The sequence below is a fragment of the Melanerpes formicivorus genome, unplaced genomic scaffold (assembly GCF_026170545.1).
Source record: "Melanerpes formicivorus ecotype bairdi unplaced genomic scaffold, bMelFor1.0.p_v2 SCAF_21, whole genome shotgun sequence".
NCBI classification, from domain to species: Eukaryota; Metazoa; Chordata; class Aves; order Piciformes; family Picidae; genus Melanerpes; species Melanerpes formicivorus.
This window is the reverse complement of record NW_027142373.1, coordinates 2,590,613-2,661,145: the sequence shown is the minus strand read 5'-3', so window position 1 is coordinate 2,661,145 and position 70,533 is coordinate 2,590,613. Positions and strand designations below refer to the sequence as shown.

Sequence of the window (70,533 nt, the reverse complement as noted above, 5' to 3'; positions counted from 1 at the left end):
GTTAAGAGAGAGAAGCTCCTTTGCTCACACACCAGGACCCAGTGCTGATCCTTTGACATAAAGACCTGCAGAATTCATCTACCCTTTCATTGCACACATTGAAATTGCACTTGCAGCACGATACATGTTGCACATCCCACCCCCTTCTTTCTCTCACCCCAGTGAGTCAAACAAGGCAGCCAAGATTGCTGTGTAGAGAGGCCCTTCAGTCCCCTTTTATCACTGCAGGAAAAAAAGACACTGGGAGCACATTCTGGTCGCATCACAGTCATGTGAAAGAGCCAGGGACAGCATCAAGGCAGCCTCCTGCTCTGCTACGTGTTGCACACAGAAAGAAAGAACAAGCAATGGAGTTTTGCCCTTCTTTGGAGAAAGAAAGATGTTTTCAGAGAATCACAGAATGGTTTAGGTTGGAAAGGACCTCAGAGATCATCTGCTCCAACCTCCCCACCACAGGCAGGGACACCTCTCAACAAGACTCAGCTGCTCAAGGCTTCATACAACCTGGCCTTGAACACCCCCAGAAGGAGGCATCCACAGCCTCCCTGGGCAACCCATTCCAGAGTCTCATCACCCTCATACTGAAGAATTTCATCCTCAAATCCAGTCTAACCCTGCTCTGCCTCAGCTTCAAACCGTTCCCCCTTGGCCGGTCTCTAGACACCCTCAGGAAAAGTCCCTCTGCAGCCTTCCTGCAGGATCCCTTCAGCTGTTGGAAGTCAGCTCTAAGGTCCCTCTTGGAGCCTTCTCTTCTCCAGGCTGCACACCCCCAGCTCCCTCAGCCTGTCCTCACAGCAGAGGAGCTCCAGCCCATTTTCCCTGTTTAAGAGAAATGTTAGCATCTCATACAGGACACTTAACATTTTCCCATTATTACAAAAGCAACATTTTTTGGCCAGCCTGGCAGCGAGGCTCAGGCTTGCTGACCACCTATTCCTATAAATCCCAGCTTCTCAAAGGCTCACTTGAAAAATTAACTGCTTCAAGCACTGATCTCCTAAAGAGTCTGACTTTGTTATGCTAATCCAAGGTATTAAGAATAATCAGAAAAGGAATTCATTAATGGCTACTTGAATCAACTGCTTTTTGTCTGCCATGTGAACACATCCAACACCCCCCCCCCCCCCCCCCCGCCGGCCCCGACCCCCAGTCAGAAATTACCTAACCCAGTGTGATTGAAGTTTATTTATTTACTTACATATAACAAGCAACTGAGCAGCTTGCAGCCCATGAAGTGAGGCTATGGAAAAGTACATTACAGGGCTCCTGCTTCAGGGACCTTCGCCGTCAGAATTTCAGCATTTGCTGTTTATTATTCAGCCAAAAAAACATTGAACCTCTCTATCCCCCTCAGCCCAGAGACTGCAACCCAGTGACCAAGCAAAGATTGCCTGCCTTATTTAAGGTGGCTTCAGGGGAATTTTGAAAACAAATATTTGCCAAGCTCTAAAAATATTATCTTGTTTTGTTAAGGTTAAGTGTGCAAACACCTTACCTGTTACAAATACACAGCTTGTTATGCCAGGAGAAAAATAAAGAGAGAGAGAGAGAGAGAGAGAATCAGATGGAGCTGTTGATAGCCTCAAGTGACAACGCTGCAACATGCACAGTGGCACAGCAGCCACCAGTGTCCTTCTTGGGGGGGGGGGGGAATATCTTTCATATATCTTTCATATTCCCCCCTTTTAAAAATGAATTTTGAATTATTATTCTCTTGATATTTTAAAAATTATTCTTATTTTTTAATTTGTCTTCTTTATTATTATCATTCTTTAAAAATTCTTCTTCTTTTTTATGATTTTTTAAATTATTCCTCCATTTTTTCCTTCTTTTTTTATTATTATTTTTAAGTCTTCTTTTTTGTTAGTATTCTTTTATATTCTTTATTATTCTTCTTTCTGTTATTATTTTTTCTTATTATACTTTTTTCTTATTATCTTTTGTTATTCATCTTTCTTATTATTTTTTCTTATTTTTTCTTATTATTCTTTTTTCCCTCTTTTTTATTCTTCTATTTTTGTTATTCTTCTTTCTTAATTGCTCTCATTTTTTCTTATTATTATTTTTTAATTATTCTATTATTCTATTATTCTTTTTATTATTCTATTATTCTATTATTATTCTATTTTATTATTCTATTTTTTCTTATTATTCTTTTTTCCTTGTTTTCTTCTTCTTTTTTAAATTATTCTTCTTTCTTAATTATTATTTTTTTAAATTTTTTTATTATTACTTTTTCCTCTTTTTTATTCTTCTTTTTGTTTGTTATTCTTCTTTCTTAATTATTATTTTTTCTTATTTTTATTATTACTATTTGTTCCTCTTTTTTATTCTTCTTTTTTTTTTAATTCTTCTTTCTTAATTATTATTCTTTTTTCTTATTTTTTTGTTATGATTCTGTTTTTCCCCCTTTTTATTCTTCTTTTTTTTTTGTTATTCTTCTTTCTTAATTATTATTCTTTTTTCTTATTTTTTTATTATTATTTTTCCCCCTTTTTTATTCTTCTTTTTTTTGTTATTCTTCTTCCTTAATTATTATTCTTTTTTCTTATTTTTGTTATTATTCTGTTTTTCCCCCTTTTTATTCTTCTTTTTTTTTGTTATTCTTCTTTCTTAATTATTATTCTTTTTTCTTATTTTTTTATTATTTCCCCCCTTTTTTATTCTTCTTTTTTGTTATTCTTCTTTCTTAATTATTATTATTTTTCTTATTTTTTTATTATTATTTTCCCCCCTTTTTTATTCTTTTTTGATTATTCTTCTTTCTTAATTATTATTCTTTTTCTTATGTTTTATTATTATTTTTTTCCTCTTTTTTTATTCTTATTTTTTGGATATTCTTCTTTCTTAATTATTCTTCTTCTTTATTATTATTCCTTTTTTAGTCTTTTATTATTATCATTATCATTATCATTATCATTATCATTATTATTAATTATTCATTGTTCTTCTCTTTTTCTTCTTCTTCTCTTTTTTTTCTTCTTTTTTTCTTCTTCGTCTTTTTTTAAATGATCCTTCTCACTTTTAGTTTTATTTTTTCTATTCCAGTTGCAACTTGGAATTCAAATTCTGCCATGAGAAATTATTTTCCATAGGAGGGGGAGATTTAAAAGACCCTCTATGTAAAAAAAAAAATAATAATAAAAAAAATGTACTTAGAATGAACTGACATGGATTTAAATGACCTGTGAGAGTATGTGTAGGGTTGTATGTGCATGTATAAGGTTTCTTGTCCACTTTGGCCAGCCCAGACTCCCATCCTCCGTGGCAGTCTGCCAAGCAGGCCAAGAACGTGAAGAAACTTCACTTTCTGGCACTGTTCCACCTGAGATGCCGGGGAGCTGAGAGCTGGGAAAAGAGGGTGAGCTGGCAGGGAACCAAGCACATTTCCATCAAAAATTTCATTGGAAGAGACATTTTCATGCAACGTGTTAGGTTTTGGTGAACCAGCATTAGCTGAGAGGGAAAAATGTTCCACTGGAAAGTTTCCAGCTTGTCCTAGCGCTGCGATCTTGACACTTGGACCTCCTATTTTTCATTCAGCTGAAAAATGGATTTCTATTTCCCAGTGTCATGCATGGAGATATAGTTTATTGCACTGCTGATGGCCTGAAATTATTTGTCCTGATGTTGTCAAAAGGAGCCTTATTTTGCTGAGCTGCGGAGCGTGCTGGTCCCTCCTGCCTGCATTTTCTGCCTCTGCAGTCCCCCCACCCCTCTGTCTCTTTCATCTAACTGGATCACAACATGGGGTGTCAGCAGAAGAGTAGCTTGGTGAGAGTCTGTACTCCAGACAGATTTTCCAGCCCACCTCTGGAGCAGGATCTCTGTGTTGTTTTCTGTATTGGTTCAGAAGGAAAACTGGCACATCCTCACCTCACAGTGTTATTAGAAACAATGCAGAAGGGTTATAACAAAGGGCCTGACAAATATATAAAACACATTAACTTCCACTATTAATAGAATCATGGAATGGCGTGGGTTGGAAGGGACTTCAGAGATCATCTGCTCCAACCTCCCCACCATGGGCAGGGACACTTCACAACTAGACTCAGCTGCTCAAGGCCTCATCTAACCTGGCCTTGAACACTCCCAGGGAGGAGGCTGAAATCTCTTAAAAACAAAGTGTTTGAAATTATGTTGAGTAAAGATGTCATGAAGCTGTGGCACAACACAGAGGCAGGGAAGGCTATAGGACTGGATGAGCAATTAACCCCATGCTGAATGTACACACAGCACAAACACTTCACATATTTGCTTCTCTAAGACAGAAATATACAGGCAAGCTTCATCTAGCCCTTGTGTTCCAGCACTCCTTTTAATTATTGCATTTACTTAATGAAATCTGCTCATTCCCTCTCCCTTTTATTATTCCCCCAAATCAGGACCTGAAGGGTCTGAAGAGTCAGAAGGCTCTGTTGGGCCTGAAGGGTCTTCTGCAGGGAAATTCTTCCCAAATTTCCCCCCTTCTTCTGAAATGCAACTTCAGCTAACAAAAGTTACTATCTCCCCTGGAAACCTTGCTTCAGATATCCATGAAACATGATGGACACCCAACAATGGTTCTAGCAAGTCTGTGTTTGTTTTGCCATTTCTCCAAGGTAGGAAGTTGAACATGAGAAAGCCTCTGTGCAAGAATTAATAGGAAAAGTCCATGCCTGGAGCCTAGACTCACCGAGCCAAAACACTCAGCCCTGCTTCCAGGCATATACAGAATTTTTCTCAGTTCAGCCTCATCTTTGTGAATATTTCACTGACCCTGCTTCAAAAATTCACTGTGTTCAGCAGACAACAGTAGTTCGTCAGTCCCAAAGTGTCAGATCACTTCAGGAAAGCCCAGCTGTGTGTTGAACAAGGGTTCTTAAAACTGGGGAAGGCCAGAGAAGAGGTAAAATTCCTGCTTTAATAAAGAAACTTTGGCAGTCCAGGATGGTGCAGGTACTGCAGAAATTGGAAGTGACACCAGGATGCCACCTTAACCACTGCAAGGGACAATTAATGTAGTGTTCACCATGCTTAACAATCATCCTTGGTATTCCTCCTTGGCCCAGCTAAAAGCTACACACCAGCAGCTTGCTTTGACCATTTCTGTTCTGCCTGTTGTTCTTGCTCTTTATCAACCTTAGTATAACTAATTTTATGCTCCTGCTGTGTTTGGGAAATGCCTCTTTGCACTTCATCTGTATTTAGGCTAGTTTTGTTATGCTGCACAAACCATCTGACTTTAGGTGTTTTGCAATCTGTCTTTGCACTCTGTAAGGAGGTAAACCCACATCACTTGGCAGGTACTTTCAGAACGAAATTCTGCTGTTTGTCTATTCAGACCAAATTATTCTGTTGAACTCACAAGGCAGGTGCATACATTCAGGTGCTTTAAATACTAAGCAGCATTGTTAGAACTTATCATTTCAGGAAGCTTAGCAGGTAAGGCAAGGACAGACACCAAATGTAAGGCACCAAAAGCTCCTCTCTCACTCAAGCTGCAGGTTTGAAATCTTGGAGCTGAGTCGGAAACCTGCAACACATTCAGCTTTGTCACTGATGGGATACCAGAAAAGGGGACAGTCTCTGTATGCTTAGATTTTGAGCCTGTCTCTCCTACTTATTCATATTATGCCCCATTTGGGAAGTGATCTCACTGGAAATTCTGAGCAAACAGCAGGACAGAAGTTCCAGACTCAGAAAGCTAAAGAATGTTCTTCTCCCCATTCCCCCGCCCCATCTTCTTTTAACTGAATTCAGTGCTTGTGAAAGGCATTAGGTGGTTAGCCCTGAAGATGGGAAGTCATTGTGTGTGCACAAGAAGAGACATTTTCAGTGTCCTGGCTTCAGGCTGGTGTAAGGTTCATGCTGAGGTGCAAGTTCAGCTTACCTTTTGGGGCATGAATAGGACTCTACTCAAAACTGACACAGAGTGAAAGCAGAGATTTCTGAAGCCTAAGGGTAAATATCCATGGAATTGTATAGACAGTTAATGCAGTCACTCATCACCTAAGCTTCTAAGTTTTTACAGCAAAAAAATAAAAGAAACCAGAGAAGCCATTTCCAGCTGAGCACTGAGTACTGCAGACAGCAGCTCTCTCAGTTTTGAGGATGGGAACCCAACCTGAGTGACCAATTACCTACTGTTTTCTGTTCTAAAGATTTTAACTCTGCTCTTTCCAAGCACACAGCTCAAAATGATTCATCTCAATCCCTGATAACGGGAACAGAATCACTGTGCAGTTGTGTCAAGGTCAAGGGTGGCCAGAGAAGACATAGTGGCAGAACTAAAGGAAGAAAAGCTCTGAAGGAGAGCAGGGAATGCAGACAAGTGGAACACCCAAAGAGGGCAGGGCCAATTAGATTAAATTAACTTCCAATTAATGTTCCAATACAAGAAAACAGAATGTGTTCCAAGCTTGCTGAAATTGATGTCAATCTGTCAAAGAAAGCATTTGCACAGCATCAGCAGAGCCCACACAAGCCCTGTGGGTACCTGCTGGTCCGCATTTCAAAACACAGTTGAAGCTTCTTCACTTGGAGCTTGCTGTCTCCCTTGCCAGCAAAGAGCAGCTTTGCCCTTTCCCTGGCAAGAGCTGACTTCAGATCTGTTACCTCTGCTGTTGATTTCTGTTCTTCATGGAATACAGGTCTCTAAAGTTATGCCACCCACTTGCAGCAGACTGAGCTGTCTAAACAACAGCGAAGTTGAGTGAGAGTATCAGGAGGGAAGCTGTTGTGGTATATTTGTTCTCTCCACATGGAGCAAGGCTCATGCCATGCTTGAGTTTGTATCTAGATGTAGACACACAAACATCTTCAGAGTAAATTTACTCTACAGTGCTTGATTTCACTACACCCTACTTTCTCTGCTCTCACTGAGAGCATTTCCAATTTATCTACCTGCTCTGCCCCCTCTGCATGTCATTATAATGTTCTCTTGTGCCCTTGAGTGAGATCAACTCAGTTCCACCTCTTCTGGAACACTGTGGCTATGAAAAAGTAAACAGCAGCTACAAAGCTGCCAAAGAATTGGCTTTCTTTTTCTTCTCTGTGGTTTCCTCCTTGTCTGGATGTACCTGAGGTAGTTTATTCTGCCATCCAGGTCACAGTCATATTTGACAGCAACCCCTGGCTAATAGCTGTAGAAGTTCATGCCTGGCTCTTGTGTTCTCGTTTTGATTGAGTCAGGCAAAGAAGGCAATAAGCCAAATTGGCTACATTGGATGCAACAATGCTGACACATCCCTCAGAGCTTCTGAGCAGCTGGCCTGCTGTGGGTGCTCCCATCACCAGGCACACAGAGGTAATGCAAATCCTCTCTGTGTCCCACCAAGGCAGAAAGCACTCCGAAAATTGAACTTCACCCACTCCAATCAAAGTGCCACTCAGCTGCTGATTGAAATATCCTTCACTGGAATCAGAGTGAGTGCCTTTAATGGCTGCCCAAATGGCTGTCAAATTAAATAAGGAACAAAATGCAAATAAATTAGCTATCCCTCGCTCCTGATATGCTGTAAATATTTATGAGGCAGGGAGGGAGGGGGAAGAAAAAGAGAGAAAGAAAGAAAGAAAAAGATGCTGTAATTTCAACTGATACCACAAGCCTTATTTTGCACAAACAGTTAAAACAGTTATAGATGCAATACTGTACTTTGCCATTTTTTTCCATTTCACATCACCATAATCACCTAATAAATATTTAAATGGACCCATTTGCTGCAACTATAAAAGAACCGTGTAAACTTGTTGTCATCTAGACACATAAGCCGCAGTGGAGTCAATGAATTTCAGCAGTCACTTAATATTGCAAGCCACAAGCTACCTTAAACCTGCCAGCAACTGTCTGCCAGGAAGCTACCGTAGCACCACGGCTACCTTCTCCAACCCAGGACACGAGATTCATTATGAATGCGAGCATTGCTGCTCTAATTAGGCCTGGGAGAGGTTTAACAACCATGCTACAGTCTTGCTGCTGACAAATATAAAAATAAAGCCTTGTTCAAATTAGCAATGTGAAGTGAGAAGGCCCTAGAAGCAGCAAACTGTCTGACCAGGAGTGAAACAGTTCTAATCTATAGCGAGGTTATTTTGCTTCATAAACTGCTAGTATGTTACCTGCAGGAGGTCTCCCTGTAAAATGAATTATAGTAAGCTATATGTGATAATTAACCGTGCATTAGCAAATATCTTGAAACAGGGGGGCTCTGTTTTCTCTGTATTTTGACTAATAAAAGCATGAATTTGTTCAACAAATGATCATTTAGGTTGTGGAATGCTAAGCATATTGGAAGAACACAGTAAGCAATAGAATATTGTAGGTGGACTAACAGTTTCCTTACAAAAACAGGCTGTTTAATAGGCTGGCTCCATACTACGTTATTCACAGGACTAAAAACCACAGTGTTGGGAAGACAAATACAATATACATTTAAAATAATATAAACCTTGTGCTCCCTATTTACTTTTAAAATGCCATGGATGTGACAATAATAAAAAAGAAAGAAAGAAAAAAAAAGAAGGGGGAAAAAAAAATCCATAAGCAAAGGTTTATTTCAGAAAGACAAAATCCCAAATGAACCTTTCCAGAATGTAAACAGACAGTGAGGCAATTGGTATAGACATCTTCTCCAGGGTTGGGGGAAGGGGAACAAACTGTAGCCGGGTTTAAAATAGACTACATCAGAAGGCACAAACAAGCCCTAAACAAACAAAACAAAACCCCAACCCATAAAATAATAATTCATATTAATTTATTTTGCATGCTGCTTATCACAATAAAAATAAAGTGGTGCTGGAGTTTATTTTAGCTCCGTTTCCATCTTATGAAAACACTGAACCATAAAGGCTTTCTGGAAGTGTGAGGGCAGCAGCCATATTCCTGGCTGTGAATCAGGGGTCAGAGCCACTTGAGCACACCCAGGCTGACAATCTGTACCTCTTTATTCATCCTAGATGAGCTGCAGCTCCAGCTTCCAAACATCACAAGCTGCAGCTCCTTTAACTACAAGTAATCTATCAGCTTTAAGCGGGCTCTGTGGAGTAATGACTAATTAAAGGATTGGCTTTATCATCAAAAGAGTCACGGCACTGGTGGTACTGGAGTGAACCAGGAGTGAAAAGAGACATTAATCACAGAATCACAGAATCAATAGAATCATAGAATCACAGAATCAATAGAATCATACAATCACAGAATCACCAGACTCACAGAATCACCAGAACCCACAGAATCCACAGAATGGTTTGGGTTGGATGTGACCTCCAAAGGCCATCCAGTCCAACCCCCCGGCAGAGAGCAGGGACATCCTCCACATAGAATGAACAATGATGGTTCAGTTTGTAAATATCAGCATTCAGAAGTCTCTCAAAACTTCTGAAGTCTTTGAAAGGTCAGAAGTGTTCTCTGACTAAACTGAAGATAAAGACCAGAATCTACCTCCCAGTTGTATCTCTCCATTTCCCTGCACCCAGCACAGTCCTCATCTGCCCCGTACCAAACAGCACCCTGAAGCACCAGACCTGCTCGGTTCGTTTGGCTTGAGGTTGGGGGGGTCATCAGCAAGACACCTCCTGATCTCCATGGCAGAGAGTTATATGTGAGGTGCCAGAATTATACAGAGGCAGCAGACATTCAGTCCTAGAATCAGACAGGACACAGAGAGAGCTGCTACCTGGAGAAAACAGAGGAGAATGAGCAAGAATGCTCATCCTCAGCTCCTCGCAGCCTTCCTTTTGAACATAGTTTGGTTCAACCAAGGGATATTGGCTTGATATTGACTTTCTAAGATCTACAGAAATAGTGTTTCTTGGCAGCTAGTAGATGCATCTCTGCCATATACATGAAAGATTTCCTTTTCTTATAGTCCAGTCATCGCTGCGATCAAGTTACCAAAGATGGGGTCAACACCACACTCTTTAGAGAGCACACAGAAAGAAACCAGGCATGCTTCATGCACAAAATGCTATCTGCAATGGAAAAAGCTAGGAGAAATGAATGATAAACACATTTCTTGAAGGATGTTTTTGTCCTTCTAAAAGCTACAGGTAAGTTGGTTTTTTTTTACCTTACACTACAGAAAGATAAGGAATTACAAAACACCCTCTGGCATCCCTCCAAGAGAGTTAAGTTGCATCTCAAACCCATAATCAGCTGGGAAAAAAAAGGAGGATGAGTTTGAGACTGCTTTTCCCTGTATCTCCATCATAAACATGTTTGATTTATACCCAAGAGCAATTTCAGTGTATAACTTATCAACTTCTTTTTTTAGGATTCTCCCTCTGAGCAAACTGATTGTTCTCTGCAAGCAAGGCAGCCTCACAGTTTGAGAGTGGCCACCTGTGTCCCTGCTAAAGTTTAAAGATCCAGCAACGCTGTTAAAATTCAATTTTCAAACCCCAAACCGACCCCCTAGAAGTTGTTTTTGTCGTTGCCTCAGTGTTCTAAGGTAGAGGAGAACTTAGAAAGCAGTGTGCTGGATTCCCCAGCCTCTCAGACAGAGGGTAAGATTGCCCTCTTTTGGAATTTTTCAGTGTGACAGCTGAAGAACTGGGGGCAAAGCATCCCTAAGCCCTGCCCGAGCTACTCAGCTCACCAGGGATGATTTGTGCTCCGTGCTGTTGTGTTTCAGTGTTTTTTAGGTATGTGGCTTCACATTCCTTACGAAAGCAGCAGGCATGAAAGAATTCAGCTGCTCTTGCCAGCAACCACATAGGCACAAAATCTGAAGTCAGATAAAGGTAAACATGTGGAACCTCCCAGGGAATGCTGGAGTAAAGATAGAACATAAGACTGAGTTCTTCCTTCTCTGCCCTGCACAGAGACTTCAGAGGCAGCAATCTACAGCACACCATAAAGTAGCATTCTCTGATTAAATTCGCAGAATGCTCAGGATCTGAAATAAGAAATGAAGCAACCAAAGTTCTGAAGACACTCAGGACAGTCCTTCTGATTCCTGATTTAATTTCATGCTAAAACCACCCTCAGCATTCTAAGCTGATGGTTGGACTTGGTGTTTTATTTGTCATCTTTAACACCTAAATGATGATTTTTGACCAAGTGACCCAATCCTTCACAGAGATGTTCATGACCGAAGGCAGAAGTCACAGTAACCAGGAGCCTGGATGGAAATCTATGTTGTCATCAGTAACATTTCACCCCCAGCCCCACCCACCCATGGTTAATATTGTGATAATCTCTTAGATACCAAACTTTAAAGAGTGTGATGAAAGTGATCCTTATCACTTTCCATAGGCTTTAACTGTGCTGCACAGTAGATTATCACAGCACTGAAGATAAGGTATGGTGAGCTTTTATGTTGTTGCCAAAGAGCTGAAGCCCCAGCTTTGCAGGACAGAACTCAGAGTAAACCCTCCCATTACCTGGAAAGAACCAAGTGTAACACAATGAACCAGTGTCACTTCCCACCCTCATGGCACAAGCTGTTTGATGTCCTGTGTCTTTCTGTTGAGGAGCAAGGAGAATTTGAGTAAGGTCCTTGCTTCTTTCAAAAGACCTGGAGCTGTGATTCCAAGTGCAGCCAGTGTGTCACACAATCCAACAGAGAATATAAAGTACCACTGGAGCCTGTTGCTTAGAGTTTTCCTTCCAGTGCCATGAAGTTAATCGTGAGGAAGGAAAGCACACTCTGATCATCCTAATTAGCTGACTAAATATGACTTCTAAAGAGATAGCTTAATGTCTCCTCAAGGATGCTGAAATGCCATTTTCTGAAGAGCAACTCTTGGTTTCCTTTCCTGACACATGAATTGGATCAAAAGGCTGCCACAAAATGATCTGTAGCTAACTTGATCTCTATATATGGAAGAGGAATACCACAGCAAAGCAGGGATTCTATACTTAACAGCCACCTTGTGTTTTATAGTCACTGAAAACCACTGGATGAGGACAGGAGCAGGAGCAAAATGCACTCCTGCTTTCAGAAAGTTTAAATATGAATCTCTCTTTTCTGTACTTTGATTCTGTGCTGCTCAAAGTCTCATTCAAGGCCAGGCTGGATGAAATCCTGAGCAGTTGAGTCTCGTTAAGAGGTGTCCCTGCCCATGGTGGGGAGGTTGGAGCAGATGATCTCTGAGGTCCCTCCCAACCTGAGCCATTCCATGATTTTACCTCTTTAACATTAATGAAAGGCACTAAGAAGCACTGACAACTGACACATAGCCTTGCTCATGATTTTAAAAAAGCTTATAAAGGGGGCTGCAGGATTGCTGGAGAGGGACTTTGTACAAAGGCACGGAGTGACAGGACAAGGGGCAGTGTCTTCAGACTGGAAGAAGCTGGGCTGAGATTAGACATTAGGAGGAAATTCTTCCCCATGAGGTTGGTGGGACACTGGAACAGGTTGCCCGTTGAAGCTGTGGAGGCTCCAAGCCTGGAAGTGTTCAAAGCAAGGTTGGATGGGGCCTTGAGCAACATAGTCCCTGCTCATGGCAGGGAGGTTGGAACTAGATGATCTTTAAGGTCCCTTCCAATCCAAATCATTCTGCAATGCTATGATTCTGTTCTTGACTGAGAACCTTTTGAAAGTATTTGCAGATTCCTTGTGAGTGTAGGAGAGAATGCTTATTATGTGCTTCTGTAATCACATATTTCATCCCAAATCAGACTCTGTTGAGTAAATCCCCAAACAGTTTATGATTTCTCTAGAGCAATCCCCACACTCCCCAATTGTTCTTCAGGCAACTAAAAGGCCATGCACCATGGAAAAAGCTGTAGGCTGCAGAATGTTCTCATCTGACTTACTGGTGAGTTTCCACTGTGCTGTTTCTAAAGCTGAAGACAAGAAGCTACACTTCTGGGCTTAGAAATACATCCAAGTGCTGCAGACTGGTTGCATGAGTTAAAATAAAAGGGTCCAAAGCTGTTTCTTTAATACAAAGCGTTCTTTAAAACAATCTGCTCTGCTCTTTCCTTTGTTTTCATGGGAGATCTGAATTTCCCCCTGAATTATATAATTTCTGCTGATTACAATGAATTTTAAACAAAAAATAATTAATAGGCAGTTCCATCAATTACAAGCAAAGTTTCAAACACTCAGAAGAGTTTCTTCAAGGTGAAGGTTTGCTGCACAGAGCATTAGGGCTGGAGGTAAACTCATAGCATCTCCAGAAGTAATTTCCTTCCCTAACAGCATTGAAACAGCATTGACAGACATGGGAAAGAGCAAAGAAAGAAGGAAAGACTTGGTCTGAAGCCTGGACACAGCTCAGTTAGTCCATTCAGTTGTGAATTGAACCCAGTCTGACCGTTACTGATGTTGTCTTTGTTGGTAAATACTGAGTCCAGAAGAAGACTTTCTGCAGGTGAGGTTGGCCATGTTGAGAGGCATCTCCTCTGTTATGGGGAAATTCATTTTCATTAAAACAGAAATCATGGAATAGAATCATAGAATTGTCAGGATTGGAAGGGACCTCAAGGATCATCCAGTTCCAACCCCCCTGCCATGGGCAGAGACACCTCACACTACATCAGGTTGCTCAGAACCACATTCACCCTGGCCTTAACTTCCAGGGATGAGGCTTCTACCAGCTCCCTGGGCAACCTGTTCCTGTATATCCTTTCTTAGGTAGCTTATTCTAAAGCCACAAGGGTAGCTGGAGGTTGTGGATTTAACAGTAACAATACTGTAACTAATTTGATTTTAGGGGGAAATATTCCTAGTCAGTTCTAATGCCTGGGAGATTCCCCTATCACCATTCAGTTTGGCTGAGTAAGGAGTCTGCAGCTTATTCTAAAATGCAGAAGGTAGTTGTAAAAACCTGGATTTATAGCAGCTGATAACATCAGCCACTGCCTCTACACGAGGGAAGCTCTATGAGCAGTAAAGGCAAGAATTGCAAGAGAGGCTCTGTTGAGACTGGCAGTGAAGTTTTAACCCCAGATTCAGTTTAATTGGAGATGCCATCCCCCTGAAAACAAAGGACATGGGTATTAATTCCTCAGTGGCTTACTGGCTACCCTGCTGTCACAGCACATCTTGAGTTCAGCACCAAGTTCTAGCTGTTAGTTGGAAACTTTTCCTTATCGTGAGCTGAAAACTGCTAAGCTGTCTTTAAAAATAAGAAGCCAGCACCACTTCCATCGAGTATGTGGAGAGAGTACAGACAAGAATGTCAGGCTCCTTCCAAGACAGGCAATTAAACTGTGACATGCATGTGCAGGCCAAGTTTGTTCCATCAGAAGGAGCAGTCTCCATCAGACTATTTAAGTCACATGAATCACTATTTATCTAGAGCCTCTGACAAGATACAGGCAAATCAAGCTCTCCCAGAGCAGATACACTCATGCTAAGTTATTCCACTTCAGAAAGGGATCATCATCAGTTTATGAAGCATGTAAAGACATCGAGCTCGGTGCAGTGCTGCAGCTCCCCATAAACGTGCTGAAAAGCAGAAGTGCCATTGCTGTAACAGGCACATGGGTCTGAATTCATTGCTAATGAGGAGTGCTTGGAAAGCTCACTGAGAACTCCTTGCAGGTTAATACCACGTTGCAGAAAAGCCAAATGCTCCTTTTTCATGTCATTTGTCAGGGCAGGCTGCCAGTTTGGCAGCACAATGCAGAGCTCTTTACTCCTCCATGGGCTGGAGTTGATTTGTCCTATCAAGTTTTGGGTAGTGCCAAAATGTACCTATTCTTTAGTTATCAGAAAAAAAAACAACTCCCCACATTTTGGTTAAAAATCAAGGGAAACAGCAACTTTTCAGAAACACCCATTTGTCTCAGACTGGCTCAAAGCTCTAGGAATACTTCATCCTGGTTTCCAGCTTTCAGTACTAGGCTTGCTCCTGGGTAGCTGCAGGTAACTTGTTGCTATTCACAGCCTCCCATCAACAGACTCCTGAAGAAAACACTACAGATGTAAGCAGTTCCACAGATACAAATTAGAAACAGCCAATCTTAAACAGCATGAATATTTGGTTTTAAGTGTGCTCCCCTAAAAGGCATTGACCACACAATCACACTGGCAGTATATACTTGGATTAAAACATCAACATAGACTTGGAAGGCAAAACAAAAGTGTTTTTGTGGGTTTTTTTTTCCCCCTATAAATATTTGAAATGCCATTCTTCATATAAAATATTCCACATCTTTAGAGAGCTGGGAAAGAAATAATCTGCTTATGCATCACATTAAAAGAAAATGCAGTTCTCATTCTTCAGAGCTGAAAAGTCCTGTCCAGAAATGCAAACAGTCATCTGCTCATCAGGTAAGTTATGAGGGAAATGCTTACCTAGAGTGGCTCCACTTTGCTTTCCCCCTCACCAGATGACTCTGTTTTCCACTTCTGCTCTTCAAGCCTCAGCTGAAACAAATGGTCTCTGACAGAGATGCATTTCCTCAGAGCTGCTTTGTCTGTCTGCAGTTCCTTGGATGAAGACTGCTCCAACAATTCCTCTCTCTGCCGGAGTTCTGCTGCTCCTCTAACACAGGCAGAGCCTCTGCTCTGTCATCTCCCACTTACCGAGCTTCTGCAGAAAGAAACAATAGATGAGAAACTGACAACTGATAGTATCCAACTACTGAAGGAAGAGCAACCTGAGACCACAAAGTAACACATTAGACTGTAAGGGTACACTCTGGTATGTCATCTGTCCTCCAGTGGCATTTTGAACCTCCAGAAAAACTATAAAATACTGCTGAGAAGCTTGGGAGGGCAGAGCAGCCCTGCAAAGGGAGGTTTAAACCATCAGGATCACGAACAGCATGGCACTCAAAAGGCAGATGTTCATTTAAAATTGTATTATTTCTTAATTAAATGAAAATTTCTGCACTTCTCCTTACCAGGAGAACATCAAAGTCTGAAATAGTCCTGGCAGATGCTATGCTCCACTACAGAAAGTCAAATTACATTGAGGTTAGCTCCATGCTGCTGACAACTGTGTTGGGTGATGATCAGAAGCAGTGTAACTGTTTAAATAATAAATCACAGAATGTTAGAGGTTGAAAGGGACCTCCAGATGTCATTGAGTCCAACCCCTCTGCCACAGCAGGATCCCCCAGGGCAGGTCACACAGGAACACATCCAGGTGGGTTTGGAAAGTCTCCAGAGAAGGAGACTCCACAATCTCTCTGGGCAGCCTCCCCCAGGGCTCTGCACCCTCACAGTGACAAAGTTGTCCCTTCTGTTCTTGTGGCACCTCTTCTGCTCCAGCTTGCCCCCAGTGCCTCTTGTGCTGTCCTTGGACATCCCTGAGCAGAGCCTGGCTCCAGCCCTGCACATCTTTATCCCCAGCAATGAGGGGAGCCCTCAGGCTCCTCTGCTCCCAGCTCCCTCAGCCTGTGCTCGCAGGGAGATGTTCCACTGCCTGCAGCAGCTTTGTGGCTCTGTGCTGGCCTCTTTCAAGCAATTCCCTGAGGTCTTTCTTGAGCTGAGGGGCCCAGAACTGGACACAATATTCCAGATATGGCATCAGCAGGATACAGTTGAGGGGCAGTAGCTACTACCTACTCACCACAGCCCTTCTAATCCACCCCAGGATGCCATTGGCCTTCTTGGCCACAGGGACACATTGGTGGCTCATGGGCATCCTTCCATCCACCAGGATTCCCAAGTCTTTTTTCCCCAGAGGTGTTCTAGAAGAGATCAGCCCCCAACCTATAGTGGTACACCAGAGAACATAACAGGAGATTCTGCTGTAGGGCCATCTTTTTAATAGTTTCCTAAACTTATTCTAGAGTATGAGAGAAATTAATGACAACTTCTGTGGTGAAACAAGTGGTAGGATGAATAGTAATATGAATCTCCAAGGCAAGCTCTCCATTAGAAAGGGAAGTCTCCAAAAGATTGAGTTAAATACATCAATAAGAGTTCCCACAAGCCCCCTAGCTTATAAAGTGGTGAGCTTCACCCTGTGTACAGGAGTGCACAGAACTTGTATCAGATGGCTGAGCTTGGGGATGGAGAGTTCAGAGAAGAATTTTAATCTCCTTTAGAAAATGATCAATGCCCCAACATCTGTTAATAACCCCCAAGCCTGCTGGCAGAGGCAGCTCAGTTACTGCTGGTTTAGAGTTCAGCAAAAGTCCTTTTTGCAGGCAGGACTAAACATTTTTAACACTTACTTTACAGCCTCCTCTGGGATGGTGCACGCTGCTGCCAACTCAGCACCACTTCCTGACACTTGGAGTGAAAAAAGAAAGATGTTAAACACAGTGGCAGAAGAAAAGCTTAAAGTGCCTTGATTCATTTTCCCAAATTGGGATCTGATTGCAACACTTGAGATAACTCAGCTTTTATGAGGGCATTACCCTTGGAGCTGGGATTTCTGCCCCCCACTCGCCTTGCAGAACACACAGCATCAGAACACTGGCATTCGAAGCACTTATGCTGCAGGGAAGAAGTAATCTCTTGTAGAGAGAAAGCACATAAGGATCTCAACCCCACAATGCCATTAAATTCTTAAGAAAAGATTCCTACCCAAGAGTCCCCAAATATAGTGCTGAAATCCCAGAAGCCCCTAAGGACACAAAGCAAAGATACTACAGAGCCAGAGCAGAGGCAGTCATTACCGTGACCTCATTCACATGGCAGTGCTGGAGTGCAAGGAGAGACAAAGCAATCTCAGTCACAGGGCTTTAAGCATGACCTTCTATGGACAAGCCCACCAGTGAGGGGCTACTCTCACCTCCTGGAGAGGCAGTGAGATGGAGGCAAAGGGAGGAGAAAGGAACCTGATGGAAATGTCACTGAAGCCCATTCCCTAAACAAAAGATCTTCTAGAAGCTGTTTTGCTGTAAATCCTCTTTTCTTCCACTTCATGCAGACACCTGGTAGGAGACAAACCAATTCAGGACTTATGTAAAGAAAACCCTCCCACAGCTGAGCTATTTACAACCATTAGTAGAGCAGATCTTGATGTGCCAGGGATGCAGCACATGTAACTGGAAGAAGCAGTGGAACACAATGTGTCTTGTGTCTCAGATGGACAGCAAAAAGCAAGGAGGAGACAGAAGCAGTTACTACTTGGAAACCCTTTTGGAACAGAGAATAAATCAAGGGTTTGAGAGACACACTAGATTATGCTCAAGGCCCCGAGTAAATATCTTGGTCACTTGAGAGCTCACAGGAACTGCAGTAGAACATGCAATAAATGTACCATGACAGCTCCAGTTGAAGCATTTTCCAGCCACACACTCTTCTGTCAGGAAATTCTCAAGCCACGTGGATGGCATCATATGGAGGGAAGGTCCATCAGTGTTTTCAGACATAAAGTATTTAGTTAGAAGTTCACAAGATACTTGAGACTTTCAGCCAAAGGAGCTGAAAATGTTATTTTAAGGTTCATTTTAGCAACAGACCACAGATACCACTTGTCAAGGTCACCTCTAACCTGCCAGGAGTGATTCCAACATGGTCAGATTAGGCTTCAGGTGCATCTGAAATGCTGGCTTGAGATAAAGGCAATGGGAGGAAAGAATGCGCATCCAAGCTTTGGTTAAACCACCTCCAATCCATGTCACTAGGAGGTGACTGAGAGATGTGACCACCACTTGTTGAGAGACTCCAAGGGACAGCCATGGCAGGATTTCCTCTGACTACAGGCAATCCTCAGAAGCAAAGCACTGATGCTATTTTTACAGCAGCTGCTGTTTATACCTCTCCCCTTCAGCTCTCCACTTCCATGTTTCAGCTCACACTGCAGCAGGGACCCTCTGCTGACAGCAGAAAATTCTTGAGTCAGTGTTTTCCTTCCCAATCTTTCAGCTGACCTAAGCAGCTCCTAACACTTTGCAGGCGAAGGTGACTCAGCAGGGCAGGCAGATAACAGGGCTTGCATTCCTTCCTACAGTCCCAGTCTCACACAAACAGCCTTTCACTCCTTTCAAGCTCAAGCCTCCGCAGACCTCTAGCACCTCCCTGCTTCTCTGAAGTCCCAACAATTCAGCTTTAGTAAGGGCCAGACAAGAATGAGTCAGACTTTGACATCCAAAGCAAGCAATCACCTCCTGCTATGTCTGTCATAGAGGGAGACTCTGGCAGAAACTTCATTTCAGGCTCTGTTGCTTTTGTCATCCAACTCTATTCCTAACCAGAGATGAGTTTTGCATTTTCAGAACCCTTTTGGAAGCATATCAGCTGCAGCAGGCACTTCAGAGCTGTTCTACTGTGCCCCAAATCGGATTCCTTTTCTGTGTCCGTCCCCAACCAGACTCTTTTGCTGTCTGCATTAACCCTGAAGGCACAGTTTCTCAGGGCTCATTCCAAACTTAACCTGCTCAAAATATTTAGCATATTTAGAGAGACCCTGAACCTACTGAGAGCACACCAAAGTGATCATTCTCCACATCCTGAGCTGTACACATCCAGATGAAGGCAGGAGGTTCTGGCAGAGCTGTGTAGGTCTCAGATACTCTGAATCTGTTAGACACCAGCAGAAATTCTGAGAGAGATTCAAAGGGGAATTAGTGAAATGCACCTGCAAGGCAGCACATTGATATCACCAGCTCCAGCTGTAAATCTGTGCAAAGAGGAATGTCATGCACTGAGCACCACCAGCAGCAGCACCTTATTCAGGGCTGTATTACCAACATTCTGAAATCCCAAACCAATCCAACTCAGATATGTTCCCTGCCAATAGCAGCCCTCCTGGCTTTTGTTTGAAATACTTCATCTTTCCATTTCATGAGCAGCTCCACTCTCTGTCAGAGATGGGGACATCAAGTCACAAGAAAGGCTAAGGAAAAGTACTCCACAGCTTCAGGCAGGAATCAAACTGAAATATTCCAAGTTCCCATCCAGTTTCTTACTAACCAGCCTGGCCTGACAGCCAACAGTGCTCCACATCCCCACATCAGTTACAGCTTCATCTTCAGCAGACAAGCTCGAGCCTCCCACAGCCCCTAGCCCTGTGTACCTTCTGCACTCTTAACTGCCTCTGAGCTGTTAACTCTGCTGGAGCATCTGATCAGTGCTAGCTGTTTTTGGCTGCTATTCACAGCTCCAATTGAGCAGACTCTGGCGAGTACACCTGGCAACCCTGGCTCAGAACAAGGCTGACACAGACACACAACACAAACAGGAAGGAATGGAGAGAGAGTCTGGGTGTTGTTGATACAAGATTGTATTTTTACTAGGCTAATAAATACAGTGTCTGCTCATTCCTGTAGGTGTGTGGAAATCTTATTCCACAATGTCACATTCCTGAAGAGCACAGCTGGCATCATCCAGGTAAGGAACTTTAAATGCAACAGGCACTACCCTGGCATTCCATAAACTGAACTGCAGAAGACTGAAGAAATAACTAGGGGAAAGATAATCCCATGGCAAAGCTGCCACCTTCACTTCTGCTGCTGGTTTAGTCACCATCACTCCTATCAAACCAGCCTGGTTGCTTTGTTCCTGTGGGTTCTTAGGGGTTAGCATTACTACAAGTCCAAAAAAAAAATCACATTTCCTGTGCTGACTTCTGATCATTCACCACCCAGCCAGGAACATCAGACCCAGTAAGTGTCCCTTCCTTGCCCAAAATTAATGAGCCAAAAAAAAAAGTTCCAGAGCTTAGAACCTGCTCTGTCTCAGCTGTATTCAATGCCACAGTCACACTGGAGGATGAGGAAAGAGGGGGGGTAGGGGGGGAAGGAGTGGAAGAAGACAGCAGAGATTAGTAATAATTGCAGGGTGATTTCTTTTCTTCATTCTTAAGCATAAGCAACTGCTGTAATCATATGGAACTCCTGGTGGCCAAAGTGAAATAGGTTGATTTAGGGTTTACCAAGCAAACCCAACATTGGGAGAGAACAACAAAGAGCTCTTCCTGCTCAGCACTTCATATACATACAGAAAAAAAAAAAAGAGTCAGGAAAAGGAACTGGCTCTTAAAAACTCTGCAGGTTTGCACTTCCCAGGTCAAAGGCTCAGACCATGTTCTCAGCCAGAACAGCTCAGGATTCCGTCAAGGGCTGAAACTCCACATTTGCAAAAGCCATACAATAATTCTGACCTTTCTAATGCTTTGCTTAGGAAGAACTCAGACCTGAGACATTTCAGAATGCCAGTTTGGTACTCACTTCCCACATGTACTGCCTTGCTGTCCCCACTCTGCCTTCTTTACAAACACATCTCCAGCCAGATAAAAGCTGCTTTGTCATTTTATATCTATGGAGGTTTCTGCACGTGATGGAAAATCTTGCAGTGGTAGCCGCAGAACCAGCTCTGGAGCCAGGCAAATTTTGCACTCACCCAGACCAAATTTGAGCCAAATTTAGAAGCAGTGCCATCTGACATACTCTTGAGGAGTGAGAGGCTGGCTGCAGGCCCAGATCTGACAAGGATCTTTTGCACATTTTTATCTTTATCCTCTGTGAATAGTCCCACTGATCCCTTCTGTCACCCTGAAGTACTAAAACATCAGCAGGCTGGCCTTTAAGATTTAAAACATGTGATCTTGAAAGCAAAGAACTTCTTCTTTTATTATTATTTTTTTAAGATATTTTTTAATTTGCTTTCTGTTTACTGAGCCTTAAGGAAACATCTGCACCATGTTTTCTAGTCTTTTTCTGTGCAATGACAGCAAATGGTTTGGTTGTTTTTGGTTCCCCACCCCAAATGAATCTGGAGGTTCTCATGCAGACCTCTGACTTTCAGAAATGGGCTTTTAGGTAGATCTCATACACTGTAAGACTCTTGGTAGGACTAGAGAGACTTGGCAACGTGGGCCAAGCACAGCACTGAGTCACTGAAGCACTTGTTTAAAGCTTGCAGAATCCATGCTTTGGATCATGGAAACAGAGAAGAATGGCTTAGGCTGGAAGGGACCATAGAGACCATCAGAATTTCTTTGAGGCAAGAGACATTAATTGCACTGTGCCCAAGTGAAGCCCATTGAGTTCTAAATGTGTAGAACTTCACCCTTCTGCTGATGGCTTTAAGTATGAGCTCCAGCCTTCTCATTGCACCAGTTTCACAGAATCATAGAACCTTTTATATTGGAAAAGACCTTTAAGATCATCAAGTCCAACCATCAACCCAGCGCTGCCAAAGCCACTACTAAACCATGTCCCTAAGCACCACATTTACACATCTTTTAACACCTCCAGGGATGGTAATTCCACCACTTTCTCAGGCAGCCTGTTCCAATGCTTGAAAAATCTTCCAGGTGAAGACATTTTTCCTAATATCCAATCTAAATATCCCCTGGCATCGTTTGAGGCCATTTCCTCTTGTCCTGCCACTTCTTACCTGGGGGAAAAGACTGACTCACACCTCATGCAGCTGGTCCAGTGAAAGTACCAATGAATTATAGATAATTACAGGCCAATGAGGGATGCTTTTGTGGAAATCATGAGGGGGAGGTGAACAAGCAGATGGCAAAGAGTCTGATGTACCTTCAGGGCAGGTGTCCTTTGGAGCAAGCCAGCATACTCATGGCAGCAGAAAACAAGAGCTGAAAAAATACTATGGAATTGCTCCAGATAAGCACCAGAAAATGAAATGTTATGTAAAGAGATCACCAAAATTAGTGTGTAGCTGGAAACAACAGAGACACAAGCATTCAAAGGGTATTATTGATGACTTTTAATTAAAAACTGAAGCAGCTCAGGGGCTGGCCTAAAGTGCTGGCAGTGAAATGGAGCCAGATCCAAGAATGTTTGTTGGACATACAGCAGCCACAGCAGAGATCAGACAACAATTCCACGAGGTTCCACAGCCTCTTGCTGGTTTAGTGCAGCAGACAGAGGTGAGCTTTACACATGGAGAAATATAGCAGAAAATGTGGGGTTTTTTTCCCTCTGTGAAACAAAATAATAGTTATGAGAGAGGAGCTGAACAGAGATCTCAAGCCTGAAGGGGCCACTCTACCTGCAGGAGTGTTCTTCCGTGTCAGTTTTGTGCCAGTCCACATTGTTGCTTCTATGGTGCAATGGAAATCTTTTGATGGCAGTTCAACTAATGAGGTCAAATGGATATATCTTCTCTCTATACATTTACAGCAATTTGTCTCTGACCACACTTGTCTGTATCTATACATTCACTGACACCAATGGAAGGATGCTGCTTGATTATCAGAGGGCTAAACTCTGTTGCTGCCTTGGTGGGTGCGCATTTGAACAGCAAATGTTGCATGCAGTTTGGGTTTCACATATTAAAATTCCTGTCTTGGCTATTAAAATCCATTTTCATAAACAAGCAAGTGGACAAAGGGAAATGAAAGCAGCTTTGCTGAACCTGCAAGGCACAGATAAAGAGTGAAGCAGGACTCAGCCCCAAAAATGCCTGTTTCTACGAGCAGGGCTAGCAGATAAAGGTAATGAACTGTCAAAAGCACTCTGTGGCATTATCTGTGTCTTTTAAGACTGTATAAGATGTATTTTCCCTTACAAAAGACTATCTTTAGCCAACCTCCTTCTAAGCTTAATTATTTACAGGTTCTAATCACAGATTTCCCCCTCCTGATCCTTCCTTAAACACATCCTTCTTTAAGAAACACTACATTGGATTATTGAAGCCATCACAGATGTCCTAAGAATTGTCTGGGAAAGGCTCTTACTGTGTTAGGCAAGCGGCACAGGACCTAAAACTGTAAGAATGGGACCCAGAATGTTTTTGGCTTCACCAGGTCACTTGTGAAGGGAAAACCTCAAGCCTGTTTTGAAAGGCAAGCCCTGGTCTGGCTCAGTGCAGTCTGCTCTCTGCAGGCAGAAGAGTCATAAATGGCTCCTGAGACAGCATATTTAGTTTAATTGCTACCTCACTCAGCAAACCCCTGATAAAATCCATAACAAGCAAAGCAACACTCCACAATCTCTTTTATGGTTGCAGTATATAGGGATTCCCATTTGTCTTGCTGGCATTATTTACACGAACCCTCCTCCTCCATACAGGTTAGGGCTGAATTCCCAAGCGTTTTGGCCAGCCCTGACTAAACAACACCCTGTGCTGTAGTCATTGCACTCAGACGGTTGGAAGAGGACCCCTGGTGTCGTTTCATGCCGAGGAATACTTTGCTGCTGCCACTGTGAGGGTGGCTGCTGATCCTTAGCTGCTCAGCACTCTGTCACATCCATATTTAAAAGCAGGGATGTAGGTACTTTTAATTAGGGCCTGGCTACTTGCCATAGGTAAGGATCATGCCAGAGAGGACAACTGTTGAATGCTACAGGGGAGAACAGAGCAGGAATTTTCTGAGGTTGGCATATCTAGGAGCACCAAGAGTTTGAAGCACAAGCAGCCAATGTTTCCTGAAGTAAAAATGGATTTGTTTTTCTTCTCTAATATGTATAACACAAATTGCTGAAGCAGGACTTTCCTACTTATCTTTAACTTTGAAGCAAGTATTTAATGCAGGGTAAGATGTTAAACTTGCCAGCAGAGTTAATACCTTTCTCAGCCAACATTCAGGCTGGGCAGAGAAATCAGCAGAAAATAAAGATTATGTTTCCCCCCCCCCCCTAGAATTCATAGAAGGCCAGGTTGGAAGGGACCTCAAGGATCATCCAGTTCAACCTTTCAGGGTAAGAATATACTTTAAATGCGATAGCCCAGCACCCTGTCAAGCTGGGCTATCTGTCCAATGTGTAAAAGATACTAAATCACTTTTATTTGGTTTTCTGCCTGAATTTAGAATCATAGAATTGTCAGGATTGGGAGGGACCTCAGGGATCATCTAGTTCCACCTCCCCTGCCATGAGCAAGGACATCTCCTACTAGATCAGATTTAGCTTAAGACTGTTCAATTCTTTTATAAAACTAAACTATTGTTGAGGAAAAGTGACATTTTTAATTTCAATCTCATCTCCTCATGAATTGGTTTAATATAGCTACCTATAAAGGCTGCAGAGCCTTTCCTCGGGTGCTGCTTTCATAGACTTGATGCCTTCTCTGTGTAAAAATACTAGCAGATAATGAAATGCTTATTTTTAATACCAAAATGTGGAGGATTCCTGCATGCCTGGCTAGACAGATCTCATTGCTATAACCACACTGCCCTCTGGAGCACAGCAACAAAGCACGGGGAGGGGAAAACTGCTGCTCCTCTTTGCATCCAGGAAAATGATCACTGGAGCAGGTAGAGCCCTGGTTAAGCTCTTTGCAAGGGAGGAGGAATAGACAGATGAACACATTTCATTCTCAGCAACCCCCTGCAGTGCTCCAGGCTTGGGGCAGAGTGGCTGGAAAGCTGCCCAACAGAGAAAGACCTGGGGGTGTTGGTCATCAGCAGATGAAGCTGAGGGCAGTGTGTGCCGAGGTGGCCAAGAAGGTCACCAGCATCCAGGCCTGCACCAGCAAGACCAGGGCAGTCATTGTCCCCTTGTGCTGGGCAGTGGTGAAGCCACACCTTGAGTGCTAGGTTCAGCCTGGGGGCCCTCACTACAAGAAAGACATTGAGAAAAGTGATGCAACTGGTAAAGGGTCTGGAGAACAGGTCTGCTGAATTCTGCTGTCATAGAATGATAGAATGGGCTGGGTTGGAAGGGACCTCCAAAGGTCACCCAGTCCAAATGCCCTGCAGTGAGCAGGGACAGCCTCCACTAGTTCAGGTTGGTCCAGAGGTGCAAAACCAATCTCAGATTGTCTTACTGGATCAAGATTTTGTGGCTCCTGTGTGACCTAAGCCCCAGAAATCCTGGGGCTCTCCTGGGAGAAAGTACCATTCCCCCTAGTCCTGTCTCTAGGCACCCTGATGAAAAGTCCCTCTGCAGCCTTCCTGTAGGATCTTTTCAGGTACTGGAAGGCAGCTCTAAGGTCCACCCAGAATCTTCTCTTCTCCAGGCTGAACCCCCCCAGTTGTTCTTATTGCTAAATAATTGTTTGGGGAATATATTCCCCACACAAGTGGAGACTTCTTTGTGTGCATATGACCTGCATAGTGAAAAAAATTAATTGTTATTGTTATTATTACTTATAATTATCATAATTATAATATTGTTTGTTAATTAGTTATAATAATTATTCTTTATTAATAATAATAATTGTTCTTGCTGTATTATTATTATCATCATCATTATTCTCACTGTTATCATGATGATAATGATGTCCTAACTTTTATTTTTTGGGGGGGGTGGGGTGGGTGGAAAGACAGCCTCAGCAAATAAATCCACAGTATCCTGGTGAATATTTTTCAAGAGGATCCCAAACCAGATCAGAGCACAAAGGTAGCTTTGCTCACAGCTTCTCCCACGATTAAATATCTGTACATAAATATCTGCCTGTGTCTCCCAAGACAAAATACACAGCTTCATATAATCTGCTGAAGAGAAAAGTCAATATTTTGTGACCACAAATGAAGTCAAAGCATAACATTGTGGTGAGGCTTAAGAGGAGTTAACAGACCAAAAAGTCTCATTATTTCCCAAATTATAGCAGCACGAGAAAAATGCTCCTTGCCTTGCAGGATACTTAGCTCTGTTTGATGAAATAGAAATCCCTGCTCCAAACAAAGCTCTGTTTCAAGCACAGCTCCAGAGGGTGGCTCAGCTCGGTGTGGTAGGTGGGCAGGCTGCAGCCCTAGTGCCACCAGCCCTGCCCTGCAGGTAGAGCAAACGCTTTTCTTTCCACACGTGCTGGCACAAGGGCCACACACCACCTCCTGCCCAAACGAAGGGGCCAGGCTTTCTCAGGCAAGGTCATGAAGGTAATGCTTTAGGTTCCTTTTGCTAATGGTATGGATTAAAACATTCAGCATAAAAATGCCTTTGGTGGCCTTGACCTGGCTGGTAGTGGATGCTGGGAGCCAAGTTCTGCCCTCAGTTACACCCTGTAGCTCCCCTGAAGCCCACGCTGGTGCCAAGTGTAACTGAGGGAGGAATTCAGCTGTTCAAATATGCCTACGGTTGCCAAGCCAACTGGCAGCAATTGCAAGGGAATAATAGAAGTGTTGAGGGCAAGAACTGAGGAGCCTTCGCTTGGCGGTCTGGAGACCTGTACAGTGCTTGTCTGCAGACTGTCTGCCCTCCTGAAGTCACTGCTATTAGTTTTTCCTACTTGCTCAAACGCACTGCACACAAAAAAATCCTTTCACTGGTGCTCCCTGATAAATGCCCACCATCTGGAGCTCCTGCTAGCTCTTGATGTATTGTACCAGCAGCCTTTGTTTTGTGCCAGAACCTAACCTTGGAGTTCCATGGGGTAGAGAGCAGAGCTGAATGCATTTTGAATGTGTGATTCAGTACTCATCAGGATGATATTTTAGAATCCTAGTGCTGAGCAGTCCATGGTTGCTTGGCTCTCTGCATCTGTTATTGTACTGGGGTCCATCAGAATGATTTAAAATGGCAAGGGATGGAGAGAGGGAGAATTCACTTTACTTCTGTGTTGGTTTTTCTATGGTGCTGAGCACCAGTGAGAAATAAAGTAACATAAAGACCAAATCACTCCTCAAGGCCTGGGGGGGGGGGGGGGGGGGGGGGGGGGGGGAGGGTGGCTGTGTACAAGCAACATTCCTAGGCAAAAAAGAAACCCAAACCAAAACCAACAAACAAAAGTCTCCTGTTATGCCCAGCACACATTCTAAGACAACTTAACAGGTTTTCTGTGACCACTGAATATGTCACCACTTCATCCTCCTTCTGCAGAGCTGCCTGAGGAGCAACGTGAAAATGAGCACTCCCACAGCACCACGGTAACAGAAGGAGCATCCACACCATCTGCAGACACAAAATGCTCTGCCCATAGCTATTACTCTCCTGACAGCCTGGATAGATTTCACCTTCAGGAGCCTCTGCATTCGTGATACAGGCGCAGGACAATGTGAGGCCGGAGGTGTAAAGCTCCTTGTAGGATGTAGTACAGAGGGGTAACTGCTGCAGTCTGTCTGGGGAGGGGAGTATCAGGGGTCCAGAGGAGAGTCAGGAAGAGCTGAAGAACATTTTGGAAGATGGGCAAGGACACAATCTATCAGTTTTGCACTCTAAGCATATCTCCTGACATGTTAACAGTGTGTGGCTGTGTCTTATTCATCATTTAATCATCATCCTAGAGAGGCTTAGGATTCTACAAAGACATTGTTAGGCTGCTATGGGTTTAGAGGCTGATTTAAAACATACTTTTCCAGCAATCAAAGCATCAACATGAAATATTTGAGTCCCACCAGGAAAGGGTCATTTCCCCTGGAATCAAACCAGCAGAGAATGGAAGCTCCTGTTCCAATCATGCTGGACACAAGCGAGCTGCTGGCTGGAGAGCAGACAGTGCTACACTCACACTGGTGAAACACAGCAGTGCTCAGCAGCTGCCATGAGAAAGCCACTGCTGCAAGCTCACTAACAACTGCACAGCAATCAGCTTCCTATGCAAAGCCTCCTCCCTGGCAAAGAGATCTCAGGAAAGGTTTTAAATGTGCAGACTGCTCACCAGAGTTCCCATGTGGCTGGAGAGAAGTTCCTTGCACCATGCATTACCCAGACAAACATCCTGGGATGTGGCTTTGGAGTCCACCATTTATTTAGACAATTAGCAGGGGGAAAAGCAAAACATTTCTGCCCCATGTGAGTCACCCTCTGCAGTTACTTACAGCGTTGGGGAGTCTACTGAGCTGCTGCTGGGCTCTTCCTAGAAAGGACACCTCGATGTGCTGCCTTCATGTGGAGCATCTGAAGTGAATGACAAGGACTGGGTGGAATCTTCAAGAGAAAAAGCAAATAATAAACCTCCCACCATAAAACCAGATTCTCTATAAATAGTCTCAACCAGGAAAACCTTTACCCCTGAGACAGTCCAAGGCTGCCTTTTCAGTAGCTCTTTCCCTTGCAACAAGGGCAAACTTTCCCATGCCACAAAGCATTCCCCTCCATCACCCTGAAATCATCTGAAGGAAATCCATCCTACCATCGTGGTGTGGCTGTCCCCTTTTCCTCCAGGCTCATACAGGGACATCCTTCCATATTTGCTTGGTAGGACTTGCTGAGCTTAGCACCAGTAATTATGATCTTTCTGGCTGCTTTTTGTACCTTAGACCAGCAATTTCATTTTTGTAGTTAAGTCCTTGCTTAACTGTCCTCTTAAGCTTAATCCATTCCTGCCAGTGTTCTTCTTTTGGATCAGCCTCCCCAGTTATCCTGGTGTTGCCTGGTTTGTAGAGCAGCATCCACGTTGTAGGAGAAAGATGCTGGTGTCTGCAGTGAGGATGCAGGAAAAGGTCCCATGGAGCACTGCAACAGTGCTGTTTATTCAGAAACTGAAGCTTTTATTTCTGTTTCCTTCATGCATGCAGTGGCCTTTCTTTTAATCTTACACAGAGCTCTGCCTCAGGCTCGCCCAGCAGACGATTTGAACTGTGTCTGATTTGTGAAGAGAGCTGTTTCCTACCTGCCCCAGCAGCCTCTCTCCTTGTCTCACACCTATCATTAAGGTCACAGAACAAAAGCTGTTCCAGATCCATCATTAGCAGCTCCCAGGATCGCTACATCAGTGACTTGCTTTCTTATTCTGTTGCTGTGGTTGCAACAATGGGGAATGGTTTGAGTTTAAAGCACTCCTCTTCTATTAGTGCACCTCTAGCCCGCTTAGGAGAAGCATAGAGTTTCTCCTCAGTGGGAAACAGTTCCTTTTGCCATTGCTGTGGGGTTCTGTGCATTGCAAAGGAAGTAAGTAGCTACCAGGCAGGTTTTCAGGTGGCTTCTCACTTTTTGGTAGCCTGAGGGGAGATGCATTATTTGCCAAGCCCGGAGACTTGTATGCCTGGCTTGAGTTATTGACTGTGTGGGTTTGCACTGCACAAGGAATTGCAATACTGAGGAGCTTGTTTGTAGCCTCCATTGTTGGTCATCCACCTTGGGCAGATGCTGGGAGATGTGAGCTGATACTGATCCTTGGAAGTGCAAAGCATGGTCTCAGAAGAGCCTGAGTGGTTGTTTGAATATGCATAAAGATGGGAGAGGGACCAGAAAAAGGGGGAGCCAACCAAGCTTGCAAGCTGCTGCTCCAGAAGATCATTTATAGCCACATAGCTTCTGCCTCCCATGATGATAAAAGGGAGAGGCAATGGCTGAAATCAGTGAGGATGACTTGCAGGCTGAATGCTAAAGCCTCAGCTTTGACTGCTGGGTAAGAAAAAGACCAAATGATGCCTCACACAGTAAGCACACTCCTATTTTTACAGAGCCTGCCACTTTGGGAGTGATTCTGGGCTGCTCTTACACTCCACGGTGCAAAATGACAACATTCCATTGTTGCTGTTGTTTTATAAAGGTTATAAAATGTTAGTCTAATGTAGGGCAAAAGGAAATGAAGATTTGATCTGTAATCTGCTTCTTATAACTCCAGAGGGCTGTTGCAGATCTCACCAGCACTCCTGTTTGGTATTTTTATTAAACTCAAGAAACAAACGTCACAAATGTGACTTGGATCTTACCTTTTTCAGCATTCCATTCACTGCAGGAGGAGGTTGGAGTGGAGGACATCCTGCTAGATGTTATGGCAGGGTTCATGCACATTGTGAGGTTGGGTTGGCAAGGAACAGAAAAGGGTTGACCTTGAACCACCACAAAAGAATCAGAAGGAGATGCTTTCCTGTGTGCTCTCCTAGAAATCACTTGGAAATATTACTCCTACTTTAGTCACAAGCTGGGTAGTTCTGTTAACTGTTGAAGAATGACTCTCAGCCTTGCACCAAATAGGGAAATGAAGATAGACACCTAAATTGTGTAAAATCTAACTTGTTATGGATACACAAATGCCAGCACTTGGCAGCAGCTGTTGTGACCTCTAATCCTGCCTCCAGTTCTGGTGTCTCCAGCAGAAGAAGGACACAGAGCTGCTTGAGAGAGTCCAGAGGAGGCTACAAAGATGATTCAAGGGCTGGAGCAGCTCTGCTATGAGGACGGGCTGAGGTAGCTGGGGGTGTTCAGCCTGGAGAAGAGAAGACTCCAGGAGGACCTTAAAGCAGCCTTCCAATAGCTGAAGGGATCCTACAGGAAGGCTGCAGAGGGATTTTTCATGAGGGTGTCTAGAGACAGGACAAGGGAGAATGGTTTGAATCTGAGGCAGAGCAGGGTTAGTCTGGATTTTGCTGCCCACAGTCAGTGCTTTACTTTCTCAACCTTTCCAGTTCCTGAGCAGCAGCCCCCTTTGGAGAAATCACAATGAGGTTTTAAAGAGAGAAATGCAGAAAAAGCTTTTGCTTGAATCTTTTCCTGCAGGTGCTTTAACTCTCCACTGTTCCTGCTGGATGTAAGCTGTACTTGAAGTTCTCTTTCCATATTTTGAAGTTCCAGTTAAGACTCTCATGAACTTTGGTAACATTTGGAGCATGTTTTGACCTCTTTCCTCACTAATGTTGTTTGTTTCTTTTTCTCTTTAGCTTTCCTAGTACTGCACCAGCAACAATTCCATTGTCAATAACCATGAGATAGTGCTGACAGCTAAAGTTATTTTAGTCACCTACTGCCTCACAGTGCTCAGAAAAATCTTTATCCTTTGGCAACCTTTTTTTTTTTCTTCATGGTACAGCATCATTTCCCACCAAGTACCTCATCACCACCCAGAAGTTGGTCTCATAAAGCCAACAGCAAAACTTCAATTATATTCTTTTCATTATGAGTCAAGGGTCTAAATTTTGATCAAGAAGTTGCCTTAGTCTTGAATGCTGACAATTCTGTACCATATGATCTTAGGAAAACCTTGGGGGGAAACGGTCTATGGACCACCTGAGAGGTCTGGGGGCTTTATTTAATAGAATCATAGATTGGCTTGGGTTGGAAGGGACCTCCAAAGGTCATCTTGCTGCAGTGAGCAGGGACGTCATCCTCCACTAGATCAGGTTGCTCAGAGCCTTGTCCAGCCTGACCTTGAATATCTCCAGGGCTGGGGCCTGAACCACCAACCTGGGCAACCTGTTGCAGTGTTCCAGCAGCCTCATGGTACAGAACTTGTTCCTAAGAGAGGGCAAGAGAGCCTTATCCTGGCTAGGGATTATTGACTCACTAAGCAATTCCACCCTTTTGATGTTGTCTCTGAAGAGAGTAGTCTTCACTCTTTAAGTGTAGTTGCTGTCATGTCTCTTTGGGGGCTTTTTCAGTGTTAGAGTCTTTTCTTTGTCCATATAAACAGAGGAGAGCTCACAAGGCCAGATGAGAAGTCAGCATGTTAACTGCATCCAGAGTTTTATAGATCAACTGACAGAAAATGTCATTTCTGTCAGAAAAATGTCATCCCCAGGTCACATCAGAAGTTATCTCTGGTTTGGAGGGCAGAGGTTGGCTCTGCTGCACAGCACTAGGTGGCAGCAAGATGTTTGCCTTCTAGTGGAAATCCTTCCCCTCTGCCAGCAGTCATCCGGGCTGGGAAATGTGGATGCAAAACATAACAATATTTCTTTGCTCTTTTGCTCTGCAGCCTGAAGTTGATCTAAGCTGACCACAGAACTTATTTCTTGTGCTGCACACAGCAGGCTTCCCTGCAAGGGCAACTGAGGCAGCACTTCCTGTGTCTGCCAAGCTAACTGCAGGTATGGTTAGTTCAGAGAGCAGCAGAATCAAGCAGCTCCGTGCGAGCTGTGTCACAATGCAGCTGCAGGGACTGTCGCGGGTCATGGCAGTGGCATGGCAGTCAGCCAGGCTTGCAGGGAGATTCTTCATCAACCTAACTGTGCAAGAGTCCCTGTTCTGCTTGTCCTGAAGAGAGATGAAGCAGCCTGTAGACTGTCACACACACATGGGTTGGCTGCAATGTGCTGATACTGAGGTGCTAGGTGTGCTCCCCTGAAGGACATGGAGCTGTGACATCAGGACTACCCAAGCCCTCTTACCAGAGATGGATTCTGGCTTCTTGCTTTCACCAAAACACATCCTGATCATGGACCAAGCAGACTTCTTTGCTGAATCCATGTTTTGACTATGAAGGTTGTGATTAAGGGTGTCTAGTGTGAAGACAAGGGGGAATGGTTTGAATCTGAGGCAGAGCAGGGTTAGACTGGAGTTGAGGAAGAAGTTCTTCAGTATGAGGGCGGTGAGACTCTGGAACAGGCTGCCCAGGGAGGCTGTGGCTGCCTCACTCTTGGGAGTGTTCATGGCCAGATTGGGTGAGGCCTTAAGCAGCTGATTCTAGTTGAGAGGTGTCCCTGCCCATGATGGGGAGGTTGAAGCGGATGATCTCAGAGGTCCCTTCCAACCTGAGCCATTCGAGGAACTGATAAACCCAACTCAGAATTTGCCTCAGTGTTCACCTCAAGTAATGGCCACATCCCATTTATTTTTTCCCCAGATTAAAGTACTGGAGCTGTACTTTAGCCTCTGAACAGCATGAATTAACAAAATACTTAATTTTTTAAATCAAATCACTTCTTTTTCTTTTTTCTTTTCCCCCTTTTCAGATTTTCTGGTCTTTTTCCAACCTCACATGAAACATCAGGAAAGTATCAGGAAAAAGGAAACCAAATGACTTCTCAGATAAAAAAAAAAAAAAAAGAAGAGCAAAAAGAAAACAACAAAAAAAGGTAGTATCCACATTGCTTCTATTTCCCCAAATCCCTGCTCCTGCAGCCTGCACAGAGCGGTGAGCAGTGTGTGCCCAGCAGTGCCCTTGTTTGTCCCACGGTACCTGTGGCCCTTTCCTCAGCCTTTGAAATGCCTTCCTGGTTCTGCTCTGTTTGGGTACCCAGTTTCCTGTAGTCTTTCCTCACTGTTCAGCTCTATTTACTGCCCTTTTCCAGGTGCTGCTTTGCCCCCATCTGCTCCACATGCATGGCTCTCTGTGCGTAGGTAGTTTTGTTTTCCTTCCCCTCTGCCACGTTCCAGTAAGCTGCCAGCTGTCTCCCCGGGCTGGGTATGCAAGGTCAGGCTGGAAGACAATGAGGCTGCCAATTTAGCACCCACTGGATCAGAACAGGCTGGGCTTGTTTGTCAGCTTCCTCACATAATCAGGATCTGCTCTCTCAAGTGCATTAACTACAGATCTTACTTCCTGTGCAGATGCTGTTAGCTCTCTAAATAACTCCACTGAAGCCAAAGTGAGGATGATCACAAATAGGGGGGACAGGCTGGGAGAGTTGGGGCTGTCCAGCCTGGAGAAGAAAAGACTACAGGGAAACCTTAGAGCTGCCCTCCAGTACCTCAAGGGGCTCCAGGAGAGCTGGGGAGGGACTTTTCACAAGGGCTGGGAGTGCCAGGATGAGAGGTAATGGCTCTGAGCTGGAAGAGAGGAGGCTTAGATTGGATAAGAGGAAGAAATTCTTCACAATGAGGGTGGTGAGACTCTGGAATAGGCTGCCCAGGTAGGCTGTGGATGCCTCCTCCCTGGAGGGGGTTCAAGGCAAGATTGGATGAGGCCTTGAGCACCTGAGTCTAGTTGAGAGGTAGCTCCAAGCTCCCCACCAAGTAAATGATCTCTGAGGACCCTTCCAACCTGAGCCATTCTAGGATTCTTTTCCTCCTCATTTGCTACTGCAAGCAATAAACTTATTTTTACTTCTGCCTCTGTGCAAGGCAAGGGTGGAATAATGCAGATGACTTTTTCTTTCTACCTTTTCAAATGTTAGGAGAAATCAGGAAACTTTCTTATCAAGGGAGGAGTGCTCCAAGAACTTGGTGTTTCCATCAGTGCAACTGTGCTGAACTGCTACAGGTCTGCAGGTTTAAATGTCAGAGACAGCATTTACTGGAGCTCAGGGAAAGAGTTTTGGTCCTTATTTACTTGGCATAGCAAGCAAAAAGTGTCATAGGTTCAAAAGATGTCTCTGCTTAATAAAAAGAAGGAGGACAAGGGTACCTGCCAGAGTGCCCTGCTTTTGGATGGAAATGTGATGAAAGGTGTTGTGATCGAGTATTTCATCACATCATTTTAAACACGAATGTGTCCTCTTCCCAGAACACTGCTTCCCACTGCCCACCATGGTTTCACATCCAGTGCTGTCTTTTCAGCCCAGTTTGTATTTCCCCTCTTGGTTTTCCTTTCCTTCCACAGTTACCAAACCCAAAAGGTATCATTCGTATTCCCACATTACTCCAGATGCATAGATCCACACAGTTTGGGAATGGAGATGCATCTAAGATTCTTACAACACAGTAAAATGCACAGACATTGGCAGGCATGAAGATAATGGGTGGGTAAGAGGAGATCCTTGAGAGTGGTGTTTGTGCTTTACTCTCCGGGGCAGGAAAAATGGCAAAGTTGGTCGCTCCCTAGGCTAAGATGTCAGAAGGTCAGATCACACATTAGGATTTGGGCTCATCCCAGAAGTTGGCACAGAACTGTAGGGGGGAGGGAAAGGGAAAAGCATGTGACAGTAAAGGACATTGTATTGTGAAGTCCACTAGAGAAGCAGCACAGAGATTTCTGCATCTGCTGTTGCTAACCACTGAGTTAGGCTGGTGATGAGCACCAGGTCTGGTGAAGAAGGTTCTGATTGCTAACACTAAATACCCTTTAATATGAACTGAGTTGGAATGAAATATGATTGACTGTATCTTCCCCTCTGACAAAAAGAGAGCCACACCACGTGTAAGGCTCAGAATCTGAGGACTGTTTGGCACAGCATGGTGCCTTTAACCATGTAGTGTCATGATAGTTAGGGTAAAACTAGAGGCTGGTTGTGGAATGCTTAGCTATTCTAAACCTGCATTTCATCTTCTCTTTTTATTACATCTCAGCCTTGCCCTCTTGGGCCTTCCCCAGCTTTAACCTTTCAAATGTGATCCACAGCTGCTGGATGCAACAGGAAATGAACAAAAGCAACTGGCATCAATAACTTCACTCTGAGTGCACAGCACTGCCTCAGCCTGCCTGCTCTTGCTGTCCTTTCCCGAGGGCTGTCATCACGTTTGCACTCGGGGCTGGACTTATTCTGATATTAAGCTTCACCAGCAGCTTCCAGAAGTCTGCTTCCATTTCATTTAGTTGACATTGCCCAGATTTCTCACCCAGCTCCTACCAATAATTTCAGTCAAAATAAAAAATCCAAAGCAATAATGCAAGCCTACAACAAGCACCTTGTCCAAGATGTGTTTGTACCTGTTTGTAATACACACCTTGATGAGAAGGGGCTTCATATACTGCTGCCTCTATCTCGTTGCCTGTCACAGGAATTTGGCTCATTTGAGCTGCTCTGTTAAATAACAGCATTTGGAAAGAAAATAATGCTGCCTTCTCAGAAGGATCCCCACTGTAATCTCCTGGATTTATTATTATTAAAAAAATAGCAGACAATAATTCAGCTTGAGAAGGGACATATGGGATCATCTCCTCATCTGCTTCAGCCCACAGCACCTCATTTGAAGCTGTCTCTGGTTTCAAGGTCAGATGAATTGCCTAGAGCCTTGTCCGGCTGAGCTTTGAGCATCTCCAAAAATGGAGATTGGAAAGGCTCTCACAGGAACTTCTTTCATTGCTGATTGTCAGCACTGTGGAAAAAAAAACCCTTCCCTGATATTGTCATCATAGATTCTGAGCTCTACTGATTGCAGCAACGACGAAGAGCAAAGCGTTCGTTCTCTGCTCAAGTCTTATTTTCACCATGACCTGAGTAGCAAAGTTAATTAGCAGGCAGAATTCCTGGCCTGGAAGAGAAGATGGCTTAAACCCACATTTGTGAACCACCCTCTGCAATGCCTGTGACTGCCCTTGTGACCTGGCAGGTATTTCTTGGCATGTCTTTGATGAAAGACCTCAAAAGGCCCTCAGCTGACTTGTTTATTCTTCTCCTCTCCTTGCTCCAAATGGATTTTAAAGTCTTTTTTTTCTTCTCAATTACTGGCATGCCTGCCTGTCACTGTAGTGAATTAATCAAGCTCATTACTCAGTGATAAGGCTCTCAACTTCATGGTTCCTAGAACCACACCTTAAGTGTTATCAAGGGTCAGCTCATTCCCATGTTACACCAAAAAAAAAGAGTCAGTGGAAAGCAGCGTCCACGTTCACATCCCCACACCTCACGCTCTGAGACAATAGAGCCTTTGAGTGTCAGAGCAATTTCCTGCTGAAGAAATGTTCCTACTGTTTGTTTTCATTTGAATAGGGGAACAGCATCATCTGAGCCTTTCACAGGGTGAAATGGGTCGGCCAGGCAATTCTGGCTCCTTGTGGGAGGGAATCACAGCTCTCCACTCAAACCTACAAATCAATTATGTGACTTCCATGCTGAGAAAACACATTAACCTTTAAAACACACAGCAACAGCCTGCTCTCCATCAAAACGCTGAAAACCCACTCTCAAACCATAACTCCAGCTGAATATGAAGCATCCAGCTGCAGCCAGCGACACACCATCTCTAGCACGCTTTGGGAGACATGTCTCTGGAGGAACACCGAGAGCCCAAACCCTCACAGCTCCAGGTGGAAGAGTGGGAAAGAGCTCAACCTTTCAAGATATGCTTAGGCAGCAAAACAGTGAGCTAGGGGGAATGGAGCAAAAAGACAAGTGGGTAGATTCAGATGGGATGTTAAAGAGAACTTCTTCCCCATGAAGGTGGTGAGACACTGGCACAGGTTGCCCAGGGAGGTGGTGGAAGCCTCATCCCTGGAGGTTTTTAAGGCCAGGCTGGATGTGACTCTGAGCAACCTGATGTAGTGTGCCCATGGCAGGGGGGTTGGAACTGGATGATCCTTGAGATGATACCGATGATCCTGACCATTCTGTGATTCTAACAGTAGGAACCTATTGGAGGTATGGCTGGCACATAGGTAAGCCTTGGTCTCACCTATTACAGAAGGGCTGCTGCAATCCAAACCTTGATGGTCTGCAAACCAGACAATCTGCTCAAATGATTCTCACTCAGGAGTTACTTCTACAGATGAAAAAAAAAATTGAACTTGGGCAAAAATTGACTCTTCCAGTGTCACAAAGGCCAAAGCAGAGCCTCTTTTGCCTCCACTGGTGAAATAAGGCTTACCAAAATACAAAAATCTGCATGAAACCCACTGAGGATAAAGGCGAACTCACCAAACCCTCAGTGTTAGAGGTGCTCATGTTTAAACCCCAGGAACAGTTTAGCTGGTTGCACAGCTGGGGTCCAGGGAATGTTTCACAGGGCAACAATTAATATCTAAATTCAAGTCCCTGCAACATAATTGCTGCTTCTGACACCTTCCACTGAAACACTTGCTCACAGGATGCAGTTCTTCTCACCTTGGAAATGAAGGTTTCCAGTGGAGAGTGGTTCCCATTTAAATGCTCCTGTCTCTGAGCAGGACTCCAGGATGCTTCTGTAATTCAGGTTGCAGATAAGAATAATTGTTTATTGCCAAGTTCTCAAGGAAGAGGGAATCCTGGGCTAATACAGAAGGATGACATTCTCTACCTGTTCATATGGAATCCTAATTGGCAGCTACAGACAATGCTTAAAGACCAGCTTTAGTCACCTGACTGATCAGGATTCCTTCCAAGACTGCAGCAGTATGAAAAACACCTGAGTCAAACTCATCTTGCTATAGAACTTCATTCTTGTTCTTGCTCCTCCAAAAGCACTTTTCTTCCATCTCATCCATCTGGATTTATCACAACTTACCTCCTGTTGTAAGCCTTCCCTTCTGGATTGCTATGGAAGCCTTCAGTGTTTCCTATCTTCAAGAGATGAGTGAAAAGCAAAGTTCCCTTATGTGATCAGAAGACTACAGTGGGGCAGTCATTTTGGTTAGGAATTATCCCTCTGTCTAGGGGAAGGCAAAGCTGTGCCTGGAGAGGTTGCTCTCAGCTGATTGAAACGTATACACTATTAGATCCCATGTGAAAATGTTCTTTATGCATAGAGAACTAACCAAATGGAAAGCAAGGGTGTTGGTGGTGCATCATCTACTCCTGTGCATTGAAGAGCAGAAGTCAATCCTGCTGTCTCCCCACATTTCTGTTCCACTCCATTACAAACCCCAGCCAATGAGCTGCTTGAGAAACGAAGCATCAGCCAGGTGTTTCCTGAGCAAAGACAACTTGTGTTTCCCTTCACACATCATCTTCTGAGGGGCAGCACTGCAGCCACTGAATATCTGACATCATTCACTATGTTGACTTTGGGCTACTCAGAATCTTTCCTTTCCTTTCCCTTCCAACTCAAATACAACAGTTTTATGGAGCGGTGACATGGAAAGAATGGATTTGAACAACTGGGGCAGAGTTTGTATTCACTTTGTTGCAGCATCACTCCTTATGGAAACAGGGAGTGGGGGGCTGCCCAGTCAGCATCCAAAGAAGCACAACCTGCAAACAGAGGAGTTGGGCAGAGCTTCTGATTTCAACCCAAAGGTTCTCCCTGAGAATAGATCCAAATCTGATTAACATTTGTGGAAAGCCTAATTACCACACTTTGGATCAGATGCTTGTTTGCTGCCAGGAACTACAGCAGTTTCCTATTTCTGTTTGGCTGCTGGGAACTCTTCCTTAGTCCCAATCAATCTCTAGTGGGATACCTACCTTGATCTGCAGGGATCAGCATCTGTCAGTGGGGTGAGACAGAGGAGATGAGAGGCTCCATCATTATCTACCAGAAATGCTTCTTTCTTTTTATGCACCCAACCCTATGTTTACAACAGATCACTCTCACAGTAAACTTTCTGCTCTGTTTCCAGACAAGCTGGTGGAAACACAAAGCTAACTTCCAGGTGGTAAAGTAACTACCAGCATGGGAAGGGGGGGAAATCCATGTTTTTAACCCTGTGCAGTAGAACTCCTGATGCTTAATGATTTACTGCTGTCACAGCAGGGACATTTCTGTTCAAGCTATCCCCAAAAGCTCACATGTGCAATTCATACAAGAACAACACTTAATCAACCAGGAATAAAGGTCTGAAATCCTTTATCAGGCTGGAAAATGGCAACACTCTTTCTGGTTGCAATCCCCCATGCAGACAAGAGCACAAATGACACAAATCATAGAACGGCTTAGTTGGAAGGGACCTTAGAGATCATCTCCTCCACATGGGACTTCTTTTTCTTCCCCACTAACAATAGATAGGTGTAGTAACACACACTGACATAACCTGGTGTCACAGCTTACTTATGCCGCTGTGAAAGCCCAGGGGGGCCTAAATTTAACAGCAGCTCTGACGCTGCATTCCTCTTATCGTCAGTTAGCTGCAGGCAAATGAAAAGCTGTTTTCAGCAGCTCCTGTTTAGTGAAATGTGCTTTACTCTGGGAAGTTGTGTAGAGCACAAGAACCTGCCTGTGCCATGGTTTTAGCTGGGACTACGTGAGCCAAGGCCATGTACTCCACACTCAGTGTGGGGTCTGTAGCAAGCCACGTTTGCAGCAAGATTGACAATGGAGCCATTCAGCTGCTGAACTGCTCAGCCTCGGTGCTTCAGCCCACTGCAGACAAATGTACACTATGAGAAACAGCTAGAACGGCACAATCGTGAGGTTTTGAATAGAAAAAAAGCTTTCACCCTGCCTCCTGCTTTCATTTTGTTAAAATCACAGAGGGGTGGGAGAAAAAAAAGGGTGGAAAAACCAAAAGTGACCTCATCTGTACATGATTCATCTCTGTGCACACACAGAGCTCACTACAACTGTAGTTTGGTAAACCTTGAAGCTGTGAGCTTTAAGGCAGATGTACAGTTACAGGTAGGGTTTGCAGTGCTGTGGCAAGGAGGTCAGTTTGGCTCAGAAGGAAATGGAAATCAACCAGTCTGCATCATTGTTCCAGGAAGATTCATCCTCAGCTCATCTCCTTTTTAAACTTGATGTAAATCTGCAACAGTTTGGTTTGTTTTTCTGGCTCCTTCTTGAACAATCCACCTAATCCCATCTACCTAAACCCACTTAATGGAGTTTAATCCATCTGGCAGCCACTTCCAGAACACATGGAATCCTCCTTGGTTCTCAGGAATCCAAGCTACTCTTCCTGAAGTCTTTAAAAACAGAGCAGCCCATGCCATCAGCCTGCCTCTTGTGACCTGCCCAGCATGGTGACTCTGAAACACTGAGAGACAGCAGAAGAGCACTGCATGGATAAATAACAGTTTATTGGAAACCAATATTTACACCAAGTACAAAGGCCATCACTTCAGCCAGTGCTTCAACAAGACAAAGCTGCTCCATCACAAGAATTGTTCAGTTACAGGATTAGCTTTAGGAGCAATGCAGAATATTCAAATCCCTGAGACCAAGGCACTCTCATCTTTCACACTCTCCATCCTCCCCCACTACCAAAGGTGCTGGAAATTTCACTTGCTGCTCAGTTCTGCTTGCAATGGATTACCACCCAAACTGACAGCTTCATCCTTTACAGCAGCATGAGCTTTAACAACAGAAACAAGCCCAAGCTGCACATCTCCTTCATACACATTCAGGTGCAGGCATCAGTTACAAATCATTACCAGTTTCAATCTGGTGTCCAAGCTGCTTCACAGATAAGGCTGACCCTGAAAATGTAACTTGTTCCCCTTACACCAGACATGGAAGCCAGCTCCTCCTTTTCCTTTATTCTGGCAGGACACAGCTAATGGTCTTTACTTTTCAGACAGGGGTATTAAGATGTGAATGCAAAGCTTCAGGCACAAGTCCCTTCAGATCTGGACTTAGAGCTGTCACAAGGAAGTTTAGTAACACAGAATTACAGATCCTTCTGCAGACTTTCAGTAATTCACCTCCATGCCTTCAGCATTTTTTAGGTTTACAGCAGGCAGACAGTTTGAGAATGAAGATCTTGGGTACCAGAAGTATTTCCTCCTAAGCAATGCAAGTCCCATTGTTCAGTTTCAGTAGGAAGCCACCCTGCAAGGCCACAAAAGCAGAGCCAGGCATGATTTTTAGTTCAGATTCAGACATTTTTCCTAGCAAGATCATTATCTCTTGCTCCAGGATCTAACATTTCAACCAGCAGAACCCCTGCAGCTGACAGATGACAATCAGCAGAAGCAAAGCATGGGAGGCAAGGTTAAACTTCAGTGCTTCCAAAGAGGTGCAGCTGCTGTTGGTGCTGCCTTGTCAGTGGGTGGCTCTTCAGTTGGAGATGGAAACAACAGTCTCATAAAATTCAAGGCATAAACCAACTGAAATACAATTCTTCCCCATATTAGAGGTAGGTTTTATCCAGGGTGATATATTAACAGCCACTCCTGTAAGTGCAGAGCTCTAAGAATGAAGCAATTCAGATCCACTCCAGCCTATGTGCTCTTGGGATAACTATGGCAAGCTTTCTGGATATCCTTCAGGAAAGCAGGCACACCACTCTGTGAGGAGACAAGGGGGAAAGGCAGTCTTGTATAATGCAACCAAGAGAAAATACAAACAGAAGGAGAAGTCCCATTATGGAGGCCAAGGCTCTCAAATAAAGCACAACTCTAAGATCAGAGGACAGACCATTCCTTTAGCCCTTCACAACCAGGCTGCATTGCTGAAGTTTTCTTCTGCTACAGCCACTCACATACGCTCTGGAACACGGATTTGTTGAGTTTGTTGCACAAATGTATCTGCCTGGTTGACTAATCAGAGGAATTTGATAGGAATAAAATAAAGACAACAAAGACAACTGCTATAAGAGCACAGAATCACAGAGTGTTAGGGGTTGGAAGGCACCTCAAAAGATCATTGAGTCCAACCCCCCTGCTAGGATCACCAAGGGCAAGTCACACAGGAACACATTCAGGGGGGTTTGGAAAGTCTCCAGAGAAGGAGACTCCCCAACCTCTCTGGGCAGCCTGCCCCAGGGCTCTGCACCCTCACAGTGACAAAGTTTTCCCTTCTGTTCCCGTGGCATCTCCTCTGCTCCAGCTTGCCCCCAGTGCCCTTTGTCCAGTCCTTGGACATCCCTGAGCAAAGCCTGGCTCCAGCCCTGCACATCTTTATTACCAGCAAAAAAGGCAGCCCTCAAGCTGCTCTGCTCTCAGCTCCAAGCCCCAGCTCCCTCAGCCTGTGCTCATAGGGAGATGTTCCACTGCCTGCAGCATCTTTGTGGCTGGGCTCCCTCAAGCAGTTCCCTGAGGTCCTTCTTGAACTGAGGGGCCCAGAACTGGACACAATATCCCAGATGCAGATAATATTCCACAGCAGACAACAGCAAGTCTACAAATAGGGCTGCATCCGAGCTAGAAAGGGAGTGGACAATGAAATCATTCTACCCAGCATGCAGAGGACAGGCATGGGTACAGTGAATAACTGCTTGAAACAGATCAGCCAAAGACAATTTTGCTGCCAACCTTTACTCACCTTGGCAGCCCAGTTGACCAGCCACGATGGAATCATCCCACCAGGATTATCAAAGTAGTACATATAGACTAGAGAGGAGAGGGAAGTTAGCAGAGAGTCATCCACCCACACCCTGAGCATCAGCTCTAGCAGCAGGGGACAGTAGCTATTGGTGTGCATGACTGACCACCAAGCACTGCAGTACTGCTCTAAATTCTTCACAGAAAGTCAGCTTGTCCTGAAGTGGGATGTGAAGCAAGCATGGCCATTCCCAGTTAGCCTCTGGGAAGCTGAGAGCACCACAATATTAGACAATTGCAAAGCGTTTTAGGCAGCCTGTCACATAAAACAAAATTGTCTTTAAAGGACTGATCTCACACAGGAGTCAGTCTCTAGGCAAACTCCACAAATCTGTCCAACCCGATACTTCCATCATTGCTGAGGCAACCAGACTGAAGCCAGCACCAAACTCTACCCAACCAGCCTAGCTGGCAGGAAAAGAAGTGCAGGCTGGGGGGAGTGGGGAGCGGGATGGGGGTGTAAAAGAAAGTGGTCAGGAGTCTGCTCTTAACTACCCAGCCCAGCTGTTAACTGGAAGACCCTTAATAGAACACTGCACTGGCCATCTCCCAAAGTTTCATTCATTTTAAAGTATTCCTGGTGCTCAGCAAATCCACTTCACAGGAACTGCTTTTACCTTCAGATTTCCCACATCCTGCCCACACCCCCCCTCCCTGCTTTGGCTACACGACTTGTGATCACACTTTCTTCACCTCTTACCTTTAGAGCCAGCCTTGCCATCACTTTCAATCACCAGGCTTTGTTTATAGCTGCTCACTCTGATGATGCCAGGCTTTGCGGGACACTGAGGAACAGACACACTCTGAGCTAACACCACCCAGATCTTCCGCCCATCCACAGCCATCTCCCGGCACTCACGAATATAGACATACTGGGAGCCAAGTTGAGGAGGGATGTCAAAACACTGCCAGCTTGGCAGATGATGAATTGACAAGTGAATTCCATCACAAATGCCAACCCTTTCACTCATGCTTCTGCAGGATTCAATCCCAACGAGCAATAACTCAGCTCTGGGAGCTTTAGTGCTGCGTAGGAAGAGGTACCCACACTCCTCTTCAGGCCATACATATTCATGTGGCCTGCAAGACCTTAGATCAAGGGCAGCAGAGCAGTGGAATCAGCACACGGTCAGCAGCCCTGGATGACCAGGTGACCAAAACTGCAGGAGGCACAAAACCACTTGCAAGGATACATCTCTGTTTGAGAGAGGGAAGGGGAACTTCACCTCCCAGTAGATGACTTTTTCTCCATTGTATGTTTCCTCGTACAGTTCTAGTGGAAAAACAGGAAGATTGTTGGAGAGGTTTAATTTCTGCTGCAAGAGAATGATACATGGCATCAAGAACTGCTCAGACTTCTAACAGCAGCACATTTCACACGCAACCCTTGTCTCAAAACTTCTGTGTAATGTAAAGTTGTAGCAGCAGAAGGCATTAAAATGCTCTGCTGCAGGGACTGTCAAGAACCAAACACAAAAATAGGTGGCCTGTTTTTTTGCTGCTGTTCAATTCAATGATGAAAAAAACAACCCAACAACAAACCAACCAACCCCAAAACCAAACAAAACTCCCAAAACACAAATCAGGAACAAATCAGGGCAGAGGCAAGCAAATTCCCCTTCAGACAGTCAGCTCATGCAAAGCTTTTCCATCCCCAAGCTTTTCCCTCACCTGTGTGTGCACACTGTGCCCAGCCCTGAGCCACAAGCACAGAGTGCTTTTTCACAAGCATGTCATTATCTTTGTAAGTGATCCTGAGTTAACATGGAACTAGGACGAGCACTGCTTTCTAATACCTGGAGAGGTCTTACAGGAGGCATTAATGGGAGTTTGGAAAAGCTATTAGGAATTCCACAGCAGCAACAGTGAACAAGAAGCTCGAGCAGTTATGAGCCTTCATTACACTGCCTCCAGCCTGCCTGGAAACTCAATCAGAAGGCAACCAAATAGAATAAAAAACCCCTAAAAATAGTCCCTAAAGCATGGCAGCAACTCAGTTTCATAGTGTGGCACAAAGGAGAAAAACTAATCCACGTCAAACTGCACAAAGGAGTTTGAAAAGCTGCACAGCTTCTTCCCTTGAGGCAGTAACAGCCAGGTCAGGGCAATGGACCTGACAAGCCACAGGGCTCAGCCAGTGGAAATTCCTGTGTGCCCTGGGCTGGCCCGTGCATGGAGGCAGTTTAAAAGGGTGTAGGTCACATTAACAGAGTGATCTTTTCCTCCTTTACAGCAGACTCCTGCCTGACGTGTGGACATCCTTAAGAGGCACAGCACAGAGCCTGCCACACCACAGGCAGTGGTTTGGAGCATGAGGCTACAGGAGACTGATCATCTCACTGCTGAGGCAAGGAGAGTGTCACACACCAGACATTCTTCCCCTGTACAACATCTTCCGTTGGTATGCTCTGCAAGGCAGCCTTGACCCAGGAAAACAGCTTCTCCTCCAAGGTGGAGCAGCACAGGTTGCACAACTCCGTCCTGCAGCAAGCTCCAGCAGGCTGCTCTCCAGCAGAGGTCAGCGGAGCATTGGGTTAGTAGCTTTACCTTCATTTCTAAGTGCAGAGCTCTCCTTTTTTCGAAGGGATTAAGACTGTTTTAAAGACCCCAAGGCAGCTGTGAGCTACCAGCTCATCTACCTCTGCACCTCTGCAGGTCAGTCGTATCCCACCTGCATTTGGAAGTCTGCCAGTGCTAGAGGACAGCTCCAGCACAAAGCAGAATGCTTTGTCACCAGCTTCCACTTTGCATTACCACAACAGATCACAGAGTTGGTTTATTCATCAAAGGCCCAGCTGCATTTGCTGCTCTAGCAATCAGTTATTAACCACATCCTTTAACCAAAGAAAAGCCAAGATGAGCTGTCTCTGTCAGTGTTTGTATATCCTCAGAGTCCAACCTTATCCCAAAAGGCACTTCAGCCTGGCCCCAAGTCTTTGGATGCAACAACTTTAAAATGCTTTTGAAGAAAGTTTTAATTGGAAGAGTCATTGTGGAGATCAAATCTGCCTTGAAACTGCCCAGATGAGCTTACCTTTAACATACTGATCCCATTGCTTTCTGAAATCTAGGTCCATATAGACATCCACACACAGTTCTGGGGGGCAGTCAGCAAGACCACCAAAGATTTTATATTCATAAAGTCCTGATTGCTGTAGAAACAGAATGGGGAGAGAAAAAGTCACACAGGAAAGGGAAGTACTCTGCAGCAGGGAGAGCAGCTGAAGGAAGTTAGGTGGGGCACATACTACAAATGTGCTCAAGAGCTGGGAAAGCCAAGTGTTCAAAAAACAATGTCAGATTCAGGCTTTAACCTCTCGACTTTTTGATCTAGACATGAAAGTTTCAACCCAGACAGGCTGTCCTGCCCCACACAATGGCTGTTCCTTCCCTTACACCAGTCCCCTTTTACTTCATAAGTAGTTCCAAAGGGAGCATATTTCTTCACACTCACACACACCCCCAAACCTCTTTTCATCTCCAGTGGTCAGTGTGGAATAAATCCTGCCCGCACTGAAGCTTCCCAGAAGCATGAAAGCCTTGTGGCAAAGTCTCCAGCCCCTATGCAATGTGCTTATTAAGCAACTCAGCCAATTCCAGGAGGTTACCAAGTTCTGCATGATCTGGAATAAACTTTCCAGCACGTTTTAGGTCTGCTTGTGCTTCAGGCTGTGATACAAGGAATGTTTCACAATCTTCATGGTTATATACAACAGACTATTATATCTGCTTTGAATATTTATCAGCTGTTTTCCTTCTGAAAGCTGTCTGCACTCAGCATATGGAAACTCCATCTGTGCCTATAGAGTGTTTGTACAATTGTCAGCACCAGTTCAGGGCTAAACTAAAACAATGAGAGTATTTTGAATATACAATGTAGGAGCCAAATCCAAGCATCCCCAAGGAAAGGGAGGGATTATACAACACTCTGTTAGTGAATGGATGATTTATCTTCTTTCTCCTGCCTTCCTCAAATCAGCCCTAGAAGATGAAGATGGGATGCACCAGAAGAGAATAATGGACCCAAAGGCTTAAGCTACTCATCTTTACTGTAGTTTCCCTGAAGCATCAATCACTAGCTTCAAAGCTGGACTGTCCAGCTCCATGCACCCACAACATCTTTGGGGTTTATTTGCCCAAGAAATAAGCTAATCTGGAAAATATTACACCTGAGATTGAGATGAGATCCAACAGCATATGTCAAAGCACAACACTGGTGCCACCCAAATGGTTGCTTGAGCTCCAACACTGATTGCAGGGCAGTAGTCAGAAGGGCTATGTGGATTACCATGCAAGTGTGTGTGCTTATATTAGGTGTGGCACGAGGCAGGAGAATAACAAACCACCATTCTCCTTGCTCTTCAGTGACTCAGAAAGGAAGCCTTATTTCCCCATGGCATGGGGCTGCTCTTCCACTGAAGAGAACAAGTTTTTGTGGTGTTCTCTTGAACTTGGATTGCAACTGCACCTTGAGAGGGATCAAACCAAAGCTCACCCCAAGCCTGACTTTTGCAGTCAGCATACAAAGCTGTTCAGCAGCACACTCACTGCTCTTCATGTCCTTCTGCTTTCACTGAGAGAAGAAAGCCATGCTGGAATTTTCTCATTTAAGCTATCAGAGCTTGTTCCTAAGGCTCTGCAAGGAATTGTATCCTTTGTACCTTATCAAGGCCACATCACAGTTACAAGCTTCCAGAAGAACAGCTTTAATCAAATGATTACACTGCATTGCTTGTTTCAAAAGGTTTTATGTCCCAGCCAAGAGGCAGCTGGAAGCATCTGTAATACTTTTAATCGAGGATTAGCAGAAGATATTCATACAGTACAGGTCTTTAAGGCACTCTTGCTACACCACAGGTTAAAACAGACCTGTAGTGATGTTATTTACTATCACATAATTCAGAAGTCACTAAATTCAGGGTGCAAGTGCTGCACGACCTCATCTCCTGAACGAGGACACAGGATTCTGCCTTCCATTAGGCTCCCAACCGGTTCCCAGCGTCAGCCCAGCCATGCTGCAGCCTTTGCTGCTGTTGGATCGGCTGAAGCTGGCTGGAAAGCAGCAGAGGCTTTTCCTTCCTGTGCCTTTACGCAGCAGGGCCGCTGAACAGAGTAGAAGACATTCCATAGCATCACAGAACGCCCTGGTTGGAAGGGACCACTAGAGCTCATCTATTCCACCCCCCGCAGCGAGCAGGGCCATCCCCAACTCGATCCGCGGGGGTCCTTCCCTTCTCGCAGGCTGTCCCGCAGCGCTCACGGCAGAGCCGCTTTCCCCAGCCGCAGTTAATGGCATTACCCTCAAAGCTGCTTTCTGCGAGCCCGCAGAAACCGAGCCCAGGCGGGCACCCGACCTTAGCCTGAGCCGTGCAGGGAACCGGTGGCTCCGGCCCGGGACGTGCGACCCTCCCCCCTCCTCCCGTAGCCTCGGAGCGCTCCGGTCGCGCCCCGCCTCGCTGCCCCGGCTCAGGCCCGGGCTGGGAGGGCCGGAGGCACGGCCGTCCCCCGGTGCGGCGGAGCTCCCCCCGTCCGCCGCCCGCGCACCTCGTCGTACAGCCGGTAAATCCGCACTCCCATGGTCTCCACCAGGAGCTGCCAGGGCCCCCCTGCCGCCGGCGCCGGCTGGTCCAGCTCCCGGCAGGCGGCCTGGAACTGCTGCTCGGAGAAGCCCCGCGGCGGCAGCGGCTCCATCGTCCCCGGCAGCTCCATCGGCGGCGGCCGGGCGCGGGGCACTGGCGGCCGCACCGGGCCCAGCCAATGGCCGCCGCCGCCGCCCCTCCCCGCCCGGCCCCCGCCGCGCTGCGGGGCCGCCGCCATGACACCGCCGCGGGGCAGGGGCCGGCCCGGTGCGGGGAGCGGGGTGCGGGCAATTGCGGTGCAAAGCCACCGGAGCTGTTCGGGCGCTCCGCAGCCCCCTGAGAGCAGGCTGGAGCCAGGCGGGGTCGGTGCCTTCCCGAAGGAACAAGTGACAGGAGCAGAGGAAACCTCCAGCTGCAGCAGGGGAGGTTGAGGTTGGACATCGGAAAAAACTTCTGCCCCGAAAGGCTTCTTAAACACCGGGACAGGCTGCGCAGGGAGGTGTTTGGATCCCCGTCCCTGGAGGTGTTTGAAAGCCGTAAAAGCCGCAGAGATGAGGTGCTGAAGGACGTGGTTTAGGACCAGCCATGGTCGAGTTAAATAATGATTTTAATGATTTGACTCAATGATCTTAAAAGGCTTTCCCAACCCAAACGACTCTGTGATTCTGTGAGCTCTTTGTCCAGCAAAGCCTTAAATGCTCTGCAGCTGTTTTGTAGGTGTTTGACACAGGCATGCACCCACTGAGGTCCAGCCAACCTGGCACTGGGGTCAGCAAAGAGGAGGTGGCAGCAGTCTCCAGCCCATTTAGGACTGGAGTGAAAGGGGACAGAAAACTCTGAGCCCCTGGGGGAGAAGGAATCCAGTGACACACACCTCAGACCTTACTTGGGCTCCTGCTGAATGACACCAGCAGTGACACCGTGTGTGGGGCTGGCACAAGACAAACAGTGCACTCAGGTCAGTGGCTCGGGCAAGTTTTCTCCCTGGAGCTGTGAACCTATTTTCATTATGGCTTTATTCTACTTCTTGTGAGATTTTTCCTGCAGAACACTGAGCCTTCAGGATAAAACACATCAGGTCTGAAGCTATGGGATGTCACCAGATCTGCTGAGTGACAAAGAGCCTGTCTGAGGTGGTAACCTCTGTGCAAGGCTGGCAAAATTCAGCTCTTCCCAGCTCCCCTGCCAAGGGGCCGAGCTCTGTGACAAAGAGTCGACTTATGTCAGCTGTCCCTTCCAGTTCCAGTCAATTGATTTCCAAGCAGAGCATGAGGATTTCTGGCTGACTCTGGTCTGGACACACAGGCTGAGCATCATCCTTGCACAGGCCAAAAAGCTATTGGAGAGAGGGCAGGGTGGCACCTTACAACCCTTTCCCCAGCATGTAAATCTGGAGCCAGAACATGACCTGTATCCTCTTTCCAGTATCATGTCACTAATGTGCATAAGTCTCTTCTTGTACAGACCTGCTCTCTCCTCCTCACTGAAACTGACAGGCAGATGTTCCAGTCAGTTTGGTTTATTTTTGTTATGACCTTTTATTAATAATATTTATACAATATATATAAAATATTGTGGTTTATTCATGTTCTTTGTCTGAACCCTTATGAGTAGATCCTTGGCTGAGACAAGCTGACTTCTGTGGAGCTATGCTGCTCAGCCAGCTGAGGACCTCAGAATCACAGAATGTTAGGAGTTAGAAGGGACCTCCAGAGATCATCCAGACCAACCCCCATGCCAGGATCACCAAGGGCAGGTCACACAGGAATGCATCCAGGTGGGTTTGGAAAGTCTCCAGAGAAGGAGACTCTACAACCTCTTTGGGCAGCCTCCCCCAGGGCTCTGCACCCTCACAGTGACAAAGTTTTCCCTTCTGTTCCCATGGCACCTCCTCTGCTCCAGCTTGCCCTCAGCGTCCCTTCTGCTGTCCTTGGACATCCTTGAACAGAGCCTGGCTCCAGCCCTGCACATTGTCATTACCAGCAATGAGGTCACCCCTCAGGCTCCTCTGCTCCCAGTTCAAGAGCCCCATCTCCCTAAGCCTGTGCTCACAGGGAGATGTTCCACTGCCTGCAGCATCTTCGTGGCTCTGCTTTGGACTCTCTAGCAGTTCCCTGAGGTCTTTCTTGAACTCAGTGGCCCAGAACTGGACACAATATTCCAGATGTGGCCTCAGCAGGGTAGAATAGAGGGGATCTAGTCTCTAAAATGGAATATGAGGCAGTCTCTGCTGGTGAGACTTTATCTTGCAGGAATATTTCCTTAGATGCCAGTTTTATTTTACCATTTTTCTATCTTTTAAATCCCACTCATGTTCTGAGATAGGACTCATGTGAAGCTGAAAGAACTGGGGGCTTGTCTCTTCAGGAGCCCTGTTTGTGCCAAAGGACTCAAGTGATGATAGCTCAGCGTCGCCTGTTGCGTTGCAGTGAATGTTTTGCATGATGTGGTTGCCTGCATGGCATCAGAGCTGGGAGCTGGCTACAGCTGCCTGGCCACTCCCCTCAGCATGCTCATGGAAAACGAGATTTCTCTCACAGAGCCACTCTGGGGACCAAAGCTTTCAAAAAAAAAGGCATTACTGTGTGACCTTTTTTCTTGGTAAATAAGGAGTGGTGAGCTCCTAGGAAAGCACAAACAGTTCTGAAAAGAGGTTTTCTTTTCTGCTTTCGTGTGTGTTTGCGTAAGTGTTGTTATTTATCACTTCTGCAGCCATCTCTTGCCCTTAGCTTAAGGAGAGGCTAAACTTTGAACCCAAACCCTTTGATATCTGCACTCCTAGCGGGGTTGCAATCTGCAGTTAAGTTCAGACACAGCAGGGACTAACTTCTTAGAGCTCTGCCCCACTAGGCAGTGGGATAGCAACTGCTTCAGGGCAGCTGGTTCTGGGAACATGAACCCAAGCCTGAGCACTAAAAGCAACCTAGATACAGCACGATCCAGTCCCACACATGGATCAGGGACCTAAATACTAGCTGAAGGGAAACAGAGGGTTACTATTCTAGGGCAGTGAGGGGGTGTTTCAAAAGTGCCCACCACCTGACCCCCATACTTAGTATTTCCTAGGTATTTAGCTGTTGCTGCACTGAGTGTGAAATGATACCTCAAGAATAATTGCTGATCTAGGCTGTCCATGGGATTAATGCACCTCAGCTGCCCACCTGTTTTTCAGAATGGAAATCATCTGGGTGAATTCCACCCTAGCACCTAACCTTGCTGTTACTGACATCAGCACCCAGACATTCTGTGGCTTCCATGGTGTGGAATCAAACCATCAGGAAATCACAGGTGAGCAGAAACGAACCCAGCAGGCAATGCTAGGCTGGAGTTTGATTTCCTGTGTTTGTTTTGGGTCTGGGTGTCCACATGTGAGAGTGCTACCAGCCATACTGTGCTTTCGTGCCTCTGTCTCTGCGTGGCAGTGCTGCACTTTGAGACATTCTTGGGGACGAGTGAAAGTTGTGGGATTTTGATGGATTCAGCTGCCGTGCAGACAGTTCTATGCCATTGTCATCCCATTTTACTCAGGGCAGTCCAAACACTTGGCAGAAGTGCTGGCTGGTCCTGCCACACCATTGATACAGCCTGCACATTCTATTGCACACAGCCAGACCAGTCACAGTCTACTGCTGTTTCATTGACTGTGTTATGTGAGAGCTTTGCCTACAAATTGCTTCATGACTTTGCAGCTTCCAAGAAGCAAATTCTTCATCCTGAAAGATGAAAAGTACCAAGAGCATCTCCCCCACACACATATGCATGTGTGAGGCAGTCTGTGTTCTCCCCTGTGTGAGTCAAAGGGAGATTTGTTTCTTCATCACTTTCAAAATCTGGAGGAGCTCCAGTCTGCCTGCCTGCCACACAGACTTCCTTATACATTCCATAGATTTTCTATTCCTGCTTGACTATGCAGGCAGGAAGGGGCAGCCAGAGTGGCCATAATCTCTTTTGCACAGCACTAGCACAAGGCATGCACTGTTTGAGCTGGCACAGGAGGTCTTAAATGGCCACTAAACACTGTCTTTTGGCAGCCTCCTTCACAGACCTGAAAGCAAACCCCCCTACAGAGATGACTTTACAGACATTAGCCCCTGTATATATCTGACTATGTCTGTATTGAGTATTTAGTTTCACCCAATGGAAGAGGATTCAGAGAAGAACTGCTGATTTCCTGCCTTCTAATACTAACTTGGAGGGGGGTTATATCTTTGGTAAAGAGTTGGGTGCCAGAACCTATCTCTTCCATTTGGCCATATTCACTTGTGGTTCATGGAGTCACAGAATGGTTCAGGTTGGAAGGCGGCTCAGGTTGGAAGGCACCTCAGAGATCATCTGTTCCAACCTCCCCACCTTGGGCAGGGTCACCTCTCAACTAGACTCAGCTGCTCAAGGCTTCATCCAGCCTGGCCTTGAACAGCCCCAGGGAGGAAACAGCCACAGCCTCCCTGGGCAGCTTGTTCCAGAGTCTCACCACCCTCCCACTGAAGAACTTCTTCCTCAGCTCCAATCTAACCCTGCTCTGCCTCAGCTTCAAACCATTGGATGATAGGTTGGACACAGTGATCTTGAAGGTCTTTTCCGACCTGGTCTGGTCTATTCTATTCTATTCTATTCCACCTTGTCCTGTCTCTAGACACCCTCATCAAAAGTCCCTCTGCAGCCTTCCTGTGGGATCCTTTCAGATACTGGGAGGCAGCTCTAAGGTCCTTTTTAAGTCCTTTTAGCCACAAGTTTCTGAGGAGTGATGCACTCCCAGTGCAAACAAAATGGAGACTGTGAGGTGCAAACTTGAGGCCTTGAGGAAAGAGGGGGTGAAGTTTTAAAACTTCGCTTGTAGGAGGGAAGGGATTGCAGGATTATCTGGATGACCTAAAATGACTCATTCCAAAGATAAGCTGTTTAGATCTTGACTGAATGTGGCAAGTGGTTGTCACTACCACACCCTCTACTTTCCTAACCTGTTTACATGGATGGAGAAATACTTCTGAACATTTCCTTTAGCCTGTGACGCTGCAGCAGGTGATCTAGCTGTAAGGCTGTCTTGTGGGCATAGTGAGAACTGATTTTACTCCAAGAATTCTTCCCTTTTCAGCTACTCTTTTAGCTCAGACACTTGATTTACTGTTGATGTCACAGAAGCCATCTATTATATAGGAGAAAATCTAGGCTATAGGCAGTGCTTTGGATAGATCTTGTGTATCAATTTAGTCCCAAGGACAGTAGTCTACAGAGATGTTTGATTTAATGGGAGTAATTAAAGCACTGGGCTGTGTGGGTTAGCTGAAAGATCACTGTTTTCTTTCTGCTGCTGGGGAGGGGATGAGAACTGGTGGAAATCTCTGTCTTCCTTAGACTGACCATTTGGAGAGGGAGCACTGGGTGCTCCTCATGCCTTGTCTGCTGGCAGAGCAGGGAAGCAAGGTGCAAAAGGTCTCTTAACATCACCTGTGAGGCAAGGTTGGACAAGTCACTTTGCAGCTCTTTGTCAGCATTTTCCTTCATGTCCTTGTGCTCTGTGGGTTCTTTGGGGTACTCTGCAGGTGAGAGAAAGGAAAGCCCTCTGCAGAGCCAGGGGAACAGATCACTTCTACTCTGAATTAAATCCGAGCTCAATCTGCTGGATCCTACTGCAATGGCCTCTACCAAAATGCACTGTCCTGGTGAAATGCCATGGTCTTGGGTTTGGTGCCAGCAAGAAAGCTGCCACCCTGCCTAAAGATTCAGAAGTTCTGGAACTGCCTTGTGCAAGATGTAGGATTTGGCTGCTGGTGGTGTGGTGCATCCCTCTGATAATTAAAAGCGCACGGCAGATGAGAAATGCAGCTCTTCAGCTCTTCATGTAATTACCAAAGCAGTAGGAGATAAGAGCAACTGTTTTCAGTTCCAGGTGTCCTGTTTTTTTCAGCTCTGCAGGAAGATTAAGTGAAAGTGGAGCAGGGCAGTAACAGAGTTCAAATGCACAGCAGGAGAACTGATGTTGACCAAAGTACTGGTAGGATCTAATGGAGTTCAAAGAAAATTCCTTTCTATACTCTAAGTCACCAAAGAGGTTTCTCACTGTCATTATAAGCACATCCATCTCAGCAGCCTGATTACAGGCAAGGTGGGTGGTTTGCAGAGCCATCAGCCAAAGGGGCAGGGCTCCCTTCTGTTTTGAACTGTTTCCATGAAAGGGGAGCTACAGCACCTGATGTGAAATGCTGCAGTTCTGGGGTTTAACTGGCTCTGCCAAGGACTCCCTTCCCCAGCACAAAACATAAACACTGCAGGACATGCTAAGGACAATTCATGATGTATTAAACAAGTTGAAAGAGAGTTTTCTGAAAGCTTCAGTCAGTGCACTCCACTGGTGTGTTGTGTCCGTGTGTGGGCTCAGGGATGAAATAGAGGAAAATTCAGTGGAGGCTTTGGGAAAAGGCAAGAAAATCTAATTGAATAAGGAGTCCACAATGGCTGCACTTTGCCAGATTAGTGAGTCACTGTTTGCTGTGCTGTTAGGGCCCAGGAGACTGTTAGAAACTCAAAGGAAGCTGTGAGGTACTGCAAGTGTGTCTTAGGCAGAGCCACAGCATTACTCAACTGAGGAGCAGAGCTCTGCTCTCAGCAGGCTGCAGTGGTTCAGAGTCACACAGGCTTCTCCCTTATTGTCCCAGCTTCTGGGCCTGCACCTCCTCCAAAGTAGCTGTGCTAAGGCCACTGGGAGGAGGTTTTGTCATCAAGAGCAGGTCCTCAAGGGGGGCTGTGTAGCATTTAACCACAGGTGTGGACCTGTAGCCCCTCACTGGAGCTGTTGCTCAGGCCTGAAGTTTCCTCAGCTGTTTGTGCTGAATTTCTACAGGTGCCAAATGTGCTGCCTGTGGTGTGTTTGGTTCTTCTTTCCTAGCATTGTGGCAGTCATGCTCAGAACACAGCAGCACCTTAAAGGACAGAGGTTGTCACTCATCCCTTTCTTTTTTAAACACCAGAGGGGTGATACCTGGGTTGTATTTGACCCTTCAATGCCTGAGAGCTACAAACCCATCCTTGCAGGGGAGAGCCCACTGATGGCTCAGCACTGGAGGGAGGTGTCCTTCCCATCACAGCTTTTCTGCTTCACAGGGAGGTGTTACTTTGCTACTGAGTCTAGAAGAGACTGGCTTTCTACCCTAGTGCTAGGGCATGCTCTGCACCTCAGTTCTCAGCCTAGCTTCAATGCCTGTTTATGTGTACTTCAAGTCAGTTCCTCAAGAATCAGCACAGGGAGTTATTTTATGTAATACTGTCAGTATTTTATGTAATACTTCCAGTAATAAAGTTGGCATGGAAAAGTTAGAATGTACTAGCAGAACTGCTGATGGTGTAAGGCTGGGAGGGAGGCTCTCTGTCAGCACAGGAGGACCAAATGCAACACTGGAAGGGCTAGAGGGGAGTTGATGTAATAGGAATAGAGTGAAATTTAGGTCATGCACATATGTGCTAGCAGTGGGAATTTCTGATATAAAATGATAACCAGAGCTGATAGTGGAGAAAAATCCATAAGTGCAGAGCAATCAGAGGCTAATGATGAAATATTCATGTTTCTGGAAAATACTTGCCCTTCCATGCAGAGCATTGGTAAGGTCTCACCTGGAAAAAAATTGATTGAAATTAAGAGTGGAAGTCTGATTTGTAGGATTTAAGGATGTAGTTGCCAACAGAAGGAACACCTATTTCAGGCAAAGCTTTAGTCATCCATGTATAGTTGTCCACAAATCCATGCAGCGAGGAACAAGATAGAGATTCCTAGATATCAGCAGGGAAAGGCTCATAGCCTTCCAACTGGAGGAGCAGGAAATCCAGTTGCTCTGAGGTGGAACTCGACAAGTTTAATAAAGATTATCTGGCACAGCTGCCTGTATCAGGCAGGGCTGGACTTAATAGCCCAAGATTCTCTCTGAAAGCTCTAGACTGGAGGAGATGAGCCCTTGGCAGGATCTCCATCACTGAGGGATTCTTAATGATACACAGGGTGAAATCCTGGCCCCCTGAAGTTGATGGAAGTTTTGCTATTAGTTTCTGTGAGGCCAGGATTTCACCCTGGAAAGGGAGTCAAAAGTACAAGCGTGCTTTCAGAGGCAGAGTGGCTGATTAAATCCATCTGGTGTGCTGCTCTTTTATCAATCATTGATAAAATACTGCCTTGAAAATATAAACTTTGGGTAAGCCTAACCATGGAATTCAACCATGCACTTTTACAAGCCTTGAAAGCAAACTTTGTCTGCTTTTTGTCTGAAAAGAACAGAAATCAGGGTAAAAAAACCACAACACAAACCCATCCACTCCAACCCAGTATTTGATGTTCTGCTGAAATGAGTGATTAAAGTGTAAGAAAGACAGCTAAGTAAGTCTAGATGATACATCAAAATCTAAAGGTGTTGTCCAAAACTTTATCCCTCCTGAGGAGTTAACCCCCAGCTAGGAGTTTGTCTGGACCATGCTTTGCAGTGCCACCTAGCTCTTGCCAGCCCTGCCAGCTCAGAAGGGATGGTCCCCATCCATAGTCTTGTTGAGACTGATGGGGCCGGGCACCCTGCGCAGTGGTGAGCAGGAGTAACACAGAGGGACGGAAAATCTCCCAGACCCCGTGTTTGAGCTCACACGGGCAGGGCACGATGCTGGCCAAACGAGAGACACGCAGATCGCCACCGTCAGCATCTCCAGTGGCCATGTGGGACCCTGCGGCGCCAGCACCGCTGAGGGGAGCGGCGTGGGCAGGGCAGGCTCCTTGCTCGCCCTGCCCAGCCGGGTCCCTAAAGTCCGGCCTTCCTCCGGGCACCCTCCCAAAGACAGCCGGACCTTCCCCGGTGAGTGCCGCCCCGCCCGCCGCAGCTCCCGCCGCTGAATTTGCTCCGGTCCCTTAATTGTTTCGCTCTCACCAAGAACTTTGTTTACAGTCCCTTGTGCAGGGAGCTGGAGCTGCATCCCCCTCTTATGCTTGCTCCGGGCTGGTGCCCGCCGCAGTCCCGTCCGGCAGTCGGGAGGTAAGGCACGGGTCGCCGCGGCACGGCAGGGCTCGGCTCAGCTCAGCTCGCAGCCGCAGGACCCGCGCAGCCGACGACCGCGCCCCCGCCGCTTGTGGGTGCCCGCGGGGCTCCTGCTCCGCCGCTGCTGCGCCCGAGACCCGGCTCCCCGCAGCGGCGGGACGGGCTGGGGCTGACGGGGCGCCGGGGCAGCTCTGTGCGCCGGCTGGCTTCAGCCCCGCTTCTCCCGTGCGGATGTCCCCGCGGGATGCAGTGCCGCGGGTGGAGGCTGCGGCTCTCCCGGTGCGTGTGCTTCGCTCGAAGCGGGCTGGGGGCAGCGAGCTGGCGAAAAGCTGCCCTCGCCCCCTCCGCTCTCTGCTCTCTTGCCGAGGTGTGCGGGCAGGCGGTGCTGACGCGTAGTGGTTTGCTCTAGGTGTGCTTGGGGAGTTTACAGACGCGTTTGAAGTTTTTGCCATTTGCAGATGACAAAGTTTTGTTTGTGGAGAGGTTTAGTTGGCTCCCATCCTACCTCCGGCTATGTCTTGGAAGTGAAAAAGGTAGAAGCTTAAATGTGGTAGTTGTGGTACATAAAAACTCGGCAGTGGGAACTTCTCGACATCCCGAGGCTCAGGCAGCTGGCACGGGTGGGACACATTCTCCTCCTGTACGTGAAGTTCAGGGCCTGATCCTGGGCTCCTGTCAGTGCCGGTCTGGTGCTGCGTGCCCGGCAGTCTTCAGATGGAGAAGAGCTGCGGCGTTGTGTGCGGGAGGACTGTAGCCTGCCGGATTCCAGATGAACTCTGGCTCTCCATCAGCACAGAAGGGCTCCTTATGCTGCTTGCCGTGGTCACTTTAATGCAAAGCCAAGTGCGAAGCATGAGCCTTACGAGTGACTGGAATTTTACATAAGCAAATAAGTGTGTCTGAAATATTATGCAAGATACAGAGAATCAGGTCCAGAGCCTGAAGGCAGAAAACTTGAATGTGTCCCACTGGTTCTGAGTAAAGTGCAAAGAAGGGGAAGGGATTGTGGTGGCTGAGGAATTGCATCTCTCTGTGCTTGCACGGAGAGGTTCAGTGTGTGGGAAGCCCCCCCCCCAAGAGAGCACCACGCTGAAATGATTCAGAACTAAAATGCTGGAAGCTTAATGTCTGCTTCTCATGGGCTTCTGTTTCCCAGCTCTGTGGTGAGGGAGAGAAGGACCAGACAAGGAGTCCTGGCTGTAAGCAGTGGCTCTGTCAGTCAAGACTTTTGATAAAGACATTGATGTAAAAAAATTACCTGAACTGTTTGTGGTCAAGGCCAAACGCAACTCAGTTCCCCCCAGAGCCATCCATCTCTGCAAGGAATGATGCTGGCAGAGGGGCTCAGGGGGCACAGCCGCGCTAGGAAAAGCTTCTCAAGAAATGGAACCTTTAGTGTAAGATGGGTGGAAACAAGATGATTTCAGAGACCTGCTTTTTTTTTAATGCAATCCAGATGATTTATGCAAAAGGTGGCTTTCTTCTGCATTTCCCTCCAGACTTTCCCCAAAACTAAACTAATGGCCGGGCAGTGTGCACAGGGATATTGCCAGGGAGATAAATGAGGAGGCTTCTGCCTTAGTAGCTGCATTCAATAACTGGCTAAATGTCCTTGAACCATATCACAAGCTTGGTCCAACGATCATCTAGAGAAGAACAGCAGCAGTTTGTGTCTGCAGAATGTTGGTGTCCGTGAAATGTTAGCGTGGTCAAAATAACCAGAATCAAGGCAAAGCCCTGAAAGTTTGTCACTGCATGAGCTGCCTTTCATCAGCTCATTCTCATCCCCGCTGAGCACCTCGTGCTTCGGGGGCAAAATGATCTTCCATGACCATGCACAGATAGGAAGGGAATGTTGAGTGAGATTAGCAACGTAAATCTCTGCTGCTTCCCAAGTTTTACCCAGCTGCTTCGTCACCCCACAGCTGCTTCTGCAGTTGAGACCAATTTCCACGGCTCTGCTCTCTGCTGTCACCTGGCTCAGCTGCAGGTCTGATTCGGATGTTTGAGTTGGGAGACTTGTTTTAGAGTATCCACTAAGAGAAATGAACAACAGCAAATACAACGGACTTGTGTGTATGACAGTGAGTCTTGGGGGTTGTTTGGCTCTTTTCTTTTCTGAGAGGAGTCGTTTGGGTTATTTTGGTTAGGTTTTGTTATAGCAGAATAGATTTAGAAGGGGATTTTAGTGGCAAGCATGCTGGTACTAGCAGATTACAGCTAGGAAAATCAACATAGAGGGAGGTGATGTGGTTTAGCCCCAGACTTGGTAGAGTTAGAGAATGATTGGACGCAATGAAGTTAAAGGGCTTTGCCAGCCAAAACGTTCTATTGTTCTGTGAAGTGGTTTGCTCAAAGAAACCAGAGACATGAAAGAGACAAACCCTCAAGTGTTCCGAGTGGTGATTCACCGAAGTGAGCAATGGAAATTAAGTGAAAGGAGATTTTGAACTGCAGAAGCTAATGTGCTTTCCCTTGTCCTGCCTGGCTCTCTCTAAGGGTCTTGTCTGGGTTGTGACACTCATCATCAAGATGTCACATCATCAAAATAAAATATTACCTAGGGGCAGAAAGAAATGGGTGGCTGCTGCCAAGAAATGAGGCTGAAACCACTTAGGAGAGTCAGAGGGAGAACATCTCCTGCTTCCGTTCGGGTAGGAGCAGGGGTCAGCATGCAGCGGGAGCCTTTCCATGCAGAGTTTTGTTCTTAAGGAGCTGATAAATGTCCGACGATTTTCCTTGTAGGAAACTTCCATGCTCGAATATTGTCACCTCCGATTCATCATTCAGCAGCATCTGACACTTCAAAGCCCGGAGCAGCTCTCACCGCTGCGTGACTCTGTCTTGAATTGACATATGAGACACCGGCGGCTGCCTTCCTGTGCTCCCTGAGCCAAGGGATTTGTTACAATGGATTTCTCCCGGACCTGGTAGGTGTGCATGCTGCTGGCTTTCATGTCTTTTCAGTAAATCTCAGCTTACACTTCTTAGTGGCTCTCCTGTTTATCCAGAGGTAGCCACAGGTTGCCACGGAAACGCATTCCTGCTGCAAGGCAGAGCGGCTCCTTCGGGCAGTCCTTGTGGTGTGATTAGTGAGAGGATGCTGCTGTTGCCGGGGATCTTTGCCTCCGTTTCTTACCCTGAAACTTGAGCCAAGTCACCTGTTGGCATAAGTCAGAAGTGACTTTGCTGGCAAGGAGGATCTAGCGCCCTGTTTTCTCGGGCTGAATACCTTAACTCACACTTCAGAAGGGCTCTGTTGTTTATTTAACTTGCAGGGTTTCACTGGAGGGCTGTTTATTTGTTTTCTGTCAGTGCTTGCCTGCTTACATCCTATTCCAGGCAAGAGCTGTGCTCCTCACAAGTCAGCAGGTATTTTGCCATGGACTTAACTTTGTAGTTTAGGAGATTAAATCTTTAAGTTCATGTTAGTTTTGGTATGAATTCACTCATTCATAGATTCATAGAATGGGTTGGGTTGGAAGGGACCTTAAAGCTCATCCAGTTCCAACTCCCTGTCATGGGCAGGGGCACCTCCATCAGCCCAGGCTGCTCAAAGCCTCATCTGTCCTGGCCTTGAACACCTCCACGGAGGGGACATCCACCACCTCCCTGGTCAACCTGTTCCAGTGTCTCCCCACCCTCACTGTCAAGAATTTCATCCTAATCTCCAGTCTAAATTTGCCCCTTTCCAGCTCAAAGCCATTGCCCCTTGTCATCTCACTACAAGCTTTGTCAAACCAGAGCTGAACTTTCCTTCTCTCATTAGGGTTCAGGGAAAGTGGAATACAAGCTCTCTGACTAGATACAAAGTGCAGCCTGCTTGTGTGTGTGCTGCAAAAGAGTGAAATCATCTTTCTTGCTCACACAAGGTCAGCTACATGAGACACAGACCCAAGGGCTCTCCACAGAGGATGAATATATCTTAGCAACAAGGGTGGGAGCGGTGGGAAAGGAAAAGGAGAACGCAAGTATCTGGCAATTAACTTCCTAGTCCCAGATGTGAGGGTGATAAAAGTGATAAAAGCATTGCTGTGGTGCCAGCCCTCTTCCTTGTTCTCCAGGCTGTGTATGGTGCTGCTCCCACCAGAGAGAGCTGCACAGCCCCTACCAGAGAGCCGTGAGGAGTCTTCTCAGCTGCTCATAGCAGAAAAACCTGAGGGTTCCCTACACTCCCAGTCTCTCTGGTACATGATGTGGTGCACTGAGCACACATCCTGGTCCAAAGAAGCATAGCCATGGTAGCCTCAGCATTGTCAGAAGGTCACTGCAGGCTCCAGGGTAGACCCCATGCCACCAGAGCCCCAGCAAGATGGCCAAAGTCTGTCATAGCAGCTGTAGCAGTGGAGAGCCATGGACTCATCCTGCCCTGATCAGGTGGATTCCAGTTATACACTGGGCTTCATGGACCCAAAAGCTGTTTTTCTTCTGATGCAGATGCAGCCAAATTGTGTGCTGTCTGTAGGACTGAGGGAGTGTATACAATGTGGAGACAGGAGGAGAGCAACCTGGTGTGACCAAAATGAGTGTCTGTGACTGTAAATCTCCCTCCCAGACAGCAACATGGATGTGGTTCCATGGACTTGTGAGAACCCTATTCCTTGTGCATTAAGCCAATTTAAATGGCAAGCTGGCAGCATGGTATTGATCAACACTGAATCATCACAGAATGGTTTGGGTTGGAAGGGACTTCAAAGATCATCCTGTCAAGAGCAGGCACACCTCCTGCTAGATAGGGTTGGTCAAGGTCTCATCCAGCCTGGCTTTGAACACTTCCAGGCTTGGAGCCTCCAAACTTCTCTGGGTAACATGTTCCAGTGCCTTACCACTGTCATGAGGAAGAACTTCTTCCCAATGTCTTGTATAAATCCAGCTTCCTGATGGTTCTGTAATGGGAGGTTGGTTCACCAGTTTTCAGCTGGCATTTGCTGAGTGCAGGGAACTGTCTGCATCCCCATTCCCCACACACCCAGACCCTAGGCATGACCATCTGATTTTTTTTTGCTCAGCAGCACGTGGACTGAGCAAGGCTTCCCTGTGCACTCCTGCCTCGTGCTGGGCCAGTTCTTGCCCATGTTTTTGTGACACAGGTTGGAGGCAGTCTGTGTAATGCCTGTGCAGGTGCATATGTAAAGAAACATGTGGAGAAGTGTGTGAGCAGGGGTAGAATTTTTAACCAGAGCAGCCTCTGAACTTCACCTACTCTTCAGAAGCTGTAATGCCATAGAAATCTAAACTGCATCCAGAAGTGCTGACTTTAGGAGGTAACTCAGAGTGCAGTTGGGCCCATGGTGCTTCAAAGGCATCTGTCTTGGTCTGTGACTGCCATGAGGACTGGCTGAGATCCTCCACAGTCAGCAGTGTTCCAGTTAGTCTTGGGTACAGGTTCTGCTGGGATCAGAGTGTCTGGCAATGGTAACACTTCTGAGCTGAACTCCTGCTCTTCTCTCCACAGTGCAGTGTGTGCTCAGCAGAGCCTACTCTAGCCTAAGAGCTGACCAACACAAGGCAACCAAGATGACAACTGAACCAATTAAAGAGATCCCGGGCACGCCAAAGCATCCTGATCCTGTGACCATGGAGAAGAGCAATAACAATGACTGTGTGATCACCACCATCCCCCTGGTCAGTGAGTGCCAGCTGACAGCAGCCACGGGGGGAGCAGAACTCTCCTGTTACCGCTGCACCATCCCCTTCGGCGTGGTCATCCTCATAGCCGGCATCGTGGTGACCGCCGTGGCATACAGCTTCAATTCCCATGGATCCATCATCTCTGTCTTTGGATTAGTCCTCTTGTCATCAGGACTCCTTTTGCTGGCTTCTAGTGCAGTCTGCTGGAAAATCAGGCAGCAAAACAAGAAAGCCAAGCGGCGGGAGAGCCAGACAGCGCTCGTGGCACACCAGCGAACCTTGTTTGGTTAGAGACAACCCAGGGAGGGCTGAGCAGAAGGCAGAGCCTCTGTAGGTCAACCTGGATGAACACATCCATGGGAGAAACTGCAGGCTTTAATTTAACTTTGGAAATGAACTGAAATGAAAAAGCAGTGGATTAAGAAGTGCTCTTAAAGACTCTGCAAGTGCTCTTAATATTTTCCTTCCTGCAGCCTCGGGAGTGATTCTTTCCGAGACAGAGGAAAATCCACTTGTCCTCCCTAGGGAGCAGGATCATCTGAACTGCAATCATCCTGACAGCACTCCCCAGTGTGCTGAGGGTGTTGGAAAGGGAGAACCTTGTGAGAACTAAGGAAATAATTTGAACTGACTTGAAATGCCAGAGATCTCCTTAAAATACACACTGTGACGTTTGACCAAGGGAGAAGCCACAGCATCTGAAGTGACTGCAAGCTCCCGGCCTGTGACTTCAACTGGAGCTGCAAACAGATCCCCCCCCCAGACAAAGCAATAACAACCAAACCCTCTGCAGATTGCTCAATAAGCTGATTCTTGTATTTTATGTAACTGTCCCCTCCCAATATCTGTGGTACTTTCCCCCCCACCCCACCCTTTTTGTTTTTTTTTAAACCAACTAATATTGATTTTATTTTACTATGGAATAGCACTAGGTAGGCAGCAACCTGTAATTAATTCTATTGTCTAACCTAAATAACGAGGTATGGGTATAGCTTAAGACATTAGACTGGTTCTTGTAACTTAAAGGGGTCAGGTTTAGCACTTTTGATTATTTTGCTATAAAATCCCAAAGTAAATGTCATTAAAATAATATTCAGTGCTGCTAGGACCTTTAGAACATCTGGGGGTTCATTGCTGCCAGGGTTCTTGTGCCTTCACCTTTGCCTGCTCTCTGGTTCTTTGTAGAGCATCATCTGTGACAGTAACTGAACGTGAGCACTGCTAATCTCTTCCAGAACCCTGGGGACTCTGGATGTGGGGTTGAGAGCCCATCCCTCTGGCAGCTTGGTTAACAACTCAGCTCTTGGAAAACCACTTGGTCAGTTCTGCAGACACCTAGGCAGTGTTAGACCCAGCTATTGGTAATGACTTGTGGAAGCAAAATCATCTCTGTGGTGTTTGCTCAATGAGCTTTGGGGTGATGAATCTTGACAAAAGCAGGTGCCAGGTGTCCCCCCTGGGTGTGTCTGAGATGCTTGAGGCTGTAACTCTCATGTTCTAGAGGTCTTCCAGCTTTCCTCATGTAATGAATAATTGAAGAGCTGGTCTGAAGCAAACTAGAACACTATTTCTTCATCCATGTCTTGAAGGGCAGGTGCTGAGCCAAGTCACAGGCTTCCACCACAGCAGGTATGAGGGTGTCAGAAAGAAGAGGAGCTGCAGGAAGGGACTTTTTACAAGGGCTTGTAGTGATAGGATCAGAGGGACTGGTTTGAAGCTTGATGAGGGCAGATTGAGACTGGAGATTAGGAAGCAATTCTTGACAGGGTGGGGAGACACTGAAACAGGGTGCCCAGGGAGGCTGTGGATGTTCCCTCCCTGGAGGAGTTCAAGGCCAGGTTGGATGAGGCTTTGAGCAACCTGGACTGGTGGGAGGTGTCCCTGCCCATGGCAGGGGGTTGGAACTGGATGAGTTTTCAGATCCCTTCCAACCCAAACCATTCTATGAATATATGACTTGTCTCTCTTTTATTTCTCTCTCTCTCTCTCTCTCTCTCTTTTATTTCTCTCTCTCTCTTAATTATCTCTCTTTTATTTCTCTCTCTCTCTTATTTCTCTCTCTTTTATTTCTCTCTCCCTCTCCTTTATTTTTCTCTCTCTCTTTTATTTTTCCTGATTATTTTGCTTTCCATTGCCACAGCAAGCCAGGCTTTTGCCAGCTTTTGCCTCCCTTTTGCCCTCCAGAGCCTGCAGCCTCCACGCTAGCCGTGGCGATGCCAGCCCAGCGTACACCTTCAGCAGGTCACCCCCAAGCCCTGCGCTTCTCCTGCCGCCATCAGCCAGGCATTCCGCCTTGGGCGATGCCATTTCCTCTGCCCTCCCCGCTTTAAGCTGGTCACATCCATAACTTGCCCCCGGATCTGCAGAGTGCACTCCCTGTTTTAAATAGAGCAGGCTGTGTGTGCAGGGAGGGCATGTTTGGGGGCAGTATTTGCGTTGCCACACTCCGTGGTTACCAGACGCTATAATAAAATCGACTTGCATCAGAGGGAAGCTGACAACACATTTTAGCACTTCCACAGCCCCAACTTAACCACGGCAGGAAGCTTTCCTGCTGCTAGCAGAACATGTTGCGTCACCAGAACATCTGACACCGGTGTCAGGTGTCAATCACTTTGCTTAAGGTCATTAAAAATATTAGGGTGTCCCCTTACCACGGCCAGGTTTTCTGGCCTGAGTGACAATTCATGGGCAACGCATAGCATGATAAATAATGGAACAGGTGGACTAAAGGGGTGTCTTTCCTGTTTGAAATGAGAAAAGTGATTGACATTAGCAAAGCTGGATAAGCTAAAGAGGGCTGTTTATCCCCCCCCCCCCCCCCCCCCCCCCCAGCCCCGGGACACAATGGTTTTCTGACTCCTTCCCCCTCCCCATTTCTGTTTGCTCAGTGGAATTTTGCAGGCTGCTGAAGAGAGGGCTGCAGGGGCTGTGTGAGGGCAGTGTGGCAGAGCCACAGAATCACAGATTAGGGGCTGGAAGGGACCTCAAAAGATTGAATGCAACCCCCCTGCCAGACAAGGGTCACCCAGGCCAGAACACACAGGAACACATCCAGGTGGGTTTGGAATGTCTTCAGGGAAGGAGATTCCACAACCTCTGTGGGCAGCCTGCTCCAGGGCTCTGTCGCCCTCACAGTGAAGGCTTAGCACCATCAGTTTCCCAGGAGCTGGTGATGTCAGACCTGCAATGTTTTTCACAAGGACACATTTCCAGGGCTTTTACAAGGGCCAAAGCCCTCAAACTGGTCAGCTGCAAACAGCAAAATTTGTGTTTCAGCTCTTGTGACCTGCTCTGGATCGCTTTGGGGTTTCATGCCTGGATGCTGGGTCATGCACTCTGCCAGGTCTTTGACACAAAGCTGTTTGGAGCTCCACAGCTGCTCTTTTGGTGTTTCTCATGGGAACCTAAGAGGCAGAAGTCAGCCTGGAGGATGCAGCCCTGCAGAGATCACAATGACTTTCCAGTTCAGAAACACCTTCCCTTCTGGTGTGAAAAGGATTTGAATGTGACAAATGGGTCTGGGAGAGGTTGGGTGGGAGCTGATGCAAATTTTATTGTCACAGTTGCTCGTCTCTCCCTTCCTGAGAGCTCTGGCAGCGTTGCTCCAGTGGAGTTGCCCTCACAGGGATAGAAAATTATCTGAGAGAAGAATTGCACTGGTGTGGCGGGCAGCGGCTGTAGGGCTCTCAAATCATCCCTGCAGAGCCTGAGCACAGGAAATTGTGTCTGTAACTACACCCTGGATTGCTATTGTACACGGAGCCTGTTATAGCCTGGGACAGCATTTTGAAATAATAATCAGTTTGGTGTGACAATGCTCAGCACTGGCCCCGCTCAGAACGCCCAGGCTACAGCTCCCTGGTCCCTTCACATGGCATGGGTTGAACCTGACCCTGCCCCTGAGATCATCATCTGCCAGGTTTAGAAAACAAGAGAGAGAGAGAGTGTGTTGTGAATTTGTGTCAGAAAAATAAATCTCTCTGCTTCAGACACTTGGGAGAGGTCCTGTTCCCAGTCAGTGAGGGCACAAGAGCTGCTGCAGCTCTACACACCAGTGATCAGGCTCAGAGTAAGGAGTGAAGAAGTGCCTGAGAGTCTCAGCAGGATCCAGATGGTCAGGCCAGGAGCAAGCCCTCTGGAATATCCAATATTCATACATTCATAGAATGGATTGGGTTGGAAGGGACCTTCAAGACCATCCAGTTCCAACCCCCTGCCATGGGCAGGGACACCTCCCACCAGCCCAGGTTGCTTAAGGTCTCATCCATCCTGGCCTTGAACACCTCCAGGAAGGGGACATGAACAACTTCCCTGGGCAACCTGTTCCAGTGTCTCCCCACCCTCACTGTCAAGAATTTCTTCCTCATCTCCAGTCTGAATCTACCCTCAGCTTTTCTTATCCAGAGTCCAAGACTACTTCTTTTAGATGGAAGCTGCTGCATGTCATCAGCAGGTTTCACCTCATTTGATTTTCTGCAAAATAAGAAAGAGGAGGATGGTGTTGGCAGCCATCACTTTGCATGTGTGTCTCCTCTGATGCCTTTGGAGTGTAGGATGTAGTTACAGCATCATAAGGTAAGTCCTCACTTACAAAGGACTCTTGCACATGAGAGTGCATGAACATGACACCAACTGCAGAGGATGATGTGAACAATTGTTTAAATCCTGGCAATATTCAGAGTGCAGACTAAATCCTACAGCCTAAACCATATGGGAGAACAATGGTCTTAAACTGCAGAATCAACTTGAATTTTTGGCTTTTATTCAGGTTGTTGATGTCACTATTAACATGACAGAGGACCTAATCCTTCCTCTCCTGAGCAGCCAGTTGGAGTCCTATTGTCCTCACTTGTGCATCCAAAACTTTGCACTTGTGGCAAACATAACATTTTTGAAAACCACTTTTTTGGGGGGTTCATTGCTTTCACTTCTTAACTCTCCTAAGACTAAAAGAGAAAAAATGTTGAACTTCAACAACAGAGAGGGAAAGAGGAAAGACAGAACAGAAAACAGCAAATGCTGGACACTGTATAAATTTATGAGAGGAGGACAGGAAGGCTTTACACAAGTACCTTGGTGAAAGAGACTTTTTTAAATGGGTCTTGTTTCTGTTACTCCTTAGCTGTATCCTCAGTTTCAGTCTGTCATAGATTCATAGAATGGTTTGGGTTAGAAGGCACCTTGAAGATCACCCAGTTCCAAACCCCTGCCATGGGCAGGGACACCACCCTCCAGCCCAGGTTGCTCAAAGCCTCATCCAACCTGGCTTTAAACATTTCCAGAGAGGGGCCATCCACAGCCTTCCTGGGCAACCTGTTCCAGTGTCTCCCCACCCTCTCAGGCAATAATTTCCTCCTAATCTCCAGTCTCAGTCTGCCCTCCTCAAGCTTCAATCCATTCCCTCTCATCCTATCACTCCCAGCCCTCACTGAAAAGTTCCTAATCCACTAAACCCCAAACCAAGTCAGTCCGAGCAGAGCAGCCCTTCACCGCCTCTCCTCAGCCACATTCCCTTTCAACCTGAAGCCCTGAGTTTGTGCAGGGAGTTAACAGCTTTCCTGGAAAACTGGCCCATGACACGATTTCCTTGTGAACTCCATCCACCTGTCATGTTAGGGCTTGGTGCGCCGCCAGCTCTGGCAGGAAATAATAGGCAGCAGGATGCTGGTGTGTGTCGATGGCCCTGACCCTCCCATTCCTGAACATGAATAAGCCCTGGAGCTGCGAAGGCGTCAGCGCCCGCGGCTGCCGGGTCCGCGGCAGCGCCTGGGTGGGATCTCTGCACGGCCGCTGAACGGCAGCCAGCAGCCTGCCCGCGGCCGCCGCTGCCCGAGAGGGATAGGCTTGGGCTCACACTGACTGCTGCTCTTTGTTCTGTCCCTCCTGCTCCCCAGGGAAAAAGCAAAAATGCCCCTGTGAGGGGTGAGCCGAGGGTCCCCAGCTGGGCAGAACATCTGCCTGCGACGGCTTTCAATGCTGCTCCAGGGAAGTGCAAGGGTCCATAAGGGCAGAGGGCTGCAGCACCTTTCCTAGAAAATAGGCTGGAGGAATTTGGGGTATTCAGCCCAGAGAAGGGAAGGCTCTGTGGAGACCTCAGAGCTGTGTTTTAATATGTGAAGGGGACCTACAGGGAGGCTCTCTTTAGATGGGATTGTAGGGATAGGACGAGGGTCAATGGTTTGGAACTGGAGCAGGGCAGGTTTAGGTTGGACATCAGGAGGAAGTTCTGCACAGTGAGGGTGGGGAGACATGAACAGGTTGCCCAGGGATGTGGTTGAGGCCCCATCCCTGGAGACATTCAAGCTCAAGACTTGCTGTGTCCCTGGGCAGCCTGCTCTAGCTGTAGGTGTCCCTGCTGAGTGCGGGGGGGTTGCACACGATGAGATTGGAGGGTCCCTTCCAACCTGATGCAATCTGTGATTTTGTGTGGTGTGGTTTGCAGCTAGCAAAGGTACTTCGGTTCAGCATCTAGCAGGAGAAACTCCTGGGAGATTAAAAGTTGAACTAAGGGAGCCCAAATCATCCCTTAATGACTTGGGGTTCAGTCTGTGACATGGTGCAAACTGAAGGATGTGTTCTCCAAGGCTGCCTGGGTAATCAGCATCCCTATATCCTTCAGAGGCATTGGGCAGAGTGCAGAGAGGAGGGCAGGAACACTTCTTATTCCCATTTTCCTCTCTGCCGCACCATGTGTGACAAAAGCCATTTAGATCCTCATATGGCAGTGCTCTGAGGTACACAGAATATTTATCTGCAATATTAATCCTCCTGCTCCTCATCTGGAAGCTGTAGGAGACAGCTGTGTGAAGGACCTCTCATTTTTCAACCCAGTGTCACTACAGCAGGTTTTAATCTCTTGAGCTGTCCTATGTTGGTAAAACTCAAGGCTCAAGGATCCCGCACACAAACATTTGCTGCTTTGAGGACACACAGGCTGAGATCTGTGTATTTCTCTATGCATACTTCTGATGCTTGCAGCATAAAAATGCACTCCCCCAAAGGAAGCTTCTTCACAGGACTGGTGGCTGAGAGCCAGAATAATTGCTGGAAGGGCTGGGCATGTTGGGGCTGCAGCTGGAATGAAAGTTTTCCTAACCCACTGCTCACCACCTCTCCTCTCCCTTGGCAGGCTGGTGGGTAAGAAATGTCAGCTCCCAGCAGCCAGCTCTGGCTTTGTGTGCTGAGATGTCTGCTTCTCTGAATCAACCCAGGATTGGTTTTCCTCATCTTCCATGCAATGGAAG

The 70,533-nt window shown here is 46.2% G+C and overlaps 2 protein-coding genes across 11 annotated transcripts; one reads left to right on the top strand and one right to left on the bottom strand.

Annotated features, from left to right (window-relative positions):
* Nucleotides 1-40,844: 40,844 nt before the first annotated feature.
* On the bottom strand, nucleotides 40,845-48,787 carry PCTP (phosphatidylcholine transfer protein). Of its 6 annotated transcripts, none has more exons than XM_068151690.1 (6): nucleotides 48,619-48,787; nucleotides 46,109-46,226; nucleotides 44,268-44,347; nucleotides 43,775-43,946; nucleotides 43,016-43,083; nucleotides 40,845-42,039 (listed from the first exon to the last, which is right to left on the bottom strand). In XM_068151690.1, exons 1-6 carry the CDS (start codon nucleotides 48,781-48,783, stop codon nucleotides 41,974-41,976), a joined length of 669 nt encoding a protein of 222 aa, XP_068007791.1. In that variant the 5' UTR covers nucleotides 48,784-48,787; the 3' UTR covers nucleotides 40,845-41,973. The 6 variants fall into 6 exon arrangements, 4 of the variants coding, with proteins under 4 accessions (XP_068007791.1, XP_068007792.1, XP_068007793.1 ...); XM_068151691.1 differs by having other exon boundaries at nucleotides 40,845-41,581; XM_068151692.1 differs by having other exon boundaries at nucleotides 43,775-43,847.
* Nucleotides 48,788-57,349: 8,562 nt separating this feature from the next.
* Nucleotides 57,350-64,403, top strand: TMEM100 (transmembrane protein 100). Of its 5 annotated transcripts, none has more exons than XM_068151021.1 (3): nucleotides 57,350-57,475; nucleotides 60,401-60,585; nucleotides 63,111-64,403. In XM_068151021.1, the coding sequence occupies exon 3, from the start codon at nucleotides 63,173-63,175 to the stop codon at nucleotides 63,575-63,577; it is 405 nt and encodes a 134-aa protein (XP_068007122.1). In that variant the 5' UTR covers nucleotides 57,350-57,475; nucleotides 60,401-60,585; nucleotides 63,111-63,172; the 3' UTR covers nucleotides 63,578-64,403. The 5 variants fall into 5 exon arrangements, with proteins under 5 accessions (XP_068007122.1, XP_068007121.1, XP_068007123.1 ...); XM_068151020.1 differs by lacking the exon at nucleotides 57,350-57,475 and adding an exon at nucleotides 57,482-57,652; XM_068151022.1 differs by lacking the exon at nucleotides 57,350-57,475 and adding an exon at nucleotides 57,874-57,934.
* Nucleotides 64,404-70,533: the final 6,130 nt, after the last annotated feature.

What these genes read in the sequence shown, in the direction of transcription:
- PCTP (XM_068151690.1), bottom strand. Translation starts at nt 48,783, where the DNA reads ATGGAGCTGCCGGGGACGATGGAGCCGCTGCCGCCGCGGGGCTTCTCC. An exon ending in TTTACCGGCTGTACGACGAG is followed by an intron (nt 46,227 to 48,618) that starts GTGCGCGGGCGG and finishes CTGTTTCTACAG; the next exon opens with CAATCAGGACTTTATGAATA. An exon ending in ATGGGATCAGTATGTTAAAG is followed by an intron (nt 44,348 to 46,108) that starts GTAAGCTCATCT and finishes TTTTTCCACTAG; the next exon opens with AACTGTACGAGGAAACATAC.
- TMEM100 (XM_068151021.1), top strand. Translation starts at nt 63,173, where the DNA reads ATGACAACTGAACCAATTAAAGAGATCCCGGGCACGCCAAAGCATCCT.